Source organism: Lactuca sativa, chromosome 9 (assembly GCF_002870075.4).
Source record: "Lactuca sativa cultivar Salinas chromosome 9, Lsat_Salinas_v11, whole genome shotgun sequence".
In the NCBI taxonomy this organism is placed as follows: domain Eukaryota; kingdom Viridiplantae; phylum Streptophyta; class Magnoliopsida; order Asterales; family Asteraceae; genus Lactuca; species Lactuca sativa.
This window is the reverse complement of record NC_056631.2, coordinates 65,560,627-65,623,098: the sequence shown is the minus strand read 5'-3', so window position 1 is coordinate 65,623,098 and position 62,472 is coordinate 65,560,627. Positions and strand designations below refer to the sequence as shown.

The window sequence follows — 62,472 nt, the reverse complement described above, 5'->3', positions numbered from 1 at the left end:
ACTTCCACCAACCCTACAGCATTAGTGTATGCTAGCCATACATAACGTTGGACCCCATAGACTTTCGAATATCCAATCCTACCCTAAGCTCCCAATCAAACAAGAACAGAACATAAGGCCAAATGAAACATTCTCAGGCTATAAGATCTTAATTATGTATAACCATGATGCATAAACTAATAAGCTATAATAATGATGTTAATCTCATATAAGTAAAACCCTAGGCTAGCAGGCATCATGTAATCAGGCAATTCTTTCATGCAATTCCTGAAGATTCCTAGCCTAGTACTAGCATGCTGTTCTATCATATCACAATATCAAATAACTGTATGGTATTTTGGGGTCTACTAACAGGCTCCGACTGATCGTACACTTGCATCCTCCTTTACTTATTTTGAAAACCATTAAAAATCATTTTAAAATCCTTTCCTTTATTTGAGACAGGATTCACACGAGTGTTCCTCCAATTCACTCAAACCAAGGCTCTGATTCCAACTTGTAACATCCATAAAATTAGAGCCAATTTAAAACTTTTCAAATCATATAAAACCATTCAGTTATTAAAATTTGTTTTTAAAATAGTTTAAACATCAAAGTTCCCAGAAATCATAATCATCAATCGAGGAAGTGTACGGTCACGCCTTCGCCTTCCCGCGGTCATCCGCAGAACCTGAAACAATAAAGTGAAACTGTAAGCCCGAAAGCTTAGTGAGTAGGCTGTTCACTATTCAGATAAAACCGAATTATCTAATTGGACAATTTGGATTGGACTATTTGGTTCGGATATTCGGATTTTTGGATTAGTTTTCAACAAAACCGAATTATTATTTTGGATTTCGGATTGGTTTTGGTTTATAAATAAGAACCGAATAGTCCAAAAAACTGAATAAACATTTATTATTTATCTATTTATAATATATATCTATAATTATTTATTAATTTTGTAATTTATTTTTTCAAATAGGTTCAAAACGTTTCACCCGATAAAAAAACATTAATATGCATTTTCTATCGAAAGTTTTATATCTATAAAATATTTAACTATAATATATCTTCTTATTAGATGTTTATAAATTTCAAATCACAACTAAATTATTTGTTTTTGCTTCTTATGTAAAGTTGGGTAATATTACAATTGTAACAACGTAAATTTTCAAAACAATTTTTCATTTTTAAAACATTCATTCACTCATAAAATATTGTCAAAACACATTGTATCAATTTTTATCGTCACAAAACATCTCCCCAGAATCTCAAACATAAACTCCAACGTGTGTGTGTACGAATCATGTTGGCGCCTTCCCGTGCTCATCACTAGTACCTGAAACACATAACACAACAACTGTAAGCATAAATGCTTAGTGAGCTCCCCAGAATACCGCATACAACAAATACGCCACTCGAGGCCATAATACGACATTTCGGTCGTTGTGTCTCAGCGGGACCCTCCAGTCCCGTAGCTCGTTGGACCCTCTGGTCCGGTCATAACTCATTGGGCCCTCCGGCCCGGTCTGTATCGTTGGACCCTTCGGTCCGGTCTATAAGATCATACAACATACATATAACACATAGCACATAATCTCATACATAACACATAGGACCCTCTGGTCCACACAATATACCACTATAGGTAACGTGTAGTGAGAAGACTCACCTCGATGTCTCGGTAAGTATCTGACTCGGAAGAAATGTGATCTAGCCTCCGCCTAATCACATAAAGTAAATACTCCCATAAATACAACTGTACTCAACCCTAAAAGTCAACAAGTTCAATGGTCAAACTTTGACCCGACTCTTCGAGTGCACTAGGGCGACTCGGCGAGTCTACACGTGTCCACTGACTTTCTTAGTCCCCCTCTTGGCACGTCGAGTTCTTCCCCTGACTCGACGAGTTCCACCTGGCATGAATCGCGGGGCCACCTCGACTCAACTCGCCGAGTCTCAAGAACAACTCGACGAGTTCCACTTGGACTCAGTCTCCCCTGACCCTCCCTGACTCACTGAGTTATTCCCCAACTCGGCAAGTCTACTCACTGGGTGATTAACGGGCAACCATCATACTACTCGCCGAGTCTGTTCTTCGGACTCGGCGAGTTCATGTCATGCACAAACTCTATACAACTCCTGAGGTCAGATCTGTTCCATACAATCATAGATATGGCCTCCCCAAGCCTGATAATCACGTAAAGTTCAGACCTTGGCACTCATATAACATCTAAATGGTCCAAAATGGTGATTTAGCCCCAAAAATGACATCCCAAGCTCATGACTCCCAAAATGACTCATAAAGCTCCAATGGTTAAGGCCTCTGGACCTCTTTAGGTCCAGATCCAGAACACAAACTCGAGAAGGGACCAAATGATCTACTTAATCAACCTCTAAAAGGGTTAGAAAACCCTAACACAAAGAACACCAAAACTGAAGAAGGTCCGAGAATAATACCTCAATACAGTCTCTATGAGCTCAAAAACCACCAAAATCGCACCTCCTTCAGCCTCCTCTTGCCTTGGTCACTTCCTTCTTGCAAAAACACCCACAAAAGGGTCAAGAATGGCCTCTCCTTCCTCACAAACGCTCTGGATCTCTTAGGGTTTCTCTCTGGGGGTTGGTGGCCGCAAATGACGGCTCTAAAGGCCTTTAAATAGGTCTCAAACCCTGAAAATTAGGGTTTCATTAAACAACGTGGACTCGCCGAGTCCACTCGTGAACTCGTCGAGTCCAGCTGTGAACTCGCATACGAATCCGCGACCATACTCGGCGAGTTTAGACGCCAACTCGCCGAGTCTCCCCACAACCTACAAAAATAAAGGAACAAAATATAATACCTGGGAATCCGGATGTTACAATTCTCCCCCACTAGAATCAGACTTCGCCCTCGAAGTCTCATTCTATAAACAACTCTGGACGCTGCTCCCGCATCTCACGCTCCGGTTCTTAAGTCAACTCTGACCCTCTCCGGTGCTGCCACTAGACCTGCACCAGAGGCACCTCCTTGTTCCTCAAAACCTTGACCTTCCGATCCCTGATCGCCACCGGTCTCTCAGCATAATTCAGGCTCGTATCCACCTAAATATCTTCTAATGGCACCACTGCCGACTCGTCGGCTATACACTTTCGCAGCTGCGACACGTGGAAAGTGTCATGAATCTCACCCAACTCTGACGGCAACTCCAAACGATAGGCTACCCTGCCTACCCTCGCGATCACCCTGAAAGGACCAATATATCAGGGCCCCAACTTGCCCCTCTTCCTGAATCGGATCACTCCTTTCCAAGGAGAGACCTTTAGGAGCACGAAGTCGCCGACCTGAAACTCGAGCTCGGACCGGCGTCTGTCCGCATAACTCTTCTAATGACTCTGAGTGGTCAACAACCTCTGTCTGACCTGTTGGATCTGCTCTGACGTATGAAGCACAATCTCGGTACTACCCATCACACGCTGCCCTACCTCTCCCCAACAAATAGGGGCCCGACACCTCCTCCCATACAACAACTCAAAGGGCGGCATGCCAATGCTCGAATGATGGTTGTTGTTGTAAGAGAATTCCGCCAAGGGCAAATACGTGTCCCAACTCCCTCCGAAATCCAACACACATGCTCGGAGCATGTCCTCGAACGTCTGAATCGTCCGTTCACTCTGCCTGTCAATCTGTGGGTGGTATGCAGTACTAAAATGCAGTTTCGTACCCAATTCCTCATGAAACTTCTTCCAAAATCTGGAAGTGAAACATACGTCTCGATCTGAGACAATCGAGATCGGCACTCCATGCCGCGATACCACCTCTCTCACGTACATCTCTACCAACTTCTCCGCGGAAGAGCTCTCACTGATGGCCAGGAAGTGAGCACTCTTCGTCAACCTGTCCACAATCACACAAATTGCATCGACACCCCTCGCGGTCCTTGGCAATTTGGTGATGAAATCCATGGTAATTTGTTTCCATTTCCACTCGGGAATCTCTAATAGCTGTAGCTTACCATGTGGACGCTGGTGTTCGGCCTTCACCCTGCAACAGGTCAAGCACCTCTCTACAAACCATGCGACATCCCTCTTCATACAGGGCCACCAATAATCCTTTTCAAGTCTAAATACATCTTAGTGGCCTCGGGATGGATCGAGAATTTCGATCGATGAGCCTCCTCCATCAAAATGGTATGCGTGCCACCCACGGACGGTACCCAAATCCGACCCTAAAATGTCATAAGCCCCCGGTTATCGGTAACAAATTCTGATACCAGCCCGACAACTCGCTCTCTCTTCTGGCTCTCTGGCTTCACAGCCTCAGCTTGGGCCCCACGAATAGCATCCAACACCGGGGTCATCACTGTCAATCTCAAACAAACATCTCGTATTGGGGCGCCCTCCGCCCTATGGCTCAATGCATCGGCTACCACATTAGCCTTGCCCAGGTGGTACAGGATCTCACAATCATAATCCTTGACCACGTCCAACCACCTCCTCTGGCGCATATTCAGGTTGGGCTGATCCATCAAATACTTCAAGCTCTTGTGGTTCGTGTATATCGTACACCGAACCCCATACAGATAATGTCGCCAGATCTTGAGAGCGAACACTACCGCTCCCAGCTCCAAATCATGAGTGGGATATCTCGACTCATGAGGCTTAAGCTGCCTCGATGCATATGCAATCACATGCCCCCTCTGCATAAGCACTGCTCCCAATCCGGATATCGATGCATCACAATATAACATAAAATCTTCCATCCCTTCCGGAAGAGCTAACACTGGTGCTTCGCATAATTTCTGGCGAAGTGTCTCGAACAAGGTCTGCTGCTCCGGACCCCAAGAAAACGCAACACCCTTTCGGGCCAACTTGGTGAGTGGCACGGCGATCTTGGAGAAATCCATAATAAATCTCCGATAATAGCCGGCCAAACCCAGAAAACTCCTGATCTCGGTGGGTGATCTCGGCACCTCCCACCTCATGACCGCCTCAATCTTGGCCGGATCAACCAATATCCCATTCTGGTTAACGAGGTGCCCCAGAAACTGAACCTCTAGTAACCAGAACTCACATTTGGAGAACTTGGCATAAAGCCTCTCCGATCTCAGAACTCTGAGGATCTCCCTCAAATGCTCCTCATGCTGCTCTCTGGATCTCGAATACACCAATATGTCGTCGATGAACACGATCATTGAGCGATCCAACATCGGTCTGCACACCCTGTTCATGAGATCCATGAACACCGTCGGTGCGTTGGTGAGTCCAAAAGGCATCACCACGAACTCGTAATGCCTATAATGAGTCTGGAATGCTGTCTTCTGGACGTCCTCCTCCCGCACCCTCACCTGATGATACCCAGACCTCAAATCGATCTTGGAGAACCAAGATGCTCCCTACAACTGATCAAACAAATCATCGATCCTCGGCAACGGGTAACGGTTCTTGACCGTTAGCTTATTCAGCTCACGATAATCAATGCACATCCAGAGCGAACCATCCTTCTTCTTGACAAAAAGAATAGGCGTCCCCCATGGAGAACTGCTCGGCCTGATAAATCCCTTCCCCAGCAGCTCCTGAAGCTGTGAGGATAACTCCTGCATCTCCGGAGGCGCAAGGCGATAAGGCGCCTTAGCGATAGGCGCAACTCCCGGAACCAACTCAATACCAAACTCTACCTGCCTCTCCGGAGGCACACCCGACAACTCCTCTGGAAACACATCCAGAAACTCGCGCACTATCGGAACCTCATCAACCGACTTCGGTCTCTCTGAAACAACCCTCGCATCCATCACATATGCCACAAATCCTCTACAGCCCTGCTGTAGACTCTGTCTCGCTCTGGCGTCCGAACAAAATGATGACCCGCATGTGTATCCTCATCGTACACTGTAAGAACTCCCCCACTAGGATCTCGAATCGTTACCAATTGACGCTCGCCGTCTATCACAACTCCATATTGGCTCAGCCAATCCATACCCACTATAACACACGTCCCCCATCGCGATCGGAACCAGATCTATCGGGCACTCCACACCGAAGATCTCAAGGACACATCCTCAAATCACATCCAAAGCATACACTGCTCGCTCATCAGTTATGGAAACTCGCAGAGGCCGATCCAATGCCTTTTGACGGATACTAGTATGCTGACTAAATGCTACGGAAACAAACGACCGACTCACACCCGAGTTAAATAATACCAACGCAGGCACAGGACTCACAAGAAAAGTACCTACGCATATCATCATATAAGCATAAAAACTCAACTCAAATAAAAGATGAAAAGAGACTACATACCGGCCACAACATCGGGCGCCACGCGGACCTCCTCTGCGGTCAACTGAAATGCTCTCCCACGAGCCTTCGGGGCCTCGGCCTTCACCGGCCGAACCTCGGTAGCCCTAGCAGCAGGCGCAGATCCCTGCGCTAATCCCTAAAGAAGCTACGGGCACTCGGCCTTCCGATGGTCGGTCTGGTTGCAATGAAAGCAAACCGAAAATCCCTTGGGGCAATCCCTCACGATACGCCCCTCCTTTCCACACTTGTAGCACACCCCAGCCCTACACGACCCCTCGTGAATCTTACCGCACTTCCCACAAGTGCGGCCCTTCGCGCCCCCAAATCTCGAATCAGCGGGTTTAGCCCGCTTGGCTGCCGGCTGAGACTGAGCCGACCGCCGATCCACCCTCTGTGACTCGGCCTCCTCCCTGGCCTAAGTGTCCAACTCAATCTCCCTCTTCCGGGCATTTGCCTGAAGCTCAGCAAATGTCCGGTAAGTCGAGTTCGCCACGAACTCCCGAATATCTCTCCTCAGCACGCTCAGATAACAGTTCATACGAGCCTGCTCAGATGACACCTGCTTAGGGTAAAACATCGCCCTCTCATGAAACTTCCTGGTGATCACTGCCACAAAATCAGTACCCTGCTTGAGGGTCAAGAACTCCTGAATCAACCGTTCCCTCTCCACTAGGGGAACATACTCCTCTCTGAACATAGCGGTGAACCTCTCCCACGTCACCTCGGAAATCTCATCCAAAGTGAAGTTCGCCGTCACGAACTTCCACCAATCCTTCGCTCCCAAGCGGAGCTGGTTCAAGGCGAACCGAACTCTCAAGTGCTCTGGACAAGAACACGTATAGAAACATCCCTCGATGTCAGAGATCCACCTCATAGCGGCAATCGGGTCCTGCATCCCATCGAACTCTAGTGGCTTCATGTTGCTGAACTCCCAAAACAACAACGAGTCACCTCCCTGAGGTCTGGCAGCAGCAATAGCAACAGTAGTTGCAGCTGCAGCAGCCTCAGTCAGCGATGCGTACCGCTCATCAAAAGTCTCAATCATCATGGTCTTGATGTCCCCAAACATATCAGGAATCTCAGCCCAGATGGCAGCAGCCACCTCCTCATGAATCAATCGACGGATCTCCTCGTCGCTGACACCACTGCTCTCAGGTGTGTGTCGAGTCCCAACCATGATGCCTCTGAAATACAACAAAAATTATCAGAGACTCCATTGAGCATACACATACTCGATGACGCAACCCTACTTATCCTCCGTTGTCCAAAAGATTCTTACTTGGAATGCCCACTGATCCGGTGTCTTTAGTAGTATGGGCCCAATACTACTGACCACACCGCATTAGCATTCACTCCAAGTCCTCCTCCATGGATCTTGGATTACAAGTACACTATTCTCATGAGCTCCTAACTGCTATCTACTCGCTCTCAAAGCATCTCAACAACAGAAATCTCCTAGGCTAAGGCATCACAAATCAGGCCACTCTAGTCCTAATATATATACCTAGCCTACTCTAGCATGCATAATGTAACATAACATATCTCATAACACATAATGTAAGGGTACTTTGGGGATTCACCATTCGGGGTCTGGCTGATCGTACACACGACTCTGCTCTGTTTGTCTCAAAACTCTTTCTACTCTTTTCAAAAAAAATTACTTCATTATCAAAATTTTCCTCAAATCCTCAGTTTGAGTTCAAATACGCCCGAAGATGCATCTGAATCCATCAAACCAAGGCTCTGATACCAACTTGTAACAACGTAAATTTTCAAAACAATTTTTCATGTTTAAAACATTCATTCACTCATAAAATATTGTCAATACACATTGTATCAATTTTTATCGTCACAAAACATCTCCCTAGAATCTCAAACATAAACTCCAACGCGTGTGTGTATGAATCATGTCGGCGCCTTTCCGCGCTCATCACTAGTACCTGAAACGCATAACACAACAACTGTAAGCATAAATGCTTAGTGAGTTCCCCAGAATACCGCATACAACAAATACGCCACTCGAGGCCATAATACGACCTTCCGGTCGTTGTGTCTCAACGGGACCCTCCAGTCTCGTAGCTCGTTGGACCCTCTGGTCCGGTCATAGCTCGTTGGGCCCTCCGGCCCGGTCTCAAACCCTGGAAATTAGGGTTTCATTAAACAGCGTGGACTCGCCGAGTCCACTCGTGAACTCGCCGATTCCAGCTGTGAACTCGCATACGAATCCGCGACCATACTCCGCGAGTTTATACGCCAACTCGCCGAGTCTCCCCACAACCTTCAAAAATAAAGGAACAAAATATAATACCTGGGAATCCGGATGTTACAACAATTATATGTCGTTTTAAAATGTTTCGGTTTTTTTAAAAACTGAATTATAAAAACCGATCCAATCGAATTGTAATTGGATCGGATCGGATTGGATTTGAATTTAGTTTGGACAATTCAGATCCATGTTTTGAAAACCGAAATCAATTTGGATTCACTTGATTGGATCGGATCAAACCGATCCATCCAAACGAACACCCCTATTAGTGAGTTACCCCAAAAATACCAACCTCAACAATACCATAACCATATCATATAGCAACCATAGAACATCCATGCATCTCGAGTCTACAGTGTGACTGGTCCGCCCGCACCGGGCCTTCAGTCCACTTGGTCCACTCTCTGAGTCTACAGTCCTGACTGGACCGCCCGCATCGGGCCTTCGGTCTATCTGGCCCACTCTCTGAACCTCGGCACGTCTGGACCGCCCTCTCGGGGCCTTCAGCTTATCCGGACCACTCGTCGGGCCTTCGGCTTGACTATATGCCCTCCTGGGTCTCCAAATAATCATATAATAATCCATAGACAAACAAACCGATCTAGCAGATCATATAGCATAGCAACATCCTAACCAGGATACCGACCTAACCGGTCACTAACATAGCATCATCATTTATACCAGGATACCGACCTAAACCAGGTCACTAACATAATACCATCCTAATTACTAGGATACAGTTCTAGAAGATCAATAAACATAACAAGCGAATACCCGAATACAAATCCAATAAAGGGCCGACCTTGGTGCCTTAGACCCTATTGATATAGTGAGAATAACTCACCCCACAACACCGATCTGAATTGAAGAAACGAACTCCCGGACCACTATCTCACTGGAAATCCCAAACTATCACATAATAAATACCAAGTCATTACACAACATAACAATCTTGGCTAAGGGTCCATTCAATTCATCATGTCCATTCTCTTTTATTGGGCCAAGGCCCAATTCCAAGCCATAAACTTGATAATCTTTATGCAAGGCCCATTATTGGCCCAATTTACTAAATTGAGCCCAACTTCCTTATTGGGCTTAACCCCACGATCCACTATCACCAAAACTACTCCAAAACATATCTAATCAGAAAGTCCAGCAAGGCCCAAACCATACTAGCCCAAAAGTATCCCAAACCCAAAGCCCAAATCACCAAAAGTCCATAGAAGACGTATGTTGGGTGTACCCCAAGGCTACGCGGGGAGTACACGAGTCTCGCATTGACTGGAAAACGGGGTCATTGACCTAGTACGCTGGGCATATAGAAACTTGCATTGGGCATACGCAGGGTTTCACCAAAACTCGAATAATTACTTAATGGCTTAAGCACTTAAGCCCAAACTCCAGATCCAATGACCAAATGTGCCTAGGACTCATAAAGTCTCGAAATTTATCACTTTGGACGTCCAGAAAGTTCTTAATCCAATGTATTAGTCCATTAATACCCTTCTACTACATGCATGGGACATCTTAAGCCAATGGGACCTCATTTTTATCACTTAAGACCTCTTCAAGGTCTAGAAAGGACAGCTTACCTCGTCCAAAATGAATCATGCACCATATTGGGGTTTTGGGACAAGAAATGGTTCCATAATGCTAGAAAGGCTAGATCTATGACCTACAAGCATAAAGTTTGAAGCTTTTTACCTTCTGGAGCTTCTAGGGCAAAACACAACTTCAGATCTACAAGCCAATCTCCTTCTACAACTATTTATTGCAATGGCTTCACCTTCAAGAGCTCAAAATACCCACCAGCTCACTCTCACACACAAGAACTAGGGTTTGGGGACGTTTTTGGAGGATGGAGGTTGAGAAGGATGCGAGAAAATGGGCCATAAGGATGTTTATATAGCCCCAACCCGAGATATTAGGGTTTCCTTCCTTTATGAGTACACCCAGCGCACACAAGTGTACACCGAGCATACTATGGCGCGCCCTAGTACACTCAGCGTACCCTTATGTACGCGCAGCGTATTCCTCCTGGTCCCAAAATTACAATTTAGTCCTTAGGCTCTTCATGGCTTTACCCTTCCATCCCCAGGGACTACAAATGACAAAACTTGGGATGTTACATTTTCATATAAAAATAAGTTTTTTTTCTTTCACATAGAAAAAAAAATTCGTATTTATTTTATGTAAAACATGTTTTTTTATATATTTAAAAAAAATGTTTCGTATAAAATGTTATTACATTGTTATAATCCGAAAATATACTTTTAAATACATAAAAAAAAACATAATAATATATTATACAAAAACGTAATCCCGAAAGAGCATAAAAAAAGTTTTTTGTATATATTTATTTTATGTGAAGTATCTTTTTTTATGTATTTAAAAAATACATTTTCGTATAATACGTTATTACGTTGTTATAATCCTAAAATATATTGTTACGTTATCTTAACGTCTTTAATTGATTTAAAGCGAATATGCAACTATTTTTTACGTAAAATTGTTAACATGATAATATATTATACGAAAACGCATTTTTACATTATGTTAACGTCTTTAGTTTGTTTTCCATATATATATATATATATCGTTTTGTTTTGATCCTAAAACATATTTTTACGTTATGTTTTGGAATCATAGCAATGTAATATCATACTATACGAAAACGTATCTTTTATATATTTAAAAAATACGTTTTTATATAATATGTTATTATATTTTTTAGTTATTTAAAAGTATATTTTTGGACTATAACAATGTAATAACATATAATACGAAAACACATTTTTTAAATATTTAAAAACATATTTTACATAAAATAAATAAGTTAAAAAAAAAACTTCTTTTTCTATGTGTAACCAAAAAAAAAACTTATTTATTTATGAAAAGATAAAAATATCTTTTAGGATCATAGCAACGTAATAACATATTATACGAAAACGTATTTTTTAATATACAAAACCTTTTTTTACGTAAAACAAAAAACATATATATTGTTTGTAACTTTTTTATAGTAAGCTAAAAATATATTTTGTTTAATTAAAAAAAAGATTTTGCAATAATACATTTTTTTTTAATTTATTATTATTATTATTATTATTTTATTTACGGTTTGAGTTTTCGATAAAATAAAACAAGTGTGACTTTTGGTAAAAACGAGACCATTTTTATAATTTTTTCAAGAATAAATATGAAAGAACAACACTTTTATTTATAAACTAACTCATTTAAGTATTGTATCATTGCCAGATTGAAGTGGATCCCGTTCATGTAAATAAAGTGTATTATTGTGTTTGTATGTGTTTCACGTGTATGTTGATTTGTACGATTAAATTCGGTTAAAAGAGTTATTTATATCAATGCTTAACTGGTTACTATATGTCCTAGTTTAATAGGCTGTGATGTTTTTTTTGGAATAATATACTAACCTTCATAACCTTTTTGTAAAAGATATAACTTTTTCATTGTGGTCGTTAGATTGTCACACATATTAATTAAGTCCGTTAAGTAATCAATATAAAGTTATTAAATTTTCTTAAAAATGATTAATCATGTTGCTTAGACTACGTGTTAACCGAAATAGGACCTTAAACAAAACAATCTTAAGTGGCATAATCTTCTTGTACCAAAGTCAAATATCACATTTTCATTTGCCTTATGATTTTCTTAACAACAAATAGCTACACCTTTTAATCATACTCCTAAGGTTATCCGGATGACAACAACCACGGACCGTGACCACCACCCCGATGGTTCGTGACATGGACGTTGTTGATTGTGGTCACCACCACATCTCACAACAACCAATCTCTTCTTTCTTCTTCTTCTTCTTCTTTTTCCTGTAAAACCTTTCGTGGTTAGTGATGTGTAGACCAAAGCTAATGTGAAAGAATGTTAAAGGAGAAAGATGCCGAGGTGGATCGTAGTTCATGAAGACCATTCCTAATGGTCTATTTCTATACATTTGTCCACGACAAGACTTTCTCGATCAGACTTTGAAATAATGTTGATGGAAAAAATTACGCTCATACCCTATCTTTTCTTTCTTCCCATCGTGACCTAAAAGCAATACCAGCAAGGAAAATTGGTCGCCTCCACATCGACAGTTCTCCATCAATAGCTCTCCATCGTCGTCGTCCCTCCCTCAGTCCGACTACAGGCCAGAAAGACCGTCCCTCTGTTCAAGCTCCGACGAGAAAGACGTCAAGACAGGTAAATAATCCTCGTTTTTTCTTCTGTGAAATCAGAAAATCATTTTTCCTTTTCCTTTGTGTATGATTGTGAAATCAGAAATCAGAAACTGGTTTCGAAATCAGAAATTGTTCTTGGTCTAATGTTATAAAATCTGAAATTGGTTAAGAAATCATAAATTCGTCTTGCTCTGATGTTATGAAGTCTGAAATTATTTGTTTAAATGCTATGAAATCAGAATCATTATTTGCTCTAATGTTATGAAATCTGAAAATTGGTTGTGTATAAGCTATGAAATTTGAAATCATAATTTTTTTTATAAGCTATGAAATCAGAAATCTTGTTTGTGTATAAGCTATCAAATCAGAAATCACTTTTTTATAAGCTATGAAATCAGAAATCTTTTTTGTTTTATAAGCTATGAAATCATATATCTTGTTTCTTCTAATGTTATGAAATCAAAATCCAAATGTTATGAAATTGTTCGAGTATATGTTCGCAATGTTGACCTTAATTGTTCTATTATTATTTAGGATGATGTTGATTTTATTGGTAGAAAATTGTTTTATGTTTAAAATTGTTCTTGATCTTGATAAAGTTATGATAAATTACTTTAAATATTAATGTTTTAAGATGTTGGATTGGAACGAAAATGAGGACAAAACTTTTCTTGATGCATGTATCCATGACCTAACCACTAATGGTCGTGAGGGTATTAGGCTTAAAGCAAGTTCATGGAAGACAGTACGCAAAAAAATGATAAACGAACACGGTAAAGAGGTTGATCGGAAGCAAATGAGAAACCACTTTGACTACTACAAATCAAAGTATGTTGCTTGGGTGAAACTGAAAAACAAAACCGACAATATATATGATCCTATAAAAAATAAATTTAACATGACCGATGAACAATGGAAGGAAGAGGGGAAGGTAATATTTTTATAACAAATACTAGTATGATTATTTTTATAGCAAATACTAATATTTATAAAAATTGTAAACAGTTGAACAAGTTCGTGTTGTCACTAAAAACTAAACCCATGTTGTTCTCTGATCTTTGCACCCAACTATTTGAAGGGTCGACCTCAATCAGCTTTCAAAGTTGGGGGCCATCTCCTACACTTCCTCGTCCTGTAGAAGAGTTTAGTGTCCATAATTTTGATGATGATGTTCCAATGGAAACCTCAACACAACACATAGGTGCAAGTGAAGAATCTTCAGGGCGCTCAAAAAATATGGAATTTGATGGAAACAAAAGAGTTGGTGGAAAAAAAGAGATGCAAGGGCATTAGAAGTTGATGAGGAGATTGTCAAGCTTGCAAGGTCATTAGTGGAAAAAAATGAAAGAATTGAAAAAAGTGAAATGGATAAGGATGTGGATGCATATGTGGAATTGAACAAAATGGAATGGGTAGAAGAAGACGAAAGACACAAGACCGCTCTTTTGCTATTTGGTGAAAGTGTCGATGTTAGGAAAGTTTGGTTAAGACTTTCGCATACTAGTTGTGAGTCATGGGTGATGGGTGCGGGTAGGAAGTTTGGTTGCCTTTAATGATTTTTACTAGTTTTTTGGTGTTATGTTTGATGACCTTTTTGGATGTTACTTTGGATGAAATTTACTAGTTTTTTATTACATGACTTTTGTTACTTTGGATGATATGTTATTGGATATTGAATATGACTTTTGTTATTTACTAGTTTTTTGGTGCATGATTTTTTTTACTTTACCATGCTATCTATAATTGTTTGTAACAGGTCAAGTATGGTTTCTGATGGTGAAGTTGTAGCTTTTCTTTTACTTGTGTTTTATTGGTTGATGTCAAACCAGCGCAGGCTAATTAGAATTCATAGAATAAGAGATAACGATTCAAGCGGGTATGCGTATACACAAGATTTGATGTAAGAAGACCCTACACAATGTTACGATATGATGCGTCTTACACAAGAGACATTTGTATTATTATGCAACCATTTTACCAAAAAAAATTGGTTGCAAGTTAGTAGGACAATAAGCATTGAAGAGAAGATGGCTATCTTCTATATTGGTCCTTATATTTATTTTTATTTTTTTTATGCCTTCTATCTATCCGTCTCCGTCTGTGAAAATTAGGAGTCAAATTATCCCACCTGAATCTTTTAACAAAAACAACACTCAAATCAGACGCACACGCCCCATGCAAAGCATGGGCAACATATCTAGTTATTATTATTATTATTATCATTATTATTATTATTATTATTATTATTATTATAACTAATACTTTTGAATTTTGATTAATAATTTTGAATTATTCCTATTACTTTTATTAAACAAAATATTGTAATTAATACTTTTGAATTTTGATATGGGCTACCTATGTAGATGTTTGTAGTGGATCTGTTGGATTTGGAAAGTAATTCTTCTACCTTAAACAATTTTATATACAAAGTGAGAAATCTTTCTACCTTAAACTATTTATAAATAATTTTACAAATATGCAATTTCTTTTAAATTGTTAAGTATTAATATTTTGAATTGAAAACAATAATAACAAATGTTAAATGACCATATACAAAGTAAAAATATACAAACTGTTTTGAATTGTTATTTAGTGAATGACTATTGATTCTTCATATCCCCCTTACTCTCCATAATTAGTGAACATTATAGCAAACATTATTATAAGGTTTATGAGTGTAGTTATGCACCACCATAATGTGCATTCATATCATATATGACCTTTTATCTTCTTTGTCTAGTATAAATAATGAATATTATGTATTGTAAAGTTTGATAATTTCATCACAAGTATTGGAATAAAAGTTCTCTCTATTCTCATGTCTTTCTTTACTCTATAATTTATCTTGTTATTTGATTATATTTTATAACACAAACATAAATTCATGATTAATGCTAAAAGCATTACCATCTCCTTCACCCTTAAACAATGTCATTATTTTTTCATTTAAATGCATTTATATGTTTTATTAACAATATTAATAATACAAGTTCAAAAAATAGTATTCTTATTTATATTTTTAATAATAATAATAATAATAATAATAATAATAATAATAATAATAATAATAATAATAATGAAGGTTTTGTTTGCAGAAAAATCCTAATATTTTTGTTTACAAAAAAGTTCTAATATTTTTGTTTATAGAAAAGTGTCAATATTTTTGATTAGTTTACGAAATAGTAACTTTTCCGTAAATATTAAGACTTTTCTGATAATTTCCTAAAAAATGAAAAGTAATTGAAAATTGAATGTAACCATCTACAACAGTGTGCAGTCAAACCGCACTCGATACCGCGGTCAGAAGATGAGGTTCTCTTTGGTCGTCATGGCTTTCGTGCGGTTAAACCACGTCCACTCCTCCAAGTTTAAGAAGGTTGAACTTTTGAAACAATGGAGTGAAACCCATTCCCACATAGCCTATGGGACACATGTCTACTTGCCAAGTGTCGCCTCCATGCACACTTTGTATTATTTATAATTCTTTTTTCTCGTTTTACATATTTTTTCTTATGAAGTCCCCTTACCTTTTTATTAAATTATTAATTTAAGAAATAACAAACCAAAATAGTTATTTTCGGTATCATTTATTAAAAAGTTATCCAATATTTCACCTTTTCCCCAAATATTTCACATTATGCATGGAGGCAACTCTGAAATCGTGAGGCATCTGCGAAGCGTTTTTTTGCATGTTTCATAGTATGGACTGAAAAAACGGGCCCACTACAAAATTACGGGTCCATTGTGAAATCTAACACAAAATATTATATTTTGTTTAGAAAATTAGGGCCTAGTCTTCACACAATATTCACAAACACTTGAAATAACTTTTTTCTCGTCCAAAATAAGTTTATTAGATTTTTTGTAGTTATTTGTGTTACAGGGCCAAAACAAACAATCAATGGTGAAACTTAATATATTAGGCCAAATGTTTGCACTACGAGTTATATTTTCCCTCATGTATAAACACTTCCCGGTTGTTTTATTTGGTGTTGTAGAGATAAATTATGACAATTAATGATGCATGTTATCGTTAAACATGATGATGATAGCTTAAGCTACATGAGCCTGGATAGCTTGGCATCTGGAAGTTTTATCTGTATAGGCGATTCAACTATGTGTTAATCTGAATAATCTGATCTTCTAAACTAAAAATGAAATAATTACAAATTAACAATTAAATATAAAGAGATACAATACAGGTATACATGAGATTTACATATTCCAGTTTAGCAAATTCAATTGTAATTGAAGTCGAAGAAAATTATCTTTGACTTCTTAATCTTTTTCTAAAAGGTACCAAATTACCCACCTGGTCCGGGCCTTGTTCCGTGAGCGGTTTATAAACCGACCCTTTTCCTTCTTTCCTTCGCGTGTAATTAAAGTCAAACATCATATGAGGCTGACACACCCCAACCTAATAATATAATTACAGTTTTGCCCTTATCCCCGTATATATATACCCACTCACCTCTAATTCTTGAAATGATGCACGCAATTCCAAGAAACCAAAAATAAACGAGTCTTAGACAGAATCTTGTTTAAAATTCTATTCTTCTTCTTATCATCGACCTTTCTCTTGTAGTGAATATTGATCATGGGTTCTGGAGAACAATTCATGAGCCTCTATCATCATCATCATCATGATGTGATGAAGAAAGATGAGCATAAGATGAGCATACCAAAAGGTTGTGTCTCTGTGATTGTGGGACTTAAAGGTGAAGAGAAGAAGAGGTTTGTGATACCAGTTATGTACATGAACCATCCATTGTTCATGGAGCTCTTAAAGGAGGCTGAAGAGGAGTATGGTTTCCAGCATCAAGGTCCCATTACCATCCCTTGCCATGTTAAAGACTTCTGTAATGTTCAAGGATTGATTGATCAAGATCATAATCATCTATACCATCATAACCACCATCATCCTATTTGTTGCTTCAAAGATTGATCATGCTTCCATTCTTGATCACTGATTATACTTCTTGCTGCAATTATGTATCTTTCTTGATCGTTGGTGCTAGGTTTGTAAATGTATATATATTAATAGACCACAAAACAATGAAAAATAAATCTCAATATATATATATATATATATATATATATATATATATATATATATATATATATATATATATATATATATATATATATATATATATATATATATATATATATATATATATTGACGTACCAAAAAATTGAATCATTAAACGATTATAAGATATATGATGCGGGAAATAAAATCCCAAAAAACAATAATGAAGAATTATTTATTGGGATGATTCATTAAAATTGTCCAAAAAAGTGAATCGTCACTTTCACTAAAAATATGAATTATCAAGGCGTTTTGAAAGGTCATTTTTTTATAACACGTATTATTTTTGTATTATATAATGATTTATTTATTTGTTTCGTAAAAAAAGATGCAACTTGTTTCTTATGTTTCTAACGGCGGAAAATATATTTATGATAACAATCATGTGATCCTATATTGTTTTTATAAATAATCGATTTATGAAATTTATAATATGCTTAAATGTAAATAAAATTCTAACTGACATATATGCTAAACATCATTTTTATGATTCTTTTTTTTTTATCTCAGCTAGTGTTTATGGGTTTAATATGAATAGTCACTAATTGTTTTTTAAACAGAAAATTTAATTTATTGATGAATGAAACTTGATCCCTCGAAATAAGACATCGCCTATATGGATGGACTCTCAGCTTTGGTGAATAGTCACTAAATTCATTAAAGGTTTTATATAGATGTAAATTAAATATATTGTTTAAGCATATTCCAACGAACAAAATTATACCGAAACACTTTTATATAAAAGATAACGCTTTTCTTGTGTTTACGTGGATTTTTAGTAGTACGTTGATTAGTATGATTAGTTAACGTAATTGACAAGCTAAAGTATTACTTTCTTTGCCATCTTTGTTTGATTTTTTAAGATATAGTCATGTTTTCCTCGAGTTAAACAAGTATGAACGGAAAGTTGGGGATTTCCATCAAGTTCGTTAGTAACTGAAAATTCTTAGGGTCCCTCTCGCAATGTACATCATCATTTTATTTTTCTTTTCCAACATTTTCAACTTACAACACATGAAACTCCATGTCTTGCATTCTTTCCAACACACAATAAATAATTTTTTAAAACAAAACACTTAGCAAAGCTAATAAATAACATTTCATTAAAAAAAGGTAAACTACTACAAATATTAATTAAATTCATAAAATGACAATTAAATTCCTAAAAGATAATTAAAATTCTAATATGAAATATAAACTCTAAATTATAAATCGCTCCAATTTGCTGTTTGCGAGCTAGCACCGCACTCACATCCTCCATTCAATGGTCAATTGATCATGCACTTGAAGGTACAACCACATATATTTTTCCTTTTTGCATTGATCAATTGTAACACCTCCTCAAATAGGTCCACTTTCTTTTGCTAGGTTATTTCCATGTCACGTAATTTATCATCTTGGTATTGCTTTCTTTTCGCATCTTCTTTTTTTTTTTACGGGCGACACCACCTATTTTGGTGATGAGCTCTGTGATATTGAGAGATTGTGAGGATGTGGATGCCGTTTTTTTCCATTTTCGTAGTCTTTGTACGCATCTGAAGATGTTGTGTATGTGTTAGAGTCGGATGTTTTGGTTCTCTTTTATAGAGGAGGGAGATGCTCAGTTTTTTTCGACTTTAAAATATCAAGCTTTATGTGGACGAGAGCATATATCGGACATTTATTCTAGAATCATGAAAAATTGTTATATAGAATAGTTTCCTATACTAGATAGAATAGTTTCCATGTATTGTCCCGTAATTGGTGGTAGGTTGTTGTTGTATTCTCTATATATTGTAATCCTCCTTGAAAGTTATTATATACGAAAAATCCCAGAATTCCAATTGGAAGTATAGGTGTGTACATGGTATCAGAGCACCTATAAACCAACCTCTAAAAAATCTGAAAGCCAAATGGCCGGAAAAGAAACCTCTTCCACCGAAACTCGAATCATTGTTCAGGATGTCCCTTTCCCTACAGGGATTACCCTGGACGACTCGAACTATCAACTGTGGTCACAGTTGATGGAAATGTGTATCTCTGCTCGAAACAAACTAGGGTTCCTCACCGGAACCACTACGCTTCCTAAAACCGGAGAAAAAGAGATCGAAAACTGGCTCATGGAAAACAATAAGGTTAAAAGTTGGCTTATTGATTCCATGAGCCCCTCACTGATTCCTCGATTCATCCGATTAAAGACCGCCAAAGAGATTTGGGAGGCTGTGGCAAGGACCTTCTACGACGGGTCGGATGAGACTCAGCTTTTCGAGTTGAATCGGCGGTCCTTTAACACGAAGCAGAACGGTAGGTCTCTCGCCACCTACTACAACGAACTCTTGGAAATTTTCCAAGAGATAGACTCTCGCCTTTCCGTACATGAAGAAAACGTGGAGAACATTGTCTCTCTTCACAAAATACTTGGACGCCTCCGGGTCCACATATTTCTTGCTGGCCTTGATTTCGAATTTAACCAAGCTCGAGGGGAAATCTTGAGGAAAGATCCACCCCTCGACCTCGAAGCATGCTACGCATACGTACGAAAAGACCAGAACCAACGTATGACAATGGATGACGCGAAGAACGAGCCGGACAGTATCGTCCATCTTGCATCAAGAAATCAGAATGGAAAAGGGAAAGGATCGAACAAAGATAATACTTCCGTGTGTACTCATTGTGGTGAAGCAAGTCATTCAAAACAAAAGTGTTACGAGATCATTGGATATCCCGAGTGGTGGGATTTTACCAAGAAACCTAGGCGGAAACCAAGCCAGCCCGCGACGTCGAATGTGAAAACAGAAGACTCAACTCCAGTAGTTGCACATACAGAATCATCAAGCATTAACGGTATGTACAATAACCCTAATTCTCAAAATAACGTATGGATTATCGACACCGGAGCCACCGATCATATGACAAATGATCAAACTAAACTTCTGTTTAAAAACCCAGCACAACAAATCGTCGTCAAAACAGCCAATGGCGGTATAGCTCCGGTTACATGCAAGGGTTCGACAAAACTATCAGACTCATTAAGTCTGGATAAGATTCTGGTGGTTCCGTCATTATCATCCAAACTTTTGTCTGTCAGTCAAATAGTTGATGAATTAAATTGCTATGTGTCGTTTTGGCCTAAAAAAATGTTATTTTCAGGACATAGAAACGAACAGGATGCTTGGCTCTGGTACTAGGAGAGGACGTTTGTACTATCTTGAAGAGGAAGAAGAACAAGCACAGGCTCACGCAATTGTTCAAGATCATGAAAAGAAAGGGCTACCATGGCTTTGGCATCGTAGGCTGGGACACTTGTCATTTGGTTACCTTAAGAAACTTAAACCTGAACTTTTTTTGAATAAGGATATTGAATTTAATTGTGATATTTGTGAATTGGCCAGGAACCACCGTATCTCGTATGCTCCTAGTACTAACAAGTCTTCAATTCCTTTTATGGTTATGCACTCGGATGTTTGGGGGCCAGCAAAGATATCCACACCTAACGGGGCACGATATTTCGTAACATTTATAGATGAGTGCACTCGGATGGTGTGGATCTCACTTCTTGATCATAAAAGTGAAGTATGTAAGGTCTTCCAAGAATTTTACAAACTAGTAAAAACGCAATATAAATGTGATATAAAAGTTTTACAGTCGGATAACGGAGGGGAATACATAAATAACGAAATGCAAATCTTTTGTAAAAATAATTCCATAAGACATCAAACCTCGTGTGCAAATACCCCGGAACAAAATGGCGTGGCGGAAAGGCGAAATCGACAAATCCTGGAAATAGTTCGGGCATCATTGTTCGACATGAAGGTGCCCCGACAGTTTTGGGGTGAAGCTGTTCGTACAGCAGCATATGTCATGAATCAAACTCCCTCACGAGTGATTGATTTTCAAACTCCGCTTCAATATCTACAGAAATTGGTAGAGGTACCTATGGGGCCAAACTTGGAACCAAAAATATTTGGGTGTACAGCATATGTCTTTCAGAATATCGGTAAACTTGAACCTCGTGCAATCCGATGTATGTTCATTAGATACGCTCAATTCAAAAAAGGATATAGGTGTTATGATCCTACAACAAGAAAAATACATGTTACACGAGATGTTAAGTTTCATGAAACAACTCCCTTCAATCACGATGTTTCCCCTCAGGGGGAGATGTTGAGTAATTTTGAGGGTAACATGCGTGAGATGACGGGAGAGCTTCTAGACGATGAATCTGACGAGGCCCATCCAGAAAGCAGGTCTGACGAGGCCCATCCAAAATGCGGGTCTGATGAAGCTCATCACCCACAAACACCGGCGGCCCATCCAGAAAATCAAGAAACTCAACCAGTGATTCAGGATAGTACAAACGAACCCACTCCGACAGTCCACGAACCGGATCCGACACAAGGTACGTCTTCTGGTCTTGAAACTTTTATGCCTAATGACGACAACATAGTGCAGGATAGCAATGAAACGCATGTACACGACCAGGAAACACGATATCCGGTAAGAAGTAATCGGGGGGTCCCAAAGAAACAGTACGTACCAGAACTTACCTCGAAGTCCAAATACCCGATAAACCATTATGTATCAACTCATAAGTTGGGAAAAACACAAAGAACACTCGTTGAGGAATTGGCATCCGTGACCATTCCAAAGACAATTGAGGAAGCTCTTAAAGAACCGAGGTGGCGGAAGGCAATTGATGAGGAAATGCTTGCACTACAGTTGAATGGCACGTGGGACATTGTAACACGACCTGAAAAAAAAAACAGTCGGGTGTCGTTGGATTTTCAACGTGAAACTAGATGCAAACGGTAAGATCGATAGATATAAAGCGCGTCTCGTAGCAAAAGGGTATACCCAGAAGTATGGGATTGATTATGGGGACACCTTTGCCCCTGTCGCGAAGATCAATACGATTCGGGTTTTGGTGTCAATAGCAGCTGCACAAGATTGGCCACTTAAGCAATTTGACGTGAAAAATGCGTTCTTGAATGGGCACTTGGAAGAAGAGGTATACATGGACCCTCCACCGGGGATAAGTTGTGGGGATAAAGTGTGCAAGTTGAAAAAGGCGTTGTATGGCCTAAAACAATCACCGAGGGCTTGGTTTGGAAGGTTCTCAAACTTCATGAAGAAGGCAGGATATAAACAAAGTGACGCCGATCACACTCTGTTTGTGAAAAACCATGGAAAAAAGGTGACAGCCCTCATTGTATACGTAGACGACATGGTGGTTACCGGTAATGATGAAGATGAAATTAAGAGGTTACAAAAACTATTAGCCACAGAATTTGAACTTAAGGATTTGGGAGATCTTAAGTATTTCCTCGGTATCGAGGTGGCTCGATCTAAAACCGGCATCACCATGTGTCAACGGAAATATATACTCGATTTATTAGCCGAAACCGGGATGCTAGAATGTCAACCCATTGATACTCCCATTGAAGTTAACCACGGTTTGACCTTGTTGTCCGACCAAGTACCTGCTAATAAGGAGAGATACCAAAAACTTGTAGGAAAATTGATCTACCTTTCGCACACCCGACCCGACATAGCTTACGCGGTAAGCGTGGTAAGCCGATTCATGCACTCGCCGAGTGAGAGTCACATGAAGGCTGTGTTTCGCATTCTTAGATACCTCAAATCAGCCCCTGGTAATGGACTATTTTTTGGAAAAAACGAAGAATTGAAAGTAGAAGGGTATTCAGACGCTGATTGGGCAGGTGACAAGAATGATGGGAAGTCAACGGCTGGGTACTTCACCTTTGTGTATGGGAATCTTGTCACCTGGAGAAGCAAAAAGCAGAAAGTGGTGGACCGTGGCATAGAACAAAAGACTCCTATGAAACTATATTGTGATAATCAAGCGGCAGTTAAGATTGCAAACAATCCAGTGCAGCACGATCGTACTAAACATGTAGAGGTGGACCGTCATTTTATCAAAGATCACTTGGAAAGGAAGACAATCGAACTACCGTATGTCTCTTCAAAGGACCAGTTAGCTGACATGTTAACGAAGGTGGTTTGCAGTAAAGTATTTAACCGCTCTCTAGACAAGCTGGGAATGCTCGACATACATTCTCCAGCTTGAGGGGGAGTGTGGACGAGAGCATATATCGGACATTTATTCTAGAATCATGAAAAATTGTTATATAGAATAGTTTCCTATACTAGATAGAATAGTTTCCATGTATTGTCCCGTAATTGGTGGTAGGTTGTTGTTGTATTCTCTATATATTGTAATCCTCCTTGAAAGTTATTATATACGAAAAATCCTAGAATTCCAATTGGAAGTATAGGTGTGTACACTTTAATCTTCCGCTCACTCGACTATTCAACTTTGGTTTTAGATGCAACTGAAATTGTTAACTTTCACTTACAAATCCTTCCATTTGAAGTTTACGTGATGCCTAGACCGATCCCCCACCCCCCCTCCAACCCGGTTTGTTGTTTATGGTTTCTATGGCTTCATCTTTGGCTTGAACATGTTTTTGTATTTCCCATGACTATAATAGATAGAATGGAATCGGAAAGAACTTTTGATTTTTGAAATGGTTGAGTGGGATATATATATATATATATATATATATATATATATATATATATATATATATATATATACACCATGTAATTCTTTTTTGAGCGTCCTAGTTCCAGGCTGGGGTTTTGCTCTGTTTAATATATGTTGCCTTTCAAATATATATATATATATATACACACACACACACACTAGGTTATAACCCGTGTACTGCACTGTTAACAAATTAAAATAATATAGATAATAATAAAAACGTAGTCATTAATCATATGCACACACTTTTAGTAATATTTTTTTGCATCCACGACTGTTTAAGATAATAAAACATTATTTTTTTTAATGCAAAAACTGGACAACCAGAAAATGCATATTATAATTTACATAAGTATTGTACTTTGAAAGTACATTGGTATAACCTCGATGACTTTTCTTTATTTTACACACAAATAGCCACACATAGACAAGCACAAAGAAACATACATATACATACACATAGACAAAGAAATTGTTTGAACAAAAGTATCTTGTTCTTTCTTGCATTTAACTTTAACCCTATTTGACATGCAATAAGTAGAATGCTATTTCTTAAATTAACGAGAATAACTTAAAGTAGAACGTTGTAATAAACAAACGAATGAAAGTACATTGCTATTTCTTGCATTAAATTCTATATGATATGAAATATAAAGTAAAATGTTATTTCTTGCATTAAATTTATGGATTTTTTTTAATGGTTATTGGTCAACAATCAAGAGGAGACACAAGAAAGGGTGTTGCTCATTGGGTTGGGGAAGCCACTCCTCCCATGATTTTCTAGTACTGCATGCTAATGAAATCATGTAGCCGACGATACCTCCTTCGACCCACGTCCAAACTGTCATGACTCTGTTCACCCTTATGGACAGTTTGAGGTGTTAAAATTGTTAAATATCACAATTGCATGATCAAACACATTTATGATTGTTATTTTTTGTTGAATATTAATTTTATGTAGATCCATGTCCTCTGGAAGTACTAGATTGTCACAATATATTATTATCATATAGTTACATTATATCATTATCACATGTACTATAAATTTAGGGTGCATTTGGTACAAAGAAATGGAATTGCAGCAGTGAATGAAAATACAGAGAAAGAAAATTAAGTTGGAGAAAGAGAATTGACTCTCCTGTTTGGTTGAACAGAGAATCCACTAGGGAAATGTTTTAAAGAATCATTTATCTTGTTTGGTTGTATTAAGCAATGAAATGTAAATCATTTTTTTACCTTGTTCATTCATTTTCAAACAATTTTTTATAAAAAATCATTATAATGTACATCTTAATTATTCAAAATATGCATTTTTTATCTTTTAAAATTTTCATTTTAACATTACTTGTTACCAAATAATTTATTTTCTTGTCAGTTATTATTATTTGTATTGAAAAACATATTTCTAATATAAACGAATTACTTACAAATAGATCCAAACTTAAACAAATATGAAAATCATAATATTCAAAAACTATGTCCAACATAGGACGTGCAAAAAGTCAAATTCAATATTCCTAACAACTAAAAAAACAAAACTATGTCTAATATAGATGTTCAAAAAGTCAACTTCAATAATCTTAAAAACTAAAAGAAAAAACATAATTTAAAATATCACAATCATGATATGGAGCCATCCGCAATAATTTCAATGTAACAAAACTTTTCTTCTTCCGTCAACTTAAAAAAAGATCGGTTGTAGAATTGGTCCTTGCTGATATGTCAATAACCTTAATTCGTTGTCTAACATTGATATTTGGCATGCGGTGTATATCTTCGACAATTTTATCGATAATATCGCATGCTTCTTTATTTTCTTGTCTTCCTATATTGTATATTGTTTCTGTAATTTTCTCACCGACCTCCTTGAAAGTCTATTTCATTTCTTTCGTTGCTTCCTTATAAGAGCATTCGGCGTCATCATGTTTAGGTCGTTTACTATTATACTAGTGGTTTGTTGTGTCTTCACAACGATATCTTCAAACCCTTCCACATCAAGGTTAACCCCCGTTTTAATTTCGGAGGCGGAGGCGGGGTGGGCAATCTCATCCCGAAACCCTCATGGGGGCCCCGTTAATAAATTATACATATATTTACATATATTAATTATATAAATATAATAAACAATAACATGATTTTGAGCTTCCAAAATTCAACAAAAGACATATTCTTAAGTTGTTAGTATAATGTTTTTAAGATCTCATAATTTTTTTATTTTTAACATATAAATTAATGCTTTAAAAAATTATTTGTTACCTAACAAATAATTTTTTAGCCCAAGCAACAACTCCTTTTAACCCAAACAATAATTTTTTTAGCCCAAAAAAAAAGGTAGCCCAAAATCAATCGGGGGCGGAGGTAATAAAGGGGATGCAAGGGCGGGGGCGAGAGTAAGAAGGCTGGACATTTAGGGGACGGGGGATGCACTTTCCATCCCATTTTCCCCCGTTGACATCCTTAAAAATGCTCTTATTGCAGATGTCCTAGCAATTTGTCTATTTTGTAAAATCCGTTGTTGCAAAGGTGATCGTGTCATCTACATATATATAAACAAGGAAGAGTTGGACAAAACATCAAAAAAAATACTGAAATATTATACAACATTCCTAACAGCCCCTTTTTAGAGCTTAATAACTCAGCCAAAACTTAACCAAATAAGCTATTTCTTGATCCTAAAACGTAGACAACACAGAGTAGTACAATCTAAAAAAAATGTCTCATTCCAAGCTCATATTAAGATATTATGATGGTTCAAAGTTAAGAGAAAAAAAACTAAACAATGTTGAAATATTAGACAGCATTCCCAACAGCCCCTGTTTATGGTTGTATATCTAAACCAAAACTTGACCAAATAAGCTATTTATTGATCCAAAAACGTAGAAAATAATAGAGTACTACAATCTATAAAAAAATTGAATGCCTCATTCCGAGCTCGTATGAAGATATTATGATGGTTCAAAGTTAAGAAAAAAAACTAAAAAATGTTGAAATATTAGACAACATTCCTAACAGCCCCTGTTTATGGTTGTACAACTCAACCAAAACTTAACAAAATAAGCTATTTCTTGATCCTAAAACGTAGACAACACAAAGTAGTACACTCTGAAAGAAAAAAAAAAAAGTCTCATTCCGAGCACAACACAGAGTAGTACACTCTGAAAGAAAAAAAAACGTCTCATTCCGAGCACGTATGAGTATTTTTTGATGGTTCAAAGTTAGAGTAAAAAACTAAAAATCTGAAATTATATTTTTTTTTAATTTTCATTTGTACATACAACTGAAGTAGAAACCAGTGACAAATGACCATCGATCATCAATCAACACTAAACTAAAAGATTCAAACACCAAGAATAGATTTCAACATAGCAAGGTTCAAACATGTACAATGAAGTTATTCATATAGAATTCAGAAAATGAATTCTTGAATTGAAATTAAAAAAAGATTTCATAGTAAGATTAACAAGAATCGTGAAGGAATACCTTGAATTGGAAGCGTATGGTGACAAAATCGACTAGAAGGAGTAACCAGTCTTTAAGCTTTGTGAGATTTGATTTCTCTGTTTTTTTTTTCTATATTCTCGACCCAGACGTGTTTGTGTTTTCTCTCATTTGCTCTATTTTTAACATGGAATTGTTTTGATGGAAAAGAAATTGGTTTGTTTCTTAATTTCTTATTTTTTTTCATTAAACAAACAAGAGAGAAGGAATTGATTCCTTTTACTTTTGCTTTTTTTCCCTGTACCAAACACGCCTTAGTAGGTTATATATATATATATATATATATATATATATATATATATATATATATATATATATATATATATATATATATATATATAGGGCTAAGTTATTTTGTTTATTACATTTATTGTGTGTTAGAATGCACCAATAGGATTTGAGTAAATTAGATAATTATTTAATTAAATAAATATAGATATTAAATGATTTCCATAATTATATATATATTAAATAATATCCATAATTATAATTCTCTTTTTATGGAAACTAATTAAATCCGTTATTAATGTCAGCAATAACATTCTTTCAGAATGAATTCGCATATAGGTTTTTATATATGAGTTCGTATTTTGTTTCATGACTCACTCACTTAAAATATAATAAATTTACATGGAATATGAAGAACGATATTGTATTCTACTAGAATACACTCTCATTCTGCTGAAATACACTCTCATTTTTATAGATATGAATTCATTCTGAAAGAATATTATTGTTAACATTAATGATGAATTTAATTAGTTTCCATAAAAATGAGTTATAAGTATGGATAGCATTTAACATACATATAATTAATACTAAATTTCTATTGGTGCATTCTAGCACACAATAGATGTGAGAAACATTTGAACCTACTCCTCTCTCTCTCTCTCTCTCTCTCTCTATATATATATATATATATATATATATATATATATATATATATATATATATTAATGTTATTACTAATAAGAAAGGTGGAAATTCAATTGTAAATATACTTTTTGAGTTGTAAAGTCTTATCTTCCCCTTGACGCTAATCATCAGGGGAAATTGTGGGGCACTACGGTGTTCGACATACTGCAACTGTAGTACCTGTAGTACCTGATAGAGAAGGGTTGTTGTGCTTGATCATTAGACATGTTGAATTGGCGATGTTTCTTAGGCCTAACCACAATAGATTTTATGTCAACTCTTCTATATAAATACTGTCCATTTGTGTGAATGTAACCTTAAGGAAGAAATCGTATGTGGTGACGACTATTATTAATAAAATCTCTTTCTAGTTAGTTTGTGGATTTACCTCTATTTCTCTGATCAAGTGAATCACATTAAATTCTTGTGTTCTTTATCTCCTTCGTATCTTCAACTGTCGTGTGATTGTGTTTTGTGATTATTGAAGCCTTTAATCCTAACAACATTTAGTAAGGTTTTGTATACAACAATAAAATAAGGGTGGAATCTTAAATATTACTAAAAGAGAAACCTTATGACATCATCTTAAATAATATGGACCATTGATTGTATTTCAATCTTATTTTTTTCACCCTTAGATCAAATTGCTGACATCATCTTCCCCATTGGAATGTATTTAATTCCAATAAATGCTTTCCAATCATCAATTAATAACTTACATTCATTGAAATGGAATGTATTTAATTCCAATGAAAGTTTTCCATATTTTACATCTTGAATTTTCAGTTATGAAGATTTTAATATGGTTAATTTTAAAAACATATTACTAACAAATCATTTCAATCAAGGCCTTAATATCAACCATTAATATAAATCCGTTTATATTAGTAACCATTAATATAAAATCTTTTTTTATTAGGAAATCATTAATACCGAAAAATTATATTCAAATTATCACATACATATACGATTCATCATTGAATCCGAGACTCACATTTATTTTCAATCGTTTCTTTTCTTCAAACCTTCTCCTACAACATCGTTAATATTGCTTATAACTTCCATCATCATTCTCTACTATAAACATTCACTCTTGTGCGCTAGAAGGTTAGTACCTTCTTTCGCTTTTTATATTTTTTTTTGATTATTTTTTGTTCCTATATCAAATGTATGTATTCATATATTTCGATTTTCTTTATCACAAATTATATGAAATCAGTTAACTATTTTTCTGAAACTTTTCAAATAAACATGAAAAGATATTAGGTACCTTTAACAAAACAAAAATTAACTATCTTTGGAACTGACATTAATTACGAAAATATTACTTTTATATATTAGAGATGATTATGATTTTTTTTTTAATTTTTATGTCATAAGAATCCGGTTAATTTTGGCATGATTTTAAAATATCATTGAAATTATTATGTTTTTGTATATCATATCAACCTACTTTTTTATCTTTGTATAGTAACAATAAAATTTATTAATTTACACAACAAATATAAATATTTCAAATTTTGTAATATTATTATACCTTACAAAATACAACTCCCTCCAAAATAAATTTTCGCCAGTTTAAATTTGTATTTTCTTTATATAATTTTTTTTTAATGATCCTGATTTTTTTTCTCCAAAAGTATATCAAATGTTTAGATAATGCTGCCCTATTATAATTATTATTTTCCAAAAGTATATCCGTTTAATGAGGAATTTGATATAATAAAGGAAGTGAATGTTAATTAAAATGAGATATATATTCCATAATTATTACATGAGTCTATTAAAAAAATTAATATCAAGGTGTAAACATTAAACATTTTTAAAGTGAAATTTCAGAATACATACAAACGATGATGTTATACAATGAAATATAAAATTGAATATACCGAAAAAAACACTATTAAAGCAATCAATCTTGAAAATAACATAGTTATGAAAAATTATAAAGTAAGATAAAAATTATAAGATATTAGGAGATTTGTAATAAGTACATTTAGTAAAAGCGTTACGGTTATTAGAAAAAATAAGACCGTTAAGATTAGTGAAAATACAATATATATAAACTAAATTATCACAATAGTAATGAAATGTCATTATTTGATATTTCATATAATTGACAGATGTATCAAATTACATTGATAATATACTAAAATTATTCAAAGTTGCGCCAAAACTAATGCAAAGTTCTTGCGAACACTAAATAAATAAGAACAAACATAAAAGCTAGCATTTATATTTATAATCAATTTAAAATAAACCAATCATGATTTATAAAAGAATCTCCATTGATGATATACTAAAATTAAATCTATATAACATTTTACATTTTATAAATTATATTACATAATTTTATTTGAATAAATGAAATAGTTGTCAATATTTAATGCAATAGAAAAAACGGTATATTGGTTGTCAATATATGTTTACATTAGGTAACATTATTATGCAAGGAACGTCTAATTAAAATGCTTATAAATATATAAATATCATAACTATATGAAACGAGGAAAATCGTTCAACTAATAAAATAAAAAATGATGTCTACAAAGAGATCTTTCAATGATTATATATATTTATCGTTTTTAATGTATTTTCTACACATTTCAATAATAACAATAACCATATATTTTTTTATACTCATTATACAATATCTATAAACGATTATATGTTTTTTTTATGCGCTTTTCGCGTTTAACGCGGGCTATAATCTACTTGAGCATTATAGTGGAATGGAAAAAAAAAATGATTGTTTGATTGTGACGAATGAATGGAATGGAGCATTCCTCACCAAATATGATTCCTTATTTTGGACTGATTTTCATTAATTCATTCCATGTGTGACAGCGTCAGGGGTGTTTTTTTCATTCTTTTCGGTTATGGAATCATACATACTATATTTATAAATTACTTTCAAAAAATAAATAAATTTATTTTTTTATAATTATATTTAAGATTTCATGGTATTTAGTTTTTTTTATTCGTAACTTTTTAGATCGCATATAATTCTTCTTAAACTATTTGCAAAACATATAATATGTATTTTACATGTCTGTATGCAATTTATTCAATGATTAGTTTTTATTTAACTAAAATTTATTTATATTGTAACAGAACATTCTTTTTATTTATTTATCTTTATTTTACCTATTTTTCTATTTATTAGTAAAAACATATTTTAGTGACTCGTTCATTTCTTTCGAGCCAAACAAATATTACAACGAAATGTTATGATTCATTCTATTACCTTAGGTATTCTATTATATTGTTCATTTCATTCAATCATATAAAGGAAGACCTTTGGTATTAGCACTCATCTATCTATCTCTCTAAAATCATTATTCCCTCTTTATTTCTTTATAAGTCTATTCTTTCTCAAAAAATCAACCAACCCTTTTTTCAGTAAAAATTCGACCACCTTTCCTTTTACTAAATTTTTTACAAAATTTATACTCACTCTCCCTCCATCTCTCTCTACTACTACATACATACATTCATACACAAACTCTCTCATCATCATCCTCCCAAACCCTCGTTATCGATCGACTCACAAAAATTCCTACAAAACCACCATCATCGTAAACACCAACTATTATTATAATCGATCAATTCATATTTATCCCCACATTTGCTCATGATCTTGATATTTTCTTGAACCCTATCGTCATCATCCATTTCCCCTCCTTGATTTTCCTATTCATCAATCTTACTCCTTTATCTTACCTTCTCAAACCTCTTTTTTCTACCCATTAATCATCGATTACCACCTTTTTTTTTAAAAAAAAAAACCAAAATATTTTTCAAATGCTCCCTAACGTCTCTCTTCTCCTAATCAATATTAATCTCTCTCTCTCTCCCTCCCTCCCTCTCTCTCTCTCCATTACCATGATCAACAATTCCTAATCAATATTAATCTCTCTCTCTCTCTCTCTCCCTCCCTCCCTCTCTCTCTCTCTCCATTACCATGATCAGCAATTTTAAACCTTATACCAGTACACCAAGATCACCAAACAATGATTGTGCAAACACCTTTAACCCTACCTTAATGGTCATCATTATTAAGAACTTCAATCCCATAATTAACGTTCATTTAGTTTTTCTAAGAAACTATCATAATCTTGTTATTTATCTTCTCTTATTTATTTATTTTTTATACAAAATAAACTTATTCGCACTTTCCTTTCTTGGTAATGTGGGATCAATCATTTTTTGCTATGATAGCCTTGTTAAATAAGTTGTCACATCTATATTTTAAATATTTAATTATATATAAAGTAGCTCTTTATAAAATTGTGTAAACATTGAAGCATCCTATCAAAGTGTCTTAAAAATCATACTCATACAAATATAATGACTTAAACAATGGGTGTATTTTAATGAGTTAATGACTTAAAAGAATGTTACATTTTCATGTACTTATTTAATCACTAAACTATTTTTTATATACGATTTCTCATAAAACTCTTGCTAATTTAGTTAAAATTGAAAAACTTTTATGGTAATATCACAATTGTGATAACTTTGCCATATTCTTGTAATTTAATAAATTCCATCACATTTGCATATGTGGACATAAGTAAATTATGATCATCTTCCTCATTCCAGACATACAAATTTTATTTTGCAATTGATTCTTTAATATTTTTAGACTTATTACATGAAATATTTCAAAACATCTTTTCTTTCTTTCAAATTAATTCACTTATTTTCTTTTGCCCAAAGATGATACATAATTTACAACTACATTGATTTATGAAAAAATAGTTAACAATATAATATGTTGTTTTTATTAGTGTTTGCTTTCTTTTTCGTCAACTTTTTTACTAAATTTACAACACTGAGCATGTATTGATTTTTACATATTATTTAGCATAGGTTTTCTTTACTTCTATGAAGTTTTGTTCTTTTAATTATTTATTTTTTGAAACTTCAAACAAAATCCTGAATGTTAAGATGTAGTAGCTTAATTTATAAAATATAACCAGTGAGACCATTTAGAAAATAAACATTATAAAACATTTGAATATTTATATTGCGTACTATCCGTCGCTATATCTTATTAAACAATATATATTGTTTTACATATAAACTTTGAACAAAATCATAATTGAAAAACAGAATGAATATTGAAAACCAAGAGCCTCCCATTAATTCAAATTAAACATTTGAAATTGGAAAATGACCAAACAAGTATCATTAACAATAGTTAAAACTAACACTAAATCAAAATTATACAAACTTTTATTCTTAAACAACCTACATATAGAAGCTAATGAGATCGTCTAGTTAAAAATAAACATTTATCTCAAACCATATTAATTTAAATTTTATTCGGTGAATTACATTTATTCATTATAACTAATAAAAAATTTTGGCTTCCAATTTGTTAATAAACATCTCTTTTATCATATAATCAAAACAATGACAGTTTTATATCAAGATTTTAATTAAATATATAAGAACATAAATTTCCCTATACTTTAAACGCATGATTTTATTTGTGCAACATGTACGCATTCACCTTGTAAACATACATAAGCACAACGTTTCCTTGTGAGTTGTGAAAAACCATTTTCCATGTATAACTTGTAAAACCAAAATCAAGTAAAGACAAAACTACCCCTGAACTAATGAGCAGCCAACTTAATTATTGGCCAGTTGTAGAATACATTTTCTATTTATTTATGAATCCATTGTATGTGTTATTGTTGTTGCCTCATATTGGAACTATAAATCGACAAACCATGCAAAAACTTTGTGTACCCAAGAAAACTAAGCTTTCCATCACTACTTCTTATCCAATCCTTCAGTATCAAATAACCAGATTCCCCCACATTCATTTCCTGCATCAAATTTCTCACAATACCATACTCAAGAAACCAACAATCAAAAGAGTAGTAGTAGTAGTATAAACAAAGAGATTTAAACTTAAATATAAGCACCTGTGCTAATGCATCTATAGAAATAACACGGTTTCCTTCAAGTTCAAAGTACTGAAAAGCCGATTTTGCAATCGTTTCCCATTCTTCAAGAGCCTCAAGTTGATATGGGCTTATTGCAGCAGCAGAAAACTCTTCAAATGTCATTTGAGTGTAAGATAAGGGCTTCATCTGCAATCATATATAGAATTGTTATCATGGGTCAAATGCAAGAAAGTCAAAATCTTTGTAAATACATGAAACAACAATATGTTGTTTTACCTTATCTAAGATATCAAAACCCCGTGATTCTTTCATGGAAGCAGTTGAATGTTTCACAAGAGCCTACACATTTAGAGCCAAATTTGTTGAAATATAATCGATTTGGACTCATTTTAGAGTTTTGGGTTTATAAGGAACAAACCGTTTTGAAATTGTCCAAGGAAACACACCCATCTTTTGGTTCCAATAGATCAAACTGAGCACTTAAGTATCTCAACTCATCCTTACTTAAAGCTTTTGAGAGAGCCTACAAACATATCATCAAGAATTAAACAAAAAAACAATATCCAATTTGTCACAATTCAAATTTGATTTTCAATTAATATATACCTTTAATGCAGCACGCCTTAAAGGTGTAGCTCGAACATACAACTTGACCAATTTATACACCATAATGTCCAATGGCACTCCATGCTTTTCTTCTTTCAACCATGGATGAGCTGCAAATGCCATATGAACAATTCAACACATGTTATTAATTAATGTTTCAGATGATCGATTTTTAACAAAACTTATCAAAATATATATACATCTTACTCAAAGCTTGGGAAGCAGTCATTCGTTTTCTATGATCTTTGTTAAGTAATCTTTTGACAAAATCTTTGGCTTCTAGGGATACAGAAGGCCAAGGTGTTCCATTAAGATTAAGATCTGCTCTTACCACTGAACGAAATATTCCTGATTCAGTTCTACCATAAAAGGGTCGACTTCCACATAATAATATGTATGTTATAACACCAATACTCCACATGTCAGCTTCAACATTATATGATCTATGGAGCACTTCAGGCGCAACATAGTATGCACTTCCAACAATATCAGTTAGACGTTGATCTGTAGATAAATAGAAACCAAATTACACACATATTTTTAGGTTATAACTTATAATTTAATTAATCGTCTGTTATTATTAAAAAAAAAAAAAAAAAAAAAAAAAAAAAAAAAAGTAACTTAATTACCTGGTCTAACAAAGTCGGATAAACCAAAATCTATAACCTTCATTGGAGAATCTTCGTCTTTTGTACTAAAAAGAAAGTTCTACCCAAAGCATTATCGTGTTAATATGAAGCTAAAAAACAACATTGGATTGTTCCGAATGAGATTGAATTAAAAAATAATAGAAATAATCGTGTATAAAACGGATACCTCTGGCTTTAAATCACGGTGTACAACTCCTTGTAGATGAATAAATGAAGCTGCATTTAGTATTTGCATGACGATTGATTTAGCATCATGTTCTGTATATCTTCCACCCCTGCAAAAAAGAAAAGCGTAAAAATTAGAATCCATATGCAGATTAGTAGGAGGAATAGCAACAAGAATTAATGGATTCAAGTACTTAACCTGGATAATATTCGATCTAGAAGCTCTCCCCCTTGGCACAATCTGTTTGACGAAAGTATTGTTATAGATCGGAATCAAGTTGTGGGAATTATTGCAGAATATGTTCATGTATAAGGCCATGAAAAACGAGGTGTTAATTTGACTTACTCCATGACTATGTATACGTTAAGATCATCTTCAAATGCATCATAGAACTGGACCATGTGTTGATGCCCTGATAAGCCTTTTAATAATGTTACCTCCCTACGTACATCTTCAATCGATATAGCCGTTGTCATCTGTACAATATAGCCAATTATTTAGCAACAATTCAGTGAACAAGGGAGTGAATTTCATCAAGAACATTCAATAAAGTGCAGCAATTCATTGAATTTGATACAAAATTAAAGTGCGTAAAGCCAAGAATTCATCGAAGTACCTTAGATTTGGAGATGATTTTGACTGCAACAAACTGGTCTTTTAGAGCTCCTTTTTTACACTTCGCTCGACAAGTATGGCCGAAATGCCCTCTTCCTATTTCCTTTCCCAACTCATATTTGGCCCGGAAGTTTCTCGGAAACCCGAAATGTTTATCCAGCGGTGGCTCTCTCTCCTTCCTGTCGTCTTCTTGTATGGCAGCCGGCTTTTCTTTTTTAGTCTCCCGCCGTTTCCGTATCGCCGACATGATCGGTTTTGCCGGGGACGGAGGTGGGAACGGCCATTTGAACGTTCTCCTTGGTGTCCCCGCCGGCGATGGAGTCGCCCCAACTCCCTCCGGGTACGGGATCTGCCCTGGACTCCCGGTGTAAGAATGAAGTGGAGTGTCGCTACTGGAAGCACCGTTGCTCGCTTTACCAACCGAGCCGCCTAGAGACGGCGGTTTGTGTTGAATGTGGTTTTTGCCAGCGGCGGTTGATCCATGGTTAACATCGTCTTTCAGGGCTGAGGCTGCGACGGAGCCTTTGCTGCAGCAATGCCCCATTACTGGCAACAATTACTCCGCCCGGTAAAGATTCTTTTGTATCTTTACAACAATTTCAGGATCATTAAACGGCGAACATAGAACATCACGTATGCATATATTTATAGCATTTTTTATGTAGATGATTTCGATGGAGATACAGAAACATTCCAATCTAGATGCCATTTTAATGTGAGTTTTATCGTCGACAGCAAAGACATTTAATTTTTGAAGCTGCTTAACATTAAAACAAGCCTCTACCCACAAAAGACGAATTCAATGTTGATCTATCCGACCCGACACGACCCGTCTTATTTTTGTCTTTGTCTTATATGATTATGTTGGAAAAAAACCGTTTGTGACATCAACTTGTTTTTTATTAGTATTATTTTAAACAGTATCGCCTAGGAAGATGTATAGTAAGTTTGGAGTTTTAGAAAACAAAATTGTTTTATAAAGTTATTTACTTTACTTATGTCGATGAATTGTTGTTATGATGAATTGTTGCAAACCTCGCATCTTATTTGACAACTCAAACATTTAAACTTGCAATTGAACTTTTTAACATTATAATTGGATTTATTAATATTTTTAAGTATCTCATGTGAGGGGATGTTTTAATTTGTAATTTACATTGTTATGAATTATGTTTTATTGAACAAATATTCATGATTACAATACAATAAGATTATTTTAGTGGGTGTTTTGTTCGAGTTATAATATAAGCAAATTAGATTGTTAGAATAGTCGATTTACATAACAACTAGCAATGTCTATTGTATTGTTTTTGACATTTTATGATATGAAGTAGTTTTCATTGTTGTTACGCAAGGTATACATTCTCTACATTTGTTAGTGAGTATAAATTATTGTATTTTTTATGTTAGTGAGTACTAATTGTTGTATTTATTGTATTTTTTATGTTAGTGAGTACTAATTGTTGTATTTTTTATGTTAATTAGTACTAATTGTTGTATTTTTTTCTTATATTGAGTCATGAACCACACAACTCTGCATCATTTCGCATCATCAATCGGCTAGTCCCCTTTGTTTGTGTAATGCCTTTTACTTTGTTCTTTTTTTTTTAAGAGAACTTTGTTCTTTTTCTTAATTCTTATATGGTTGACTATAAAACTTTAGAGGAACATGATTAATATAAAATGAAATTTGAAATTTTGGTAAACTAAGGGAAAAAATACAAAGCATTTGAAAAGTGGGTATTCATAATGGAATTAGTGTATCGTGGCATACATGGACTTGTTTGTCGAGTATTATCATTAAGGATATACGACGAGCCTTGTGAGAAATTACAACACATATTTAACCTGATCATCAAAGACAAACATGATCATATATTCATTAAGTTGGTTATACGATTAGTGATGTTAGTTTTGTGCAACAAACCTAAAAATTATCAACTGCAAGGATATTTGGTTGAAGGGAGTTATAGCTGATCTGGAAACAAAGATTATATAAATCAATAGATATTCTTTAATTTAATTTATAAACAATTATATATATATATATATATATATATATATATATATATATATATATATATATATATATATATATATATATTGATATAACAAAAAATTATATTAATTATAAATATTATGATATTTACTAAAAAAATATAAAGTAGTTTTGATATGTTAGAAATTACCTCTTTTAAAATTTCTTTATAATATACGGATATAAAAATAATTTCGAAAGTTGATGTAATACAATTGAAACTTATCACATTACATTGTGTATATGGTCTACCTTAGTAGAATTTATTAGGTGTCTTTTACTTTTAGAGTAAATTACATAAGTTGTTTCACATGGTATTTTATATAGATTGGTATTTTTTTTCAAATGGTCCTAATACATACACACCGATTTACATTATCATCATACACCATTAGGCTTAGGGGCTGTTTGGCAGGATCTGAATTTTTAAGATCTAAATTTTTAAGATGTCTGAATTTCTAAGAGGGTCTGAATTTTTAAGATCTGAATTTTAAATTGTTGTTTGGTTGAAAGCTCTGAGTTACAGTGCTGAATTATAAAAATGACCGTTTTACCCTTTTGTATTATTTTTGCTAAATTCAATTTTTTTTGTTTATGAAATAACCAAATCAACTTCTTGAATAATTATGTAGAAAAAAAAATCCAAATTAAATAAATCAAAATTAAACCATCATATTACCCATTAATCACTAATCATAACAAAATTCAGCACAATAACCATCATATTTCAATTTCATAATTCCATTTCAGCAAATGAATTCAACACTAATTCATCACATTACAAAATTCAGCACAATAAAGAACTACAAACACATTCTCAGCAAATGAACACATAATTCAACAAGATCAAGAATCATATTTCAACACAAATCAACAAGATTCAACAATAGATTTCAGCTATACATACACACATATCAACAAAAAAGAAAAAATTAGAACAAAGAGCACATTTTCAACAATATTGTTTAACAAATAAACACAAACTCAGCATATTTCAGCAACATATTTTAACTATACACACATACATTTCAGAAATCAACAAACAAGCAAAAAAAACAAGATCATAAACTTATATTTCAGAATTCAATCCATCACAGTTACACAAAAGTTGCAATATCTATAACACAGAGAAATCGAGCAAATTACCTTCGATTCAAGCAAACATACTTAAGATTCTGCATAACTCGATCTGTTTTATCAGCAATAGTCATCAATCAACGCCCAATCTAAAAAAAGAATTTATGTAGGGTTCGTTTTCAGAATTTACCTTGTCGATAGGAACTGAATGAAAGTGACAAAATCTAAAAAGTAACAAATAAATTCTCACCAACTTCGAGTGTTGCAACAACAATTTTAGAGAGAGAAGGATGGGGTGGGTGCCTATTGGATTCTGGGAACAGGAAATAACTAAACGCAAAAAGGGGAGACATTAATTTCATACCTGAACAATAGAGGAGAAATTGGTTATTCCTTGGTAATAAACATCATCATTGGCAATTAGCAAAGCATAATGTTCGTTGAATTTGGTATAGATGTAGAAGAAAGTAATGTACACCGAGGTATAGATTGAAGAGGTCGTTGATGGTTGGTCGTGCCGGCAACTCAAACCCTAGGCTTCAGTGTGGTTGCAGATCAGAGAGGAATTGGAGGGAGAAAGTGGTGTGCGACGATGACGTGAAATGGTTGTGGTGTGTGAAGGCCGACGCTGAAGTCCGATGAGATACGAGGAGAGGATGGAGGCGGTTGTTCTTTGATGCCGCAAGAAAAAAGAGAAGGGTGTGACGAGGGTATGATGGGAAAAAATAAGAACGCGCGCTTCCTTTTTCATTCCAGATGCAAAGTGAAGTCTGAAAAAATAAGAGGCTATAGTCCGATTAAGAGCCAAAAAATAAGACTCTACCAAACGGTCTGAATCTGAACTTTTAAGAGGATGCCTCTTAATTTGTCAATTAAGAGGCTAACAAACAGCCCCTTACTTTTTAGGTTATTATTATCATATAATTATCATTGATTTTATTTTTTAAATAATCATTACCATATAATTACTATTTGACTTACTTTTATTATTATTCATTATAACCTAATCGAAAAAACCATTATTATTTAATAATTACAATTTTATTATCAACCTTATTAATATTAATAACTTTAAATTTGTTTTTTTTTATTAAGATAAATAACAATAATATTATTATTTTTAGAATATAATAATATAAAAAATATTATAAAAAATAAAATTCTAAATAAATTTTCATCAACGTAATATCATTGATAGTATAAATAATATTATAAGAAAAATAAATTAGAAACAAATCTTCATCATTTTTTTAATTTTAAATATTACATAACAAAATTCTGAGACAAAAATAAACAATTAATCATCTATAGTTATAAAGATCTTTCCGTAGGTCTAAGTTGCTTATAAAATTCTAGACGCGACTTATACATAGTTTGTCATTCCGACAACATCTAGTGTTTCCGGTAGTGTCTAGTGGAATAACTGCCGACTCACTTTCAATAAGCAGGCAGTCTGGCAAAGCACTTATTCAATCTTTTTGACCATCGTCCATGAAATCTAGAGACTCAATTACAAGTTGATTTTGTATCTTATCCATGGCGTCAACATAAATGCTCCAATAAGGTAAGGTAAATATTTAGGAGAAGTTAAGAGAAAGAGAAAGAACATACAATGAATGCTCCGATAATGTATTTCCGGCAAGAAATGATGGCTCCGACGATAGATATTTCGGTTCCTAAAGTATTTCTGGTGACATTTTCCGGCGATATGTGAAGTTTATAATTAATCTTTTGTGAATGTTTTTTATGTAATATGAACGGTAAAATTTATAGGTGTAATATAAACTTAAACTTTATAGTTTTTTTGTATTTTTGTTTGGAAATTTAAATTGACAGCCTTCTTGAAAATATAAACTTGAATATATGGAAAACTGGTAAATAAAAAAGAAGTCAAAGTCAAACAATAAGTCAATAGTAATAGACTGATATATAGTAGGGTTTAAGTAAATAATACTAAAATTTGAATTTTTTAGATAATAATAATAATAATAATAATAATAATAATAATAATAAAAGACAACAATTAATAATATTTTTTTTAACTTTAGGCTTAAGTTTATAATGAAAAATAATTAAAAAAATAATTAGTAAAGTAGGTAAATTGTGAAAAACCCAAATATCACTCCACTTGCATTTGGTGGTCAACAATAATTTTGGCTCAATTTCAAAAAAAGAAAAAACATAAGCCATCTTTAATTAAAAAAAAAAACAAAAGGCGGAAGATGTGTCCAGACGCCTCCAATCAAAATTAGTCAAAACGTATTGAGTAATTAAAAAACCCTGTAAATAGATTGGTATGTAACTGCTATATAGATAGATTGGTGTGTGAAAAGAAATTCCCTTTTTTAAAATAACCCAAGTATTTTACGATTTTAAATGTATTATTATTATTAAAATGAGGCCTGTGATGAGATTTATCAAGTTCCTTTATGAGCTAAAAGTTTTACACTTTGTTAATAACTAGGGTTTTAAGTCTCACTTTGCGGCGGAGTTTAAGCAATAACTAGAAAAGAACCCATGCTTCGCATGGGCCGGAAGGAACTTTTTTCATGGTTGTTGATTTGGAGTGAAGCAAGGGTTTTGAACTAAATGTGAATGAAATTGTGTGTGTCCTCTATAGTTGTTGTTGCTTTCCTACCTAATTAACTCATACATTCACCACAAAACATACACAAACCACATACAACACTCATAAGGTGTATCCTAACATTCAAACATTCAGAAGAAGGAGGAAGCATTGTTCTATTTCAAGGCTTATACGAAAATCAATTAAACTTTAGATCCAAAGAAAGTGTGAATGATTTTATGGAGAACATTAAAAATTAACAAATCATTTAAATAAAAAAAACAATTTCATTAGTTATATATTTTTTTATATAAAACCAAATACAAAATGTAAATTGAAAGTACATTGTTATTTAGTGCTTTTACCACATAAATATGAAAACGAATGCAACAGATAGACATGTATTTTGGTTTTTTGCCAAAAAAAATGAAAGCAAATTACAAAAAATTGAAGTTTTCTATTTGCCTTTTGTTAAGATCTTTAAATGTATTACCAAGCATGCTCCAATAAATGAATTGACAAAATAATGATAGTGAATTTTATACAAATATATGTCACTTATTGTTTTAAACTTAGTAATGAATATTTTGCAAAATTGAGCTTCCTTGAGAAACATGTCTGAGTTTTTTGAACCATACTTTCTACGGTCTTACCATTTTTAACATCCAATACCAAAGAAAGGGACCAGTAGAGGAAAACAAACATCTAATGGGTGATAAAAATCATACATTGACTACTTCCATAGGATATTCCAAAATTACTAATTTTAACTCATCAGAAGTATTTACCTCATTGGCGCCTAAAATTGATAGAAGAAAAGCCCTAAAATGGTTGTATTTGGTGAACAAACAGTTGTCCCTATAATTATAAAGAAAATAATAAAAAAAAATAACAAAATTAAGAGTGAAAGTAAATGTTAGAAACATACAATTTTGCAAGTGTAACACCAAAAAATAATGGATGTGTTACCTGATTAGCTCTTTTTTGATCTCTCATCTCTCAAGTATGAGGTTTGTTGATCTTCTTCCCAACTTCTTCCTACATAGGTAAAAATCATGAAAAGTTAATAATGACATTGTTATTTTAGATAAAGTATTAATTACAATTCTTAAAATTATTACAATCACTTAAGGATATTGTTCAAAACTCACAACCATTTCAAATATTGTTGAAAAGTCTCTCAACTATTTCATAAAATCAACAAAAAAATCACAAATTCAAAAATTATGCATAATGCGTGTCTTTGTGTGTGTGTGTGTTTGAGAAATAACAAATAAGAGTTGAGAAAATACTAAACTAACCTTGGCAGGTCCTGGTGCTTCCTGGCCACTGCTTGTTGTTTTTCCTGAAAAAGAACTTTGTCGTCAATAATCTCTGTATAAATCTCCACGAAAAAAATATCAATTGAAATCCAAAAACGATCTTGTATGTAATGTTCCTTTCATATGTTGAAGTTCCTATGCCAAATTAAAAATACATGGTTAATAAAGATGCTATGTCTATAATACTTTTTCAAAAATATAATCGAATAAGAGTGTTTTATACAATTAAACAAACAATAAAGGAAAACATGCTTACAATGATCGTGAACCATTCATGTTCTATGCTACATTTTGTCAATATGTTCACTGGATGTGTGTCCCTGTATCCAAAAAAAAGATGTTTTTCATTATAGTTTATAGTGAATTACTGTTTTTTATAATTTAATAATGTATACTAATTTATCTAATAAGGTATAATAGTATCTTGTTGAAGCTGGATCATAAGGATTTGTAGAAATCCATTTGTGATACACTTATACCTCAATAATTTTGAATTGGTCCCCAAGTTTTAATTAATATCAGTTGGTGCAGATGAAGGTTAATACAAAAACATATATCCTAAAAGGATAATGAAAATACTTACATGTGTTTTAATTCCTCTTCCCCTTGCATTTTGTAAGCAAAAGGTTACTTTAGACATTTGTTAAGCACCCAAAACGATTTTCTGAAACTATGAGCTTAATAAAAATCCAGTTGTAGTTGTATGTAAAATGCTAATATAATTACTTGTTTTCCAAGTGAAGAAAGGGAGATGGAAAGTTGATGCCTTTGCTCACTTCATCATCTCATCAACAGCCACCAGCAAGTGTAAGGTGCTCATTGTATGCATGAATGATGAACGGAATATATATTTTAGCAAAATCATAAATAAGGACATTCAACCTGCACTAAATTTCTCAAGTGGAGTTAGTACCTATTTTCAAATTACAATAAACATTAAAACATGTGTAATTATGACCTTTCAATGAAATTGTAAGTATGAATTGAATGAGGAAATTAGGAAAAGGTAGGAGGTGGCTTCAAATGCCTTATACGTACGGTGGTTCATTTTCAGATACGATTAACCAACAATTAACTGTAGAAGCAATCTATCAAACACCTGGTAGGCAATGCAAATAGACACTACTTTAGTTCCTGATTTAGCATCTCGAATCCTACCTACATCTCCACCAATTCAATAATTCAAATCATAGCATAATAAAGTAAGTAAACTCTAATAGGTGAAAGTTTTATTTAAAAATAAAACCAGAACGACAATCAATGAAAGCAATTTACAGTTCAGATAAGGTTAAAAACGTATCTTTTAATGGTGATTGTATACACCACTCTAAAGGTAGGAACTGTAACACTCTCAGGCATGTGCAAATCAAAATTCAATTCTTTCCCAAGTTTTTTCACACAGGAAGATGCGACAATCTCCTTGTCTCCATCGTCGTGACTGACCATGAGCAGCAACAACATAGTTGCAGTCTTCATTTGGATTCCATGGCCTCTCGTCGATTCTCGCATAAGCAACTTGATTTTTGGATATGATTCAGAAGGCATGTACTGGTGATCAGCAGAGATTCGAATGTCATATATGGACATGGATATCGTTGGAGCCAATTTACAACTTTCTTTAACAATATAGAGCAAAATATGAAGAGAGAGAGAGAGAGAGAGAGAGAGAGAAATAATTTACTTCAATTGTAGCTTCAAAATTCGGAAATCCACAACGACAAGATAAGTTTAAGTGGGAATCGATTGTCGCTTAGGCGAGAAGACAATAAACAGAGAAATGCGTAAGTGAGAATGCAGTGAGAATCGGAAAACACCCAAACTGGGTTGGGTTCTTAAGCGGAAAAGATCGGTGAATCTGTGAACGTGGGTTGAACATCGGTGAAATAGAGTTTATAGAAGGGATATAGAGGGAGGTTTGGAGAAGAGAAAGCGGCAATGGTCAGTAGAAAAGCATAGGAATATAACACGTGTATTGGATACGTGTCCACTCATTGAACAGAAGACGAAGACGGTGAATATGGCGGTGTTGGATCGCGTCTATAGAGAAACACTCACACACAGATGGATGAAGAAGGATCGAGATGAAGGCGGTAAGTTTATGGTACTGTATGGTAACAAAAACGGTGAAGAGGCACTAATCCGAACGTGATTGGCCAACAAAATGGTGAAGCAAAGTAAAACAACACGTAGCTATTAAAATATAGACATCGACAGAAAAGGACCACAAACCAAAAAAGAGACATAAATGAAGATATTGATATAATTAGAGGACCATTTTTGCCCATCCTTGGCAAATTTACTGTAGCTAGGATGGAGAATTTTAATATATAGTATAATCATATTAGCACAATAAAACCTTTTAGAACCTAAATTCAAAGACTTGAACTTACTTTTCAGCTACAATAATCATTATTTCCCTATTAAAACTTTTTGAGTTAATCTTCATCCTAGTTTTCAAAATCATAGATGAAGTCTCTATTTTCCATCCGCAGTGTAAACAAAAACATAATTAGTGGCACTCAAATCAAGGTGATATCATTTCTCATGGAAAACTTTATAAAACCAAAAATCTACCATTTAAGCATGAAAGAATCCCGATAGGCAATGCATAAACAACATAATAAAAATGTAAAACCCAAATGAAATAATTATATTCGAATATCAATTGTATAAAGCAACAAAGAAAGTATTATTATAACAAACACATCATCATTTTGTATTGTTTAATTCATAAATGACAAACCACTAAAGTATGAAAATATGATTTTTACAGTTAACCCTATAAAATCCATTTTCCAAGAAAACAATATGTTTACCTTTTCATTCTTCTTCCATTTCTTCATATCACAACTTTCCATGAAAACTTTGAAAAATCAAAACCAGTCTATCTACCATTTATAAGCATGAAAGAATCTTGACATGCAATGCATAAACAACATAAACAAATGTAAACCCCAAATGAAATAATTATATTCGAAAATCAATTGTATAAAGCAACAAACAAAGTATTATTATAACAAACACATCATCACTGTGTATTGTCTAATTCGTAAATGACAAACCACTAAAGTATGAAAATGTGATGCTAATTTTTACAATTAACCCTATAAAATCCATTTAAAAAAAAACAATATGTTTACCTCCTCATTCTTCTTCCATTTCTTCATATCACAACTTTTCATGAAAACTTTGAAAAATCAAACCAATCAATCTTTAAATGCTTATGGATATAAATTAATCGAGATAAACAATGTAATTATACAATAAACATAATAATTGATTACATATGTTTCTTTTAATGCTAGTTAATTTACTAAAAACTTTGAAAATCACAAAAAACCACACATAGTGTTTGTACTAATGTGTATGTGGCTATGAGTGTGTGGTCGTGTAACATGGTATGTGTGAACGGTTTTGTGTGGCTATATGTGTATGTGTTAATTACAATGTTTTAATGAAAGTGTGTTGTTATTTTATATTTTTTTTTTCAAAGTATACATTCCACTAGTGAAAGTTATTAACAAAAACATCGTCACTTGAAATTTCCTGAACACATGTCGCTTGGGTTAGATAATATCAAAATATCTAGGTTTGATATCAATCGTTGGATTGCTTTTGTTCTCGACCCTTGGATCGATATGAGTTTTGGTATCAATAAGGAGGCCCACCTCCTTAGAAAAAAGCACAATTTCTCTCCTAAGCCTCCCTCCTTCCCATCGGATCTCTCCCCCCTCTAGGTCACCGTCGAAGTCGTCGGAACCACCGTCGGCCGCCGATCTCCGTCGCATCGGAAAACCGAGATCGGGTTCGACAACTGGCTGCCACCCCTTTTTCCGTCGACTAACCTCCGGCGAAGCCTTGTCCAACCACCCCCCACCCTCCAGCAGCCTCCGACAAGTCTAACGATGCTGACAGTCGTTGATCGCCACAATCGCCGAAATCTTTTTTCGACCAAAGTTTGGGTTGTTTCTGATCAAGCTCCGACGAATACTATTCACCGGTCAAGATCACTATTCATGAAGTTCAAAGTTACTATTCATCGGAATGGAAAACTATCAATTTCCGAAAATTGTAATTTCTTCGGTTTCGTGTTTTGGGCCACATACTCAGTCTGTTGGGTTTTGTGTTTTGGGCTTTGAGGTTAGGCCTTTCTTTTAGGCTTAAATGATCGGGTTCTTGTTGGGTCATCTAAGTGCAAGTGTTTTGGACTAGGAGAATGTGTGGGCTTTAGGGTAAGGCCCATGTAAGCGTTTGGGCCCAATTTGGAAAATTGGGCCAAGTATGGGCCTTGAACGGTTAGTTGGATTTTGGGCCTTTTGGATTATAGGTTTGGGCCTTAGTCTTGGTCTAAACTAGGTCAGGATTAAAATGGTCTTTTTACCCTAATTATGGATTGATAGCTATGGATTGGAATCCAATTATTAATTGGATGTTATTTGGTATTGATAGCTCGGGGATTCATCGGTTCGCAGCGGCAACGAGTATAGGATCTTTTATCTGTCGATTGAGGTGAGTTTCCTTACTAGATTTAGGTGTAACATCCCAAAATTCAAGCCCAAAAATTTCATTTTTGATTAATTAATTCATAAACATTCATTAGAAAAATATTGTATAAACACGTCATCTCAAAACCAAGTATCATATTTGAAACCCACAACCATGAACAAATGTCATACCAGGGTACAATCCCAGAAAACACCGTGCGGAAATCATATGTGAGTGTGTGTGATTCCATGCTACGCCGCTGGCTCCTTCCCCTTGGATGAAGAGGTACCTGAAACCAAAAACTGAAACCGTAAGCACAAAGCTTAGTGAGTTCCCCCATCATACCACATACCATACAATACCATCGGTATCTTTCAACCAGTAATCGTCATCGGTATCTTTCAACCGGTAACTGGGGACTATTCCACCCCTACCACTAGCGTACAATATCAAGGTATAAGCACACATTCAGACATATCCGGGTACTGACCTACCCCTTGGTTATACGGACCACTATCAGGGAAACTATCCCTATCATGCAACATATCATACAGATATAACTCATAACCAAACGCACGCCAAACCAAAATAAATTATCACAAAGACAATTATCTTCTAAATACTCCTCAATAGTGGGTCGGCATTGTGGCCTTAGACCCACCCCTACTGGAAGGTAACTCACCTCGTAGCTGCTGAACTGTGCGGGAATCCTCTGACTGCTGCAACTGTTGCTCCGGAAATTATCCGACTAAAATTCCCACAAAACACTTAGTCAGAAACTGACATCTACCTTTAGGGTAAAATGACCATTTTACCCCTTAACCAAGTCAAAGTCAAAGTCAAAGTCAACTTCCAGTTGACCTGACTCGCCGAGTCCCTATCCTTCCATCAGACCTCATACCCGTCTCTACTCATCGAGTTAGACGATGACTTGACGAGTTTTCCTTCTAAATGAACACCGACTGAATCCACATCCGACTCGCCGAGTTGTATGAACAACTTGTCGAGTTCATCATCAACTGATACTCATGTCCTGACCCCCAAGGCCTCAATGCCTTTCTCTAACACTTCATAGGTGTTAGTAGCAAAACTCTGGAGCATAAGAAAGCCCCGAGAAGTAGAGCTTCCGGCTTAGAAGTTATGTATGTGCAGAGTCCGGTTTCCCCAAGGCCTCAATGCCTTTCTCTAACACTTCATAGGTGTTAGTAGCAAAACTCTGGAGCATAAAAAAGCCCCGAGAAGTAGAGCTTCCGGCTTAGAAGTTATGTATGTGCAGAGTCCGGTTTCTTGCTAAACCACCTGTAAGTTAAGTTATGCTTACTGTACTTTAAGTATAACTTATGTTTAAGTTCATTATCGTTATTATGAACCTATAAAGAATATTTATCAGTGATTTCAAGTAGTTATACTGATTGATCTAGTTACGGGGATGGTGTCTAGGCTAGATTTAGTGAGGTGTTTAAAGTGGGATTTCCAAACAGTATACTTTGTATACCAAACGGACCCTACCTCCAATATGATCCTACCTGATTGTCCCTTATCAACTATAGATCAGTAGACTTTGAATTAATGATGAATCTTGACTAATAATCAGTCACAATAAATATTAGACTAAGACTTAGTGATAATGACACTAGGTTACGTCAAAAGAAAAGACAGTTGCTAGAAGCGAAGCGTTGTCTGAATTTCGAGTCGTCACTTTAACAAGTGAGTGCATAGTCCCTTTCATGGACATGATTTTAATACAAGTATTAATTAAAGTATTAAATATATATTTATGTGTGACATATTTGATATTACCTGAAATATGTGTTAAGAGCATATATGATAATATACAATAATTTAGGACTTACAGAATAAACCTAAATTAATTAAGATGAATATCGGGTAGTATCTCCTTATGAGTACGGGTGAGATATACATGGAGGGTAGAAATTTAAAATTTTTCATTGATCCGAGAGCATGGATTAGACACAGTGTTGTAAAACTCGCCGAGTTGGCCGAGTACTCGTCCGAGTACTCGCTACTTGGCCCCTTACCGAGGCGAGCTACAAAATCCGAATACTCCCCGATCGGCCCCTTATTGAAGCGAGCACTGTTGTAAAACTCGGCCAACTCGGTGATTAATATGTATAGTATACTTAATGATTTATTATTTAACACACACATATGTGATTATTACTACATATATATCTTAAATTTCAATAATTATTCACGAAGTGGGACCACTGTGTGCTTTTTTAGTTTTTGTGTATTCACATGTATATAATTTTGTTATATATTTCATTCAACTTATGGATTTAACTTATTATTTTGACATATATAATTTCCCTAAAAATATTTCTTTATGAATTACCGAATCCGAGTACTCCCCGGGTACTCCCGAGTACTCGCTACTCGGTAGTCGGCCGAGTAGGTACCGAGTAGCGAGTTCTACAACCATGATTAGGCATAGTCATTCGTCCTTAGTTTGGGAGTATGGAGATGACATAGTCATTTGTCATTAATTTGAGAGCATGGATTAGACATAGTCATTCGTCCGTAGTTCGAGAGTATGTAGTAGGCATAATCATTTGTCATTTATCCGAGAGCATGGATTAGATGTATTCATTCATACCTGATCAAGAAGTATGGATTAGGTAAATGTGACATCCCCAAAATCACAACCAGAAAAGACCGGTTTCATTTATGCTTTTAAAATAGTTTTAGAGTAAATCCATTGATTTGAAAGAGTTGCGGAATTTGTTCCCAAAACAAAATATGATCAAATAAAGTTTATCAAAGCATTTCATCAAGAGATGCATTTTCATTATATAACAATATTCGGGATGTCATGTTCTGATAAACAGACCAAAAGCATAAACAACAAAAGATAGACCATACAATAGCTACATATAACAACTGGTCTAATATCAAAAGATCTTGATAAGTCATCCAACTTATGCTCTCGCGCCACTACCTGTAATACAACAAAACTGAGTGGGTCAGGTTTGGGAGCCTGGTGAGCATATAGGGTTTTCAACCCATAATAAATAATTATATTTAATAACACCAACCAACAATAACCCGATTACCCATTCCCGTTATCCTCACTTTACGTCCCTAAAACGACATATGTTATAAGGGACCTAATCTAGGAATTTCATTGGGATGGATTTACCACGAGGGGTTTCCTCAACAATAAAAGTCCTAAGACAACCATGAGGGGGATAGAGTACACCAGTGAACACATTGTTCACAACACCTACAGGTTATGAACCTGCTAGCGTTCCACAGGGCTGTCTAGAAAGAGTATGTGGTCGTTATCCATACTCCGTTGAATAACTAGATCAACAACAACAACATCGAGGCCTCCCATCTGTTTATCACACATCAACTATCTACCCATGTTCTACCCAACATATTAGTAGATAAAAATATATATTTTATACATAGTTTAAAACTTGTATAACATTCTCATTCAATACATATTCCAAACAACAGATGAGACACATACACATAACACGTATTTCATAGAGAATAAATCATATCTATGAGAAGTGAATATACATTCACACATACAACAACAAAATATACACATAACACGTATTTTGTATAAAATACTTCATAATTATGCGTCAGAAGAAAGTAACCACACACTCACTTGATCAGAAGGTGATCGGATATCACTACGACTTGTAGAAGTAGTATTCTTTGGTAGATCTGGAAGATCTTCACAAAAATTGGCTTCTCGCGGGCAGAGCTTCGGTTCGGGAATTGCACTTCTCTGGACCTTCGGGGCTTCGGGACTTGCTTCGGGGCTCGGGATTGATATTGGAGCTTCGGGATATTTCTTGCACGTAAAACGAGGTAAAAACACGATAGAAGGAAAGAAAATAGCAAATGAAACTCGGCAGCCTCAACTTCCTTTTATAGGGGGCTGGATCCTCGATTTACACTGGGCGTAAATCTAGGTACGCTGGGCTTAACCCGGATAAGCCCGGTGACTCCCCACCTTTGGATAATATCCGAATTTATATTTAAATTTAATATTTTAATTATTTAATAAACTTCAAAAATTCATATCTTCCTTATACGAACTCCGTTTTCAACGTTCTTTATATCCACGCGTAGGTGAGACTACGCTCTACAACTTTCGTTTAGACTCCGTCGGCTAATTACTTTATTTTTATTATATATATTTAGTAGGCCGGGACAGGAAAACTTCGTTATAAATTCATAACTTCTTAATCTGACGTCCGTTTTCGTCTGTCTTTTCACCAATGCACTACTATCAACAAGATCTTCGATTCTCGTTTAGATTGTTTCGACCAACAATCACTCAATCTCGAATTCGAGTTTCGGGCTACATATTGCTAAGCTGAAACTTAGAAAAATCATAACTTGTAACGCTCGTGTTTCTAGGCTAGGCATTAATATTGACATAATGGTATAGGTTAACATTTGTAACTCATTTAGAAGAAATGAAAAGGAATTATGTGAATTTTATGTGAATTATGTGTTTTATGATTAATTATTAGGATTTAATTAATTAAGAATAATAATAAGCGTCAAAATTAAAGTGTGAGATAAGCCCGAATTCTTGCGAATTCTTATGTGAAGGAAAGTGTGAGGCTTCACGGTGTTTCATTAACGATTGTATCCGATCGTGAAAGATGTTTTACCTCAAGGTTTTGGAGGAGTCTATAAGAGGAAAAGCAGTTTATGGGACTTGAAATAGTCCATTAGATTGCTGAAAAGCTGTAAGTGATTAGGGAAAAAGATGTGAGCTGCTCAAAAGAGCTATGCTGACAAGAAAAGACAACCGATATCATTCGAAGTTGGAGATTCGGTTTCACTTAAAGTCTCGTCGTGGAAGGGACTTATAAGATTTGGTAGAAGGGGAAAGTTGAGTCCAAGGTTTATTGGACCATTTAAAGTTCTTCAGAGAATCCGGAATCAAACTTACAAGCTAGAATTACCGGAAGAACTAGAGAGTATTCATAACACCTTTCATGTGTGTTATTTAAAAAAGTTCACGGGAGGTGTGCCCGACATAATTCCCATTTCTGAATTAAGGTTGGACGAGAACATAAGGTTAATTGGAGAACCTGAGGCAATCGTTAACCGTAAGACTAAGAAGTTGTAACGTAAGATAGTCGATTTATTTCCTGTACATTGGAAACATATAAATGGGCCAGATCCCACCTGGGAAACGGAGAGTGACATAGTGAGTCGCTACCCGTAGTTGTTTGTCGTTGTGTGATTCCGGGGACGGAATCATCCTAAGGGGGAGAGAGTTGTAACGCTCGTGTTTCTAGGCTAGACATTAATATTGACATAATGGTCTAGGTTAACCTTTGTAATTCATTTAAAAGAAATGAAAAGGAATTATGTGAATTATGTGTTTTATGCTTAATTATTAGGATTTAATTAATTAAGAATAAAAATAAGCGTCAAAATTAAAGTGCAAGATAAGCCTGATATCTTTACATAAAGTTGTAGTGGTCGAAACAAGGATTTCGGGATATAAAGAATGCCGAAATCCGAGTTATAACGAAGAAGTTATGACCTGTCGAAGTTTCGCTACAAAACCGACATGGTGCCAAATATCGTAAAAACTGAGTTTTTGATAAACTACTTTTTAGCCTTAGTAATCTAAACGAAAGTCGTAGTATTCGTTAAACCGATAAGTTCGATAAAAAGAACGCCCAAATCTGATTTCGTATGAGGAAGTTATGATTTTTCGAAGTTTCAGCTTAGTAGTAGACAGCTAAAAACTCGAATTTTAGATCGAGCGATTTTTAGCCGACACAACCTAAACAAGAATTGAAGGTCTCGTCATTAGGATCACAACGGTAAAAATTCTGACAAAAACGGACGTCAGATGAAGAAGTTATGAATTTTTAACGGATTTCCTGTCCCGGTCTGTTAAAAATAATAATATAAAATTTAAAGTCAAAATTAGCCGACGCAGTCTAAACGGTAGTTGTAGAGCGTAATTTTAGCTATGCGTGCATATAAAGAACGTCAAAACGGAGCTCGTATGCGAAAGTTATGGATTTTAGAAGTTTTTGCAGGAAAAACGAGAAAAATCCCTAAAACCGAGAAATTTCGCTGAGTCACCTCGGACACGTCATCCCTCACATGCGAGGCCTCCACGTGGCACCTCCTGATAGGACCGAGCTTCGCGTGTCGTCTTCTGATTGGACCAAGTCCGCGGTCCACTCGCATTCGGATAGGCTCGCTAGAGACACCCCGCGGATGCTCCTCTGACACCCCTTTCGCATACGTGGACTCTTCTCATTGGACCGAGGTTGTTGACCAATCCGAAGCTCGCAGCTGACCAGTCCGAGCCTCGCCGAAGCAGCCACCTGGTCCGAGCCTCGCAGACGCGTGCCATCCCCTCCTCGGTTCGGATCTGAGCCTTCGGTCCTCCTCCCCTATAAATAGAAGGGTGTGAGACCTCCCGGGGGTATTTTGAAAACTTGTCATTTTTAGCCCCTTTCTCCATATTTCTTTCATATTATCATCCCCCGAAGCCCCGGTGTCGATTATAAGCCCCGGAATACTCCACGAAGTGCCCGTGAAGCCTGGAAAATTTATCTTTTCGGTTTCGATGCCCGACCTTTACAAAGCCCGGTTTCTCAATAAAACTCTCGGTTTTATTAGAAACGATCATTTTAGGAAACGAATTGTTGCCCGATTATCATCAAATCAAGTGAGTGTATATTCACTTTCAATTTACACATAGATATGAAGTATTTACCTTAAAATACGTGTTACGTGTAAATATATTAATTGTTTATTTGAGGTGACTGTTGTGTTGATATTCTATACAAGTTTTAAACTGTATATATATTTTTATCTACAAATGTGTTGGGTAGAACATGGGTAGATAGTTGGTGTGTGATAAAATAAAGTGATGAGAGGTATCGATGTTTAAGATGATCTAGTCATCTAACAGAGTATAGACAACGGCCACATACTATTTTAGATAGTCCAGTGGAACGTTAGTAGACTCGTAATCAGTACGTATGTTTGAACTATATGTTCATAAAGTGTTCTTGAACTATATGTTCCTTAGGTGTTTTTGAACTATGTGTTCATCCGTTAATTCTTCTTTTTGACACTATTACGTGTCGGGGTACGGGAGCGTACGGGAGTACTTTATTAGTATTTTCCCTATGCTTTTATTTTGAAGAGATTCGGAGTCTTCGTTTCTCTTGTGAAGTGATCGGACGAGCTTCATGAGTCAGTGTTTTCCTTTCCGATGCCGGATAGGGGTGAGTCTGGGGGTTCAGACCACAGCCTAGGCATTAGTCAGTGTTTTCCTTTCCGATGCCGGATAGGGGTGAGTCTGGGGGTTATATACCTCACGATATTCAGACCACAACCTAGGCATTAGTTAGTGTTTCCATTGCCGTATAGGGTGCGTCTGGGGGTTATATACCTCACGATATTCAGACCAGCAGCCTAGGCAAAGTTTGATGCTGGATAGGGTGCGTCTGGGGGTTATATACCTCACGATATTCAGACCACAGCCTAGGCATTGATAACTACCCCTGACTTAATTGTCTTGTGGTTCTTTCTTTTACGAATAAAGGTTCGTAGTTAAACTTAGTCCATTCATTCAATATCTTTTATCGATCCTTGTTTGCTGCTAGAGGATTTCTGAAGCAGTTTCGTAGTTAGTTGTTCATATCGATCCTTTAGGCTAGATTTAGTAATATCACTGTATAAGGTTAGTATGTGGGGATCAATGTTGTTAGTTCCTGTTAAGTAAACCTTGGTGATGATGTGACTTCGTGCCTATTAGGTAAACCCTGGCGACTATGAGACATAATGCCTATTAGATAAATCTTGGCGACGATGTGACTTCGTGCCTATTTGACCTAAATTGTTGTAGGAAAACAATGTTGTCACCCCTAATGAAAATCCTTAGGCTAGGTCCCTTGTGATAGTCGTTTTAGGGACGTAAGGTGAGGATAACGGGAATGGGTAATTGGGGTAATTTGGTTGACTGATTGATGTTTAAACATAATAAATTTATGTATTGTGGGTTGAAAACCCTATATGCTCACCAGGCTTCCAAGACTGACCCACTCAGCTTTTTATGATTACAGGTAGTGGACCCCGAGCATAGTCGGATGATGATGATGAGTGATTTTGGATTATAAGTCATTAGTTATAAATAACTGTTGTAAGGCTTATAATGTCTTGTTTATACTTTTGATCTGTATCGGAACATGACATCCCGAGGTTTTGTTATAAAATAAAAATATATATTTCTTAAAGCAAGGTTTTGATAAATTTTTATCATGTTTGGCTTTGGGAACAAATTCCGCAACACTTTTAATGAAATGATTACTCTGATTTTATTTTAAAAAGCATAAATGAAATCGGTCTTTTCTGGCCGTGAAATTGGGGATGTCACATAACTTCCTCATACGAAGTCAGATTTGGGAATTCTTTTTATACACGCTGTAACACCCTGAGTTCAGAAGTGCAAGTTCAGGGTTCTTAGTGTAAATAAGGAAGGTCGACTTGGCGAGTCGATGGATAGACTCGGCGAGTCGAGTTGCGATCCGGGTCACGTATAAAGTGACCAACTCGGTGAGTCGCATAGGTGGACTCGGCGAGTTGGTGCCGGAAAGAGAAAAACCCTAATCCGGGAGTTATGCCCTATATAAAGAACATAACATCCCTTCTTCAGCCTCCTTACCACCATTGAGAGCCTACAAACCCTAGAAATCGAGTGGATCACCATTGATAGAGAGATTGAAGCTTTGGAAGGGGGATCTTGAAAGAAAACTTGAAGAACAAAGGGATTACAACAAGGGAGGGACTTAGATCCGAGATCTAATCCAGTGGAAGCTTGTATTAGAGGTAATAATCTGTTCTTGAAGCTTTTGTGCACCTAGATCTATCATTTGTGGGGTCTTGGGGCATAAATAAGGTCCATCTCGAGTTTAGAGTTAGATCTGAGGATGCTACCTCAGATCTAGGCTGGTAATGATCCAAGAAGCCATAAATTCTATGCCCATGAGTTTTTGGTGAAGTTCCTTTGTCCCAAACCCTAGCCCTAGAGTGTTTGAGGCTTAGATCTCTTTGGATTCACGTAAAGGTTGCCACTTTACGTGATGGAGGGTCTGAAGAGGAGTAGATCTATGGATTGGAACCCCTGCATGGCCCGGAAAGCCACTGCATGGGTTAAGAACTGGAGATACTCGGCGAGTCGCATGGGTGGACTCGGCGGGTTGGATGAAGATAGGCAGGAACTCGACGATTTGGAAGAACAACTCGGTGAGTCTGTTAAAGATTGCCTTGGACTCGGCGAGTCTGTTCTTGGACTCGACGAGTCTGTTCTTGGACTCGGCGAGTCTAGTCGTGGAGTCCTAACTTTTTCTGGTTGAGCTATGAATCGGTGAGTCGAAGGATGACTCGGTGAGTTGAGCATGATGTGACTCAGAGTTTGTTGGACTCGGCGAGTCTTGGGGCGACTTGGCGAGTTGAGTTGTGGTTTGGGAGTTTCTAAGTATAGGGACTCGACAAGTCGTCGGGGTGACTCGGCGAGTAGAGTCACACATGAAGGTTGACTTTGACCGAGGACTTTGACCTTGACCAAGGGTTGACCAGTTGACTTCCAGGGGTATTTTTGGTAATTGTTGACATTTAATGAGTTCAATGTTTTGGCGTTGACCAGTGGGGGAGTTCGTTTCCATGATTGGAGCAGCGTGATCTTATTTCTTTAGCCGACAGTTGCAGGTGAGTTATCCTCACTATATCGACAGGGTCTACGGCACCAAGGTCGACCCTTTTATCGGATGGAAATCTGGGTAGTTGTTGTTATGTTATTGCTTTGTTATGTTAGCATCCTGATAGTTAGGATGGTATATGTTAGAGACCTGGTTAGGGTCGGTATCCTGGTGTATAGGATGATGCTATGCTAGTGACCGGTTAGGTCGGTATCCTGGTAGGGATGTACTATGTATGTGATCTGCTAAATTGGTTGATTATTTGCGAACTGCTATATGATTATATGTTTATGTGCACATGGTTGTTGGACTGGGGTTGGGTTTAGGTGGGTCCTGCTTTGTGCTGTAGGCCAACATACCCAGGGCGGATCGGTTGTCTCGAAGGCCCAACGAGCGGTCCGGATAGGCTGTAGGCCCCAAGAGGGCGGACCAGACGTGCCGAGGCTCGGAGAGTGGACCAGGCCGACTGAAGGCCCGGTGCGGGCGGACCAGCCATACTGTAGACTCAGAGAGTGGACCATGTGGATTGAAGGCCCAGTGCGGGCGGACCAATCACACTGTAGACTCGATGTATATGGCTAGACTCGGAGGGTGGACCAGGTGGACTGTAGGCCCGGTGCGGCGGACCAGTCACACAGTAGACCCGAAGTGCATGGTTGTTATGTTTTGTTTATGATATGATATGTGTATGGTATTGTGGTTGGTATTTTGGGGGTATTTCACTAAGCTTTCGGGCTTACAGTTGTGGTTTAATGTTTCAGGTACTTCAGGAGACCGTGGCAAGGCAAAGGTGTATGTTTTATGTACTTATGATGTGGTTCTGGGAAATACTATGATAATAAATGAATTGAAAACCCTTTTTGTAATGAATTAATGAAAACGGGTTGTTTTTGAAAAATTTAAATTGGTTGAAAATTTTTAGAGCGTTACACACGCTCTTGGTTTAAAGAACTCTACAACATTTTTTTAGATCACTAGTGCTAAATATCGCTCTAACGTAAATTCACTTTTTACGTCATCCAGCGTCGTGCCGGTTTTGTCACGAAACTTCGACATGTCATAACTTCTTCGCTATAACTCGGATTTCGGCATTCTTTATATATTCGGAAACCTCGTTTCAACTACTACAACATTATCCATAGACATCGGCTTTATCTAATATTTCATTTTGACGCTTATTTTCATCCTTAATTCAATTAAGTCACACAGTTAAACACAAAACACATAATACTCAAATAATACACTTATATTATTTCAAAACGGTTTACAAAGGTTAACCTAGAGTATTACATTAACATTAATGACAAGCCCAAAAACACATACATTACAGAAAATTCATTCATTTTAGATCCAAGAGTATAGATCGTGTCGTTGTGAGGATTGACAGTGTGGGGTAAATTGCTTATATGATGTGAAATTGTATCTTGCAAGTTCTAATATATATATATATATATATATATATATATATATATATATATATATATATATATATATATATATATATATATATATATATATGTTATAATATTATGGGATTGAAATCCATGTGTGCTCACCAGGTTTCACAACCTGACACACTTAGTTTATTATATCACAGGTAGCGGTATGAAAAATACATTATGCTGAGAGATTCAATGAGTATTAGACCACTAGTTTAATTACTGTAAAGTTTGTAATATTTCATTATGCTTATGTTTCTGTATTGACGATGGCATCCTAATGTTTTAATATAAATAAAATACATTTATTCGGAAATGATTTGATAATATAATTATCATGTTTTCTGGGAACAAATTCCGCAATATAATTCTATAGAAATGATACTTTAACTTTTTTAATAAGTATAAACAAATCGGTATTTTCTTGCTGTGAAATTAGGGATGTCACAAAGTGCACACCCGTTGAACATTTATAGAAAAGAATCGCTCAAATTCGGGTTCATATGAAAGAGTTATTATTGTTCAAGGTTGAAGACAAATTATACACATGTATGGTAAGAAAAAAAATGACTAACTCTGAAAAATTTAAGTTTTCAGGTGCCTATGTTTTGGTCTATGTAACTCATGTTATACTTATCCAAATCAACTGACCATTGAGCCTAAGACAAAGAAGAAGATGACGGAAGAAGAACCAACCACACCCGAGTTCATAGAAGAGAGTTATAAATGTACAAAATTGAAGATTTTTTTACACATGTATTGTAAGAAAAAAATAACCAAGTCTTATAAGTTTAAGTCTTCAAAGTACCTATATTTTAGATTATGTAACTTAGATTATACTTATTCAAATTAGTAGATCCTGAAACTTAAGATGTAGCCATGACATAAAAAACGTAGGTCGAAGAATCAACTCATTCAGAACTCATAAGAAATAATTACGAGTCTAATATGTATCCAATAAACAAACTAAGAAATCTTGATTCAGTTTTTACCCGTACCATACCTAATGGTACTAAACCGTATATTCCTTAAAACCAAAAATCTTGAATTAAGGGGACTAAGTACCCATATGAAATAGTTGTATGATACGAATAATGTTATCAATTTTTTTTGCTAACCCTCAATTTCTATAATAACATGTCGGTTTTCTCATCCCTAATTAGTATACTACTTTAAAGGATAACACGTTTAGGAATAATGACTTTTTATGTTTCAAAGTTTAGTCACAACAGTTTCAAGAAGTTGTCACTTTTAGTCTCTTATTTTTATGATTCATAGTTTAGCCACAACAGTTTCAAGAAGTTACCACTTTTGGTCACTTTTGTTTTATGTATTCCACTTTGTCTCTTGTATTTTATGTTTGCCACTTTTGGTCCATACATTTTATATATATCCAAAATTTAGCCATAAAAGTTTCATGAATTTGCCACTTTTGGTCCCTTGTATTTTATGTTTGTCACTTTTGGTTCCTTGCATTTTATATATATTAAATATTAGTCACAAATGTTTCAAGATTTTGCTACTTTGGTCCCTTGGATTTATCAAATATGACCTCTAAATTTTTTGTTCTTTTAAATACCGATTTTTGTGTTTCTTTTGAAAAAAAGACGTCTTGGACGAAGGCCAGATCATCTACTAGTTTGTATAATATCAATTAATTTAATTTCATTTATTGGAATTTTTTCATCTACCAAAAATCCAAAATGGTAATAATCGAGTTAAATATACATTTATTCCATTCCATTAGTTTGCCCATTCTTTTAACTTCGGTTATTTCTCTTATCTTTTCATTCAATCCAATCAAACATACCCATTCAATCGCTAAATCGAGCACCCTTTTCCCTAATCCACAGTGGGTACTGCATTGATTGTTTAGATTTTGTCGAAGTCTCACGCGATTCGTACTCTTATTGACTCGTTTAACTAGGAGGGTTTTCGTGTTCTTGATCTTTTGTTCTGTTAAATTATTCCAGTTTCTCGTTTTCCTTTTCGATACCCTGTTAGGGTTTCCGACACCAGAACAAAAGAGCCAATTGGGGTTGGCGGTGTGTATAAGTTCGATTTTCGATGGAGGCGGCCGCTAGCGTCGCCGTCGCAGCGCGTGGTGTTTCTCTGACGATGCCATCCTCTCAGTCTCAATCTTCTCGGAAAGAATGGCGTGTCGTTTCAGACCATCCCGTTCAAAACTCCGGCAACGACGTAAGTTCCTTTAACTGATGTTTTTTCATTTTTCGTTATTTTCCTCACAATGTTAGGGTTTTAGTACATGTTATCTGTTTCGATTATCAGGACTTGGACCGTTCGAAGCTAGGGCAGGGTGACGAGAGACTGGTATATGAGGTATGACACTTGTTCGTTTGAGTGTTTTTAGGTTTTCTCTTATTCAAGCTGGGTGTAAAGGAGTGTGATTTGTGTTCATCAGGGTAGAGAATCTGTGAATGGAGGTTCCGATCATGAACTGCGTCTTGATGATGTTGTGAAACAAAGAGAACAACTTCAACATTTAGAAGTTAATCTCAAAGCTCGACTTATAGCCAGATCAGAAGTAATGGGGATGCAGGAACGCTTTGATTCTCAGATCAAAGAGCACATCACTGCGTCTGTCAAACTGCAGGTTAGTAAGAATGTCTTTGATCCTATAGTTTATTTTTCGCCATAAATTACTTGTCACTTACTGGAATGTGGCTGTATAAAAGGAGCAACTACATGAAAGGGAAAAAGCTATAATGGAATTGCAAAGGACTTTGGATGATAAAGATAAAGAACTTCATGCAATTAGATTGGATCATGAAGCAGTATGTGTAAACTGTAAACATTCATTTCCTTCTTTTTATTTCATCTATTATTGTTTAATATAACTGCTATTCTCCATTGGTAAAGGCATGGGCTAAAGAGGACCTCTTACGAGAGCAAAACAAAGAATTGGCAACCTTCCGGTATTTCTTTGAATATATATGTGTTGGTGAATACTGTAGTGACAGTTTAGGTCTCAGTTTTTTTGTTTGATGAATGTAACATAAGTTGGTAAAAAATATTTTTTTATAGGAGAGAGCGTGATAATGCTGAAGC

General features: G+C 35.4%; 3 protein-coding genes and 1 long non-coding RNA gene across 11 annotated transcripts in view; 2 read left to right on the top strand and 2 right to left on the bottom strand.

Moving 5' to 3' along the window:
* Positions 1-17,202: 17,202 nt before the first annotated feature.
* LOC111920442 (auxin-responsive protein SAUR32) lies at positions 17,203-17,769 on the top strand. The gene has a single exon (XM_023916025.3). The coding sequence runs from the start codon at positions 17,324-17,326 to the stop codon at positions 17,669-17,671; it is 348 nt and encodes a 115-aa protein (XP_023771793.1). The 5' UTR covers positions 17,203-17,323; the 3' UTR covers positions 17,672-17,769.
* A 16,555-nt stretch (positions 17,770-34,324) lies between these two features.
* LOC111920397 (CDPK-related kinase 4) lies at positions 34,325-37,488 on the bottom strand. Of its 2 annotated transcripts, XM_023915971.3 has the most exons (11): positions 36,741-37,487; positions 36,470-36,600; positions 36,323-36,364; positions 36,125-36,233; positions 35,938-36,016; positions 35,516-35,812; positions 35,309-35,418; positions 35,121-35,225; positions 34,979-35,041; positions 34,721-34,888; positions 34,325-34,621 (listed from the first exon to the last, which is right to left on the bottom strand). In XM_023915971.3, the coding sequence occupies exons 1-11, from the start codon at positions 37,281-37,283 to the stop codon at positions 34,481-34,483; spliced, it is 1,788 nt and encodes a 595-aa protein (XP_023771739.1). In that variant the 5' UTR covers positions 37,284-37,487; the 3' UTR covers positions 34,325-34,480. The 2 variants fall into 2 exon arrangements, with proteins under 2 accessions (XP_023771739.1, XP_023771738.1); XM_023915970.3 differs by having other exon boundaries at positions 34,325-34,888; positions 36,741-37,488.
* Positions 37,489-39,681: 2,193 nt separating this feature from the next.
* On the bottom strand, positions 39,682-45,651 carry LOC111920396 (uncharacterized). 5 transcript variants are annotated; one of them, XR_008226408.1, is made up of 10 exons: positions 45,424-45,650; positions 44,469-45,290; positions 44,326-44,412; positions 43,999-44,062; positions 43,722-43,877; positions 43,390-43,458; positions 43,209-43,278; positions 40,331-40,624; positions 40,105-40,218; positions 39,682-40,003 (listed from the first exon to the last, which is right to left on the bottom strand). It is a non-coding gene; the product is annotated as an uncharacterized LOC111920396 (long non-coding RNA). The 5 variants fall into 5 exon arrangements; XR_008226409.1 differs by having other exon boundaries at positions 44,326-44,406; XR_002859836.3 differs by having other exon boundaries at positions 44,326-44,629; positions 44,781-45,290; positions 45,424-45,648.
* Positions 45,652-61,160: 15,509 nt separating this feature from the next.
* The window catches only part of LOC111920395 (uncharacterized), a 4,660-nt gene continuing 3,348 nt past the window's right edge, over positions 61,161-62,472 (top strand). For 2 of the 3 annotated variants that reach the window (XM_023915968.3, XM_023915969.3), the window contains exons 1-6: positions 61,162-61,602; positions 61,693-61,743; positions 61,826-62,017; positions 62,100-62,198; positions 62,284-62,339; positions 62,449-62,472. The exon at positions 62,449-62,472 is cut by the window's right edge and continues 88 nt beyond it. In XM_023915968.3, the coding sequence (XP_023771736.1) occupies positions 61,471-61,602; positions 61,693-61,743; positions 61,826-62,017; positions 62,100-62,198; positions 62,284-62,339; positions 62,449-62,472 (554 nt within the window). In that variant the 5' untranslated portion in view covers positions 61,162-61,470. Of the gene's footprint in view, positions 61,603-61,692; positions 61,744-61,825; positions 62,018-62,099; positions 62,199-62,283; positions 62,340-62,448 lie in introns of all 3 variants that reach the window. The other variant, XM_023915967.3, reaches the window with a different exon arrangement.

Bases quoted from the DNA above. Each gene is read 5' to 3' on its own strand.
- LOC111920442 (XM_023916025.3), top strand. From the start codon at position 17,324: ATGGGTTCTGGAGAACAATTCATGAGCCTCTATCATCATCATCATCAT.
- LOC111920397 (XM_023915970.3), bottom strand. From the start codon at position 37,283: ATGGGGCATTGCTGCAGCAAAGGCTCCGTCGCAGCCTCAGCCCTGAAA. The intron at 36,234-36,322 runs GTTAAGTACTTG...TCTTTTTTGCAG, and splicing joins CTAGATCGAATATTATCCAG to GGGTGGAAGATATACAGAAC. The intron at 35,226-35,308 runs GTATATATTAAT...ATATGTTTGTAG, and splicing joins TAAGGCGTGCTGCATTAAAG to GCTCTCTCAAAAGCTTTAAG.